A 72,089-nucleotide genomic window follows, 5' to 3' on the forward strand; every position below is an offset into this window, starting at 1 on the left:
TACCACTCCTGACCCTGACCCGAACCATCAAAGCTAACCCTAACCATGCCCTTAGCCCTGACCCTAACCCTAACCCTGCCCTTAACCCTGACCCTATCCATGACCCTAACCCTGATTCGAACTCTGACCCTGAAAGTGGAATCTACCGAGGCGCGCCTGTTGCTCCGCTCACACGCGGCAGCTCGGCTGAAGGGACATCTGATCGGGAATTAACTCTTTAATCAATCTGGCTCTCCGCGATCAATGAGTCCATTAGTGATAACGCGACAACGAGCAAGCTTAATTCCGAAGTAATTAATTGATGGTTTGTAGCTTTGTGAGGGTAAAAAAGAATAGCGCCCTCGATTTAATATCACGGTAATTCTTCTATATCACGGATAAATACCGTAAGAGAATGGATTTGCACACAAACAATAACCAACGGTGATTTGTTTCCATTGAGTGTGTTAATCATTGCACTGGGGGTGCAGTATATGATGACAAATGCTTCACTGTGTATTGAAAGAGACCTACGGATGCCTTCCGCTTTTTATGATCAGCTGACAACTCTTGGGTTTACATAACAATTAAACGAAACATTTTACTGACGAGAGGGCGATTGAAGAAAAACAAACCTCAAAAATATCATGTCAACTTGTAACACGCCGCCGCTGCACAATATTCGCCCGCTCTCTAAGACAGAGGGCGCCACGGTGGCTCGGAGATGTCAACTCCCTCGCCTGGTATACAGGAAGTCGTGGGTTTGATTCCGACACTGACGCCTCCATATTTTGAGTTTGCATGTCTCTCCCCGTGGTGGCGTCCTCCGGCCCCCCCCCCCCTACATTTAGAATCAACCTGATTAGAGTATTTGGCTGCTATAAATTTACACATGATAAGCCATCTTCGTTGAGCTATCATTTGTGGCCAGGCCGCTTCTGAAAAAGAGCCACATAGCTCAGTGGGCCTTATCTGGTGGAATACAAAACAGTAGTAATAGTACAAGAGAACGAGGCGGGGATGCAAGGAGGAACCATCGACGACCAGAATCGGAATCTTTATTCATTCTGGAGGAATCCGATGAGCTATGAAGCCAGGCGGTGAGCTGGCGTCAACAAGTCACTGGATTACAAGCAGCCGCGTGCAGCGTAGCCACCACCCAGCTAAATCCTTCCAGCATATAATCGGGTTTTTGAAAATGGGATTTTTATATGATTATGTAAAGAACATTTTTTAACTGCACGTAAAATTAATACGGGAGGAACACGCGGCAGAGACAGCGTTTGGGATCCAAGAAAAACAAAGGAAATACAAACTTTACACATGTTTAATAATGACAGTCACTTACAAATTAACAGCATGGCAAGAATTCTTCTCCTCTGTTGCAAGGGTTGTACCGGTCCACCAGGTGACCCGGATTATGGTTTATAATTTTATTTATTTATACATTTTCAATCGGAAAAACCAATCCTGCCCGTTATTCATTCAGTCGGAGTGAAATCATTTGCCGGCTGATTGAAGCTGAGATTTCAGCTGGGCCAGTGCTGCGATGGCCCAGCCCGCGGGTCTGGCTTCCCAGGGAACAATTCCCGGCTGCCGGATGGCGACCACCTCGTTTTGCCTGCTTCCCGGCCCCGGATGAGAACTCCCACGCGCGGCCTGAAACGTCGTCTCCGCTGGGGTGAGAATCCGCTCAATTCCAGCCATCCCTCCAAGCCGCGATGAACCGTGAAATTATAACTGGGGGCGGGGGGGGACACAACCCAAAACTCTCGCAGCTCTCCTCACAGTAGCTCCACACCCAGGGAGTGTGTGAGGCCGGGCGTGATGCTCGCTAACAGCACTTGTCCCAGCAGTCTGGTACAGGCTATACGGGGATATTTGTCTTTGTTTGGTGCTGGCCATCCACCTCCTCGTGTGCCGTGCCCGCCTGCATAGGCGTTTACTAACAGCACTTGCCCTAACAGTCTCTGAAGGCTATACGGGGGATATTTGTCTTTGTTCTGGCCGGTTGTGGGGAACGTCTGAGTAGTGCTTAATGCACTGCGCTTACGAACCCGGCCACCCGAGTTCTTTCCCCGCTCACGATCCATAACGGTAGTGAATATTTGAACCAGTGCTGGGCCTCCCCATAGGTCGGCTCAGCCTCAAATGAGTACCCGGTGTGGTGTTTAAATATCAGCACTGGGGAGACAAAGGCGGCCGGGCGTGGTGTTGGCGACCCCACCCACTCGTGTGCCGTGCCGGCCTTCATATGCGCTCGTTTACAGCACTCACCCCAACATTTGCCCCACCATAGGAATGTGGAGTTTCAAACACTGCCTTGTAATCTGTAAACAGGGGATGGGCACCAATGTCTCAATGATAATTTGAGGAATTCATTTTTGCTTAACTCTCACCCTGGGGTTGGTTAAAGACCACCATCTCGTATCCACGACCACCACCACCACCACAGTGCATTGCGACTCTTGAAATAGACGATATCTCCTCGTGCTGCAAAGTCATGAACTTATTTCACACCATACGCAGCCAGCCGTCCGAATCGGAGGTGCGGGGGAAGGACAACTAAACAGAAAAATCAGCTCTAAAGAAATGAGTTTGTCAATCTCGATTATTTAAAAGTGCGTAGCTCCAATGGCTTTCTAACATTGGAAGGAAGAGCGCTCCCGACGACCGCGTCTGAAAGGGCGCAATCACTGGCGGAGCAAGTGGGGGTGGGGTGGCACGTGCCCCCCCCCAATGATCCGATCGAAATCCCTAATTTCGATCGGATCATTGGGGTTTATTAGTAATAAATCGGCATTTTGCGACCCCCACTGCCACTGTGTAGCATATTATTACGTGCCAGGGACTCTATGAGATGATAGGACAATCTGAGCCAATAATTGGCAATAAGTAGCGGCAAAGCAGTTATAAGTGACTTACAGAATTGTGCGCAGTTGCGTATCCAGTACACGACTTCCCTGAAGGAATTCACCTTCAGCGAGTGCGATGCCGATCACACAACACGGTTCGAATTCAACCCTTCGATCGATGGCTGCGCCATCGCCGCACATGCGTCGAATAAAAATCAAGGGACAAGTCCTTACTTACTAACAACTCCTTACTTACTAACAACTCCTTACTTACTAACAACTCCTTACGTACTAACAACTACTTACTAACAACTCCTTACTTACTAACAACTCCTTATTTACTAACAACTCCTTACTCACTAACAACTCCTTACTCACTAACAACTCCTTACTCACTAACAACTCCTTACTCACTAACAACTCCTTACTCACCAACAACTCCTTACTCACTAACAACTCCTTACTTACTAACAACTCCTTACTTACTAACAACTCCTTACTTACTAACAACTCCTTACTTACTAACAACTCCTTACTCACTAACAACTCCTTACTAACTAACAACTCCTTACTCACTAACAACTCCTTACTCACTAACAACTCCTTACTCACTAACAACTCCTTACTCACTAACAACTCCTTACTTACTAACAACTCCTTACTCACTAACAACTCCTTACTTACTAACAACTCCTTACTTACTAACAACTCCTTACTTACTAACAACTCCTTACTCACTAACAACTCCTTACTAACTAACAACTCCTTACTTACTAACAACTCCTTACTCACTAACAACTCCTTACTCACTAACAACTCCTTACTCACTAACAACTCCTTACTCACTAACAACTCCTTACTCACTAACAACTCCTTACTTACTAACAACTCCTTACTTACTAACAACTCCTTACTCACTAACAACTCCTTACTCACTAACAACTCCTTACTAACTAACAACTCCTTATTTACTAACAACTCCTTACTCACCAACAACTCCTTACTTACTAACAACTCCTTACTCACTAACAACTCCTTACTCACCAACAACTCCTTACTAACTAACAGCTCCTTATTTACTAACAACTCCTTACTCACTAACAACTCCTCACTCACCAACAACTCCCTACTCACTAACAACTCCTTACATACTAACTTCTTACTAACAACTCCTTACTCACTAACAACTCCTTACTCACTAACTCCTTACTTACAATCAACTCCTTACTTACTATCAACTCCTTACTTACTAACAACTCCTTACTTACTAACAACTCCTTACTTACTAACAACTCCTCTATAATTTTTCATTGCTGGAGAGGTTTCCCCCCCCCCCTACCTGAAAATCCTGGCTCCGCCATGGGGCGCAATGCGGTTACCACCGTCTTTGTTCGATGGTTAGCTAACACCCATTGCGCGGATGGATTTCGCGTGATGGTTGACGCTCCTTGATGAGTTCAGCGAGGTATTTTGGTTCATTTGTGGCAAGCACTTTGTGTGTAATGAGTGTGACCTTATTAGGCATTCGTTCGGCAACCAGAAGCCAATGCAGCTCGGATCTTGCAGTACCCGTCACGAGGCGTGCCAGAGATATTTGGCACGTCATGTGGGGGGGGGGGGGGGACAGGTGGGGGGGGGGGGACCGGTGGGGGGGGGGGGACCGGTGGGGGGGGGGGACAAGTGGGGGGGGGACAGGTGGGGGGGGACAGGTGGGGGGGGACAGGTAGGGGGGTGGAACAGGTGGGGGGGGGGGGGGACAGGTGGGGGGGGGGGCAAGTTGGAGGGGGAGGCTCTCTTCCTCTTCCCGGCCACGTGGTCTCTGCACCACCGTCCATTAGTGGCATCGCTCCACACGTGGGGCGTTGCACTTGTTTCTCCTCCGGTGGCCAGGACGGAGAGACACCGTGATGATGGGTACAGCTCAAGGATGCTCACGTGCTTCTTTGTGTGTAGAGTTTAATCACTCATGGCTTGGCTTCGCGAACGAAGATCTAGGAAGGACATCCACGTCTTCAGCAGGCACGCTGGTGGCTGACGAGGCCTCTGCGGGACAAGCAGGTCCTGCCACAACGGCTGCAAGTATAGGTCTGATCTGGGATAGGTGCTGAGGGATCATGGTTCTTCCTTCTCCTTTTGTCCTCCATACGGGCCCTGCGGGTATCTTCGAAGAAGGAGGTGGCCTGGTGGACTGTGTGCTGCCAGGAGTTGCGATCAGCTGCTTGTGTTGCCCACTGACGGTGATCGATGCAGAAAGCAGTGAGGGACTTCTTCAGGGAGTCTTTGTATCGCTTTCGTGGTGCCCCTATGTCGCGATGGCCAGAGGACAGTTCCCCATACAGCACAATCTTAGGTAAGCGGTGGTTCTCCATCTCTGTGAGTGTCAGTCTCTTTGAGTCTGTCTCTGTGAGTGAGTCTCTGTGAGTCTGTCTCTGTGAGTCTGTCTCTGTGAGTCTGTCTTTGTGAAGATGCCTCGGGCACTGCTTGCTGCTCACGTGCCGAACCGCACGAGCACAGCGAGACACACTTCCCGGCTCCGCAAATAGCGATGTCCCCAGTCTATTGCCAAAGCAGTCCCTTCGTATCCATAATAAAGGTTTTTATTTGGGTCAGATCGCGTAAATGTGTCATGAACCCACCACCACCCGACATAGCCAATTAGTAAGGGGAGCACAACAAAGACAAAGAACCCTCCCCTGGCCCCGCTCCTTTAGCCTTAACAGATATTACGGGGCAAGTGCTGGTCGCGAGTAGCGCCTACGAAGGCCGGACACTAAACTGGAAACTAAACTATATATTTTTCCACCAGCTAAGGCCCACTGAGCTATGTGGCTCTTTTTCAGAAGCGACCTGGCCACTAAAGTGGCTTATCTTGAAATATGTATAGCAGCCAAATACTCTAAACGCATGTTTCTAAATATCGAGGAAAAATCCCGGAGACAAATCCACGTGACAAAATGGGGAGAACATGCAAACTCAAAATATACAGCAGGCGTGACGGTCGGGATCGAACCCATGACCAACCTGTAAACTAGGCGAGGGAGTTAACATCTCGCCAACGTAGCACACGTGGAGAGGTGGGTGGACAGCACCACGCGCAGCCGCCTTGTTTCCCCAGTGGCGATGTTTACAAACCGCACAAAGTACGTACTCACTCAAGGCTGAGTCGGCCTTAATGGAGGCCGAGGACCCGTTCAGATTGAGCGTCAACGTTGTTGATTGTCATGAGCGGGAATCAAACCCGGGTCGCCAGGTTGCTAACGCACTGGCACTAATCATTGCGCCACTGCTCCCTCCAGACCACACAGACACGCGCACGCGCGTGAGCTTGTTCCAGGGTGTTTATGTACATTTTGTTTTTACATAAAAACCGGCTCCAAACACAATAAACAACGGACGAAAAGTTTGGGCATTCACGGTTCACACTATCAATCATACAAAACGGCACGCGCAGATCAAACGACAACATTTGTTTTAAAAGTCGAGTTAAAAGGATAAAAAATGGCCACCACCACACGGGCCACAAAGACTCTCGAGCCAAGACACCCGACCTCCAACCCGCCACAAAAAACCTGCCACAAGGCCGCCACGGTGCTGAGACCTCGTCCGGGGCAGCCGGCGTCCAGGGGATATGGCGTTTAGAAAGTTGTATTGGCCACTCCGGCTCGCCGACCTGCACGGACGGATTCCGTTGGGACGGTGGACACGGCAGACGCGTTCCTTGGCAGAGCCAATGGCAGGAAAAGTCCCGACGGTGCCTCCCGTTGAGCCGGCCATGGCCGGCAGGGTACAGCAGTACAAGGGCGGAGCCTGGCATGGTCCTGTCACTGTCCCTCCTCTTCCTCCGCCACCGCCACCACCGCGGGTTTGGGTGGCAACCGCCTTCTTCGTCTTGGGGGCTCGGTAATCAAGAGGGGCGTGAGAATCGACCGTGGGAGGTGGAGACGTCGCTCGACAGCGGGGGCACCGGGTGAGAAGGGAGAGGTGGGTGTAGCGGAGGGGTGTGCTGGGTGGTCGGCAGAGCGCATCGCGGTTTTAGCATCGCGTGATGTCCGGCGACGACGAGTCGGGCCGACCCCTGATCCAGCGTCACGGGCAGCCACGGGTCGCGATCGCTCCGTGGGCGAGAAGCAGACAACAGGTGAGTGATGGGGGGAGATAGAGGCAGCGGACATCTCCCAGCTCCAGCCTTTACACCGTGCGGGAACTACCGCAAGCTGCAGCGGCTGCCGACGAGTCGGGGGGGGGGCAGCTCTGGTCCTGTTCGCCGACGCCCTCCCCACACGGTGAGGAGGAGCGTGCCGGACAGCCGGTTGGCTGGGAAGGGCGGGGAAACCCGGAGGGCCAGGAGGGCCGGGAGGGCAGCTGTAGCAGGCAAGCAGGAGGCTGTCCCAAATCCGTCTCAGTAGATGACCTCGTACAGGGTGGCCTTCTTGTCCCCAGAGCCCGTCACGATGTACTTGTCATCCAGGGAGATGTCGCAGCTCAGCACGGACGATGTTTCCTTGGACTGAAACGAAAACGACGACAATGACGGCGGTGAGAGGCTCGGGTCTGGACTGGTGTCGGGGTGTGCTGGACAGAAGGACAGATGGACAGGTGGAAAGGTGGAGATGCAGGCGGGTGGTTCGGTGGTTGAATGAGAAGGTTGGTGAGGTGGGCAGTGAAAATAAGCAGTGGGTGGGTGTGATTTTATTTGTGTGTGCGGTAACCAGGCGACCCAAGTTTAGTTCCCGCTCACGACCAATAAGTCACAAATAAATGAAACGGTCATGACCCTCCCATAGGTCGACTCAGCCTTAAATGAATAGCTGGCGTGGTGTGTAAATATCACCACTAGAGAGACAAAGGCGGACGTGTGTGGTGCTGATCACCCACCCCTTCGTGTGCCCTGCTGGCCTTTTTAGGTTTTTGCTAACAGCACTTGCCCCAAAAGTATGGTGAGGCTATATGGGGGAGAAGCACGGGCGAGGGGGGGGGCACGGGCGAGGGGGAGCACGGGCGGGGGGGCACAGGCGAGGGGGGGCACGGGCGAGGGGGGGGCACGGGTGAGGGGGAGCACGGGCGAGGGGGGGGGCACGGGGGAGGGGGGGGCACGGGGGAGGAGAAGCACGGGTGAGGGGGGGGGTCATGGGTGAGGGGGAGGCACGGACGAGGGGGGTGACACGGGCGGGGGGGGGGCATGGGCGAGGGGGGGGCACGGGCGAGGGGGGGCACGGGCGAGGGGGGGGGGCACGGGCGAGGGTGCGGCACAGGCGAGGGGACGGTAAGGGTGAGGGGGCGGTATGGGCACTGCGTCGTCACCTGGAAGATGCTGGCTCCGTACGGAGTCCTCCACGCGTTCAGCATGTTGTCCTTCCCAGTGGTCAAGAACCACTTCCCTGGTGAGGAAGGGGGGGGCGGTTGGGTGGTTGAGAGGTCAGAGCGTTGAGATCCTGATTTCAAATCCAGGCACCGTAATTAACTGTGATGAGGTTGATGGTCTCGGCCAAGTCATCCCACACCCCAAAGATTGTACACATGTAGTGGGTTTTATTGAGACGCACTCTTGAGTATGGAGGCAACACATTTTATTCACTAACACAACACAGGCAAGTCTACACTCAAAGGGATAACGACTAAGGGTGGTGACCACCCTGGATAGCTACATGACACTCACGGCGCCCCTGCCGGCTTCTCTGTCCCGGCTTATATCCGCTCCGGCGTGGCCGGGCTCTGCCCCTGGCCGGGCTCTGCCCCTGGCCATACCCCATTCCAGATTCTTCTCGAGGGCTCTAGTTCCCCATCACGTGTCCCTCTCGCCCCCCTTGGGGGGTACCCCCTTCCACCTCATCCGGTCACGTGTCCACCCGAGTTCATCCAAAGGCCACGTCCTCAGGCGCTCTGTCACCGTTGCCAGGGCCATGCCCCTACAGCACACCCATCACTGGGTACTATGGCTGCCCTCTAGTGACGTCTAGTATGTCACTACATCACCCCCCCCCCCTTCGTAAAATACAACCGTCCCAGCTGTCACCATCTGCAAAAAGATAAGAGTGTGCCTCCCAACAACAATTAAGAACAACCGACGAGCGAACAACAATAAATAACCACAATACACACAATAATCACAAATCCGAATAACAACAAAGCAAGGGAAAGTTAGCAATATACAAGGCCCGGTTCACACCCCCTCCCACTTCCAGCATGACCCTACGCCCGCATATGTGGCAACACCCATGAGCAGACGAAGAAGCAGGTTCAGCCAATGAATCCCCTGACTCGTGAGTATGGCAAAAAGCAGGCGGTGCAGGGGAAACAGTGGAGGAAAGTAATTTGAACCGGTTAGTCTTTGAACGAATTCCCGTTGCCGGGTCCCCAAGTGACGTGGGCTTGAGCTCCTTGGAGGGCCCGGGGGAAAGTGAAGAATGGCCTAATGGGCGTGGCCCCTCCCGGGAATAAATGACGGCAGCAGGAGGACGAGTGGGCGATGGTTGCATCCCCCTTGGTGGTCCATCCACGGCCGGCGCAATCGGCGACGGCAAGGGCATCAGGTGCTTTGATCCTGGGGGTGGAATCACAGAACTTTCCTGAGGCACAACCTCAGCGGATGCCCACCCCAGCTCGTCAGACACACTAGACACTTGACACTTGAAAGGTGAAGATGAAGGGAACGCGCGAGGCACAACAAATGGTTTTAGGCATGACGGGTGTACGAACCAGCGTCGATGACCGAACTGAATCTGCACACATTGTGGCCTGTTAGCTTGTATCACATCGACCGGGCCTCGCCATGGCTTGTATAACTTTGGGGACGTACCCACTGGTGCCTGAGGACAGTGCAACCAGGCTCTGTCCCCCGGGGTCCACTCTGTCCCCTGCACACGTAGCCCCCTTAACCTCTCATTTCCCGATTGTTGTCAGGCCGAATTCTCTCTGGAAACTTCTCGTGCTTCCGACACACGCTGAAGGTTAAGGCGCATCGGGTCAGACATATTACTCTTTGACTTAGACCGTCCCGTCTCAAGCTGAACAACAATCGGAGGATCCTGTTCCCTCCCGTACATAAAAAAAAATGGCGAAAAGCCGGTGGAAGCGTGAGGAGCCATTCGATAGGCTGCGAGAACCCCTGGGACATGCAAGTCCCAATCACATTGTGATCCGTCAACCTGCTGACTCAACATAGACATCAGGGTCCTGTTTAGACTTTCCACCATCCCGTCAGTCTGGGAGTGATAGGGCGACATGTGAACCTTTTTAGTGCCCAAAAGATCGCACATTTTCTTCAGTAATTTGGACGAAAATGTTTTGCCCTGATCCGTCAAGAGGCGATCCGAAGCCCCCTTATCCAGTACATATCCATTAAAGAATGCCTCAGTAACAGCCGTAGCTGACCCCCACCAATAAGTACTGATTACCTCGCGGTGTGGTTGGAAACGGTCCCAGGACGTCATGCGCAACGAGTTCGTTTATGTGGGACACAGAGATCTATTGCAATGGTGGACAGCCCAATTCCGGAGGGGGTTTCCGATGTGCGCATTGCACACACCCTTTCAGCACGTTGTATACATCCCCCGACATGCCAGGCCAGAAGAAATCGAGCTTAACGGTCGCAAGCATTTTCTGCATGCCAAGGTGCATGAGCCATTCGTGCACCGTCTAAATTACTCTGCCCCTCAGGACATAATATTGTAGCGACGCAACCCGCCGTCCCAGTGCATCAACAGACCCCCTTTCAGGATCACCAGGACCACCCCGCGTCGGTCCACACCCTCAACAGCGTTTGTGACCCGTCACCTTAGCCTCAACAAGGAGGAATCCTCCACCTGGAGGCGTCCCCTTTCTGCACTGGTTAACCCCAGGGTGGTATCACCCGCGTCCGACATGGCGGAACCATCAGGGGGTAGAGCGTCCACCGACGCCACGACAGGGGTAATCCTGCATCCGCCAACTTACAGCGCCCCGCGCCCATGAGACATGCACACCCGATACCCGGCGGCAAGCATGACAAAGCATCGGCATTTACATGACGAAGACCCTTTCGATATGACACTTCAAACAAATACTCTTGAAGGACTTCCAGCCACCGAGAGAGCTAGCCAGACGGCTGATCGACACGCAGCGCATATTGGAGGGTTGCATGGTCAGTGCATACCTCAAAGCTCCGACCATAGAGGTACGGGCGGTATTGTTGGACAAAAACCACAATAGCCAACAACTCCCAGCGTGTCACACAGTAACACTGTTCGGCCGGCGACAACACTCTGCTTCCGTAGGCCACGACGCTCTCCACGCCCTCCACGACCTGGGACAACACGGTGCCAATACCGGTGTTGCTGGCGTCTGTGTCCAGAATGGAAAAATCGGGATATCGAAGGGGAGGTACATTTACAAGACCGTCCCTAAGTGTGACAAAAGCGGCCTCCTCCTCCGCCCCCCATCAAAACTTTTGCCCCTTGGCCATCAGAGCGTGAAGAGGTTTCGCGGTAGTGGTGAACCCGGGCAAGAAACGGCAATAGTAAGAGGCGAATCCAATAAAGCTACGCACGTCCCCCACCGACTTGGGTTTGGGCCAAGTGCGCACACACGCCGTATTTTTCGGGTCCATCGCTCTCCCTGACGCACTGACGATGTATCCCAAGTATCGCACCGATCATTGGAGCAGGTGGCATTTCTGCGGCTTAAATTTCAAGTTCGCGTCCCGCATCTTTAGCAAAACTGCACGCAACCATTGCAAATTCTCTTTGAATGTATGGCCAAAAACGATCATCTAGGTAAATCAAACAGCAGTCCCACTGGAGCCCCGCCAACACCAGCTCCATAAGCCTCTGGAATGTGGCTGGCGTGGAGTGGAGCCCCATCGGAAGCTGGTTAAATTCTAAGAAGCCACTCGATGTCCAGAACGCGGTTTTAGGTTTCAAATTATCATCCAACGGTAATTGCCAAAATCCCGACAACAAGTCAACGGTAGAGAAAAACCGCGCCCCAGACAGAGAATCTAAGGAATCATCCATACGCGGGAGTGGGTATGCATCAGCAACAGAGACCTTAATTCAGTTTGCGAAAGTCAATGCAAAATCGCAGACAGACTGTTCAATGGTGAAATAATGTCAGCGGCCAACATTTCGTCGACCGCCTGACAGACATGGTCTTTCTCTTTAGGACTTAATCTGTAAGGGTTCTGATGGATGGGGGCGGCATCTCCTGTATGGATGTGGTGGCACAGGAGAGTCGTGTGGTCAATGTCGTATTTCCCTTTACTAAAAACGTCAGAAAATTCCTTCAAGAGGGAGGCAATTAGGTTCTCTGAGTGTCTGATAGATCGGGGTTTTCGGAACAGAATGTCCATCCAACTCTCATCACACGACGCACCTTGCTCCGAAGCCGAAGTGACCCCTACCTCACCAATAATATTTTCGTCACAACTCGTAGCAGACGCATGTGCTAACACAGTCCCTGCCTGTGTAACGGACGTGACCAACCCAGTCTTGAGGACCTGAATAAAGGGTTCCTGGTCACAGGACACCAAGGTTTGGGTCCCCGCTAGTGTTAACCCCCGACTCACTTTATTTGAGGGTCCCAGTAGGATCCCTTCAGCGGTTGCTACACGATCGAGTTGCTTCCGTAGTTTCAGGGGCACTAGCATCTGCGCCCCGGGTAGAATTTTTACAGTCTTACTCGCCACAGCCTAGAGTGTGGCGTTAGTTGTGCGCAATCGAGTTGTGGAAGAAAGAAAAGCCAATTGGCGGCCCGATGGCAACTTGATGCAGCCCTGATCTATAAGGATTTTCAGGGACAATTTTCCTAAGAACCAGTAGGCAGGGCACGGCCTAGGATTTCGAAATTAGCACCGGTCCGGTCAACTGGAAGTCACCGATACCGATATATACTGTCATGGTAATTTGACCGGTGATCTTTAGGGATCCCCCCGTTCGCTGTGAAACACGGAACGGCGACAGGCTGAAGAACGCAAGAGTGTTTGGGCAAGATGTTAAAAATCAACTCAGAGATAATAGTAGCGGACACTCTGGTGTCGATGAGCACTCTAACCTTGGACTGTTCCTACACTCACCGATGAGCCTGCCGCCGCGGCGACAACCTTGATGTGCCTACTCCGACCATTGACGAGGTCGATGCGGCCAAGTATTAAACGGCAATCCCGGATGCCCACGCTCTTTGACCCGATCTAAGCCGACACCGCGTGAACCCGCACCGACGTTCGAATTAGATGAATGAGGTGGCGTCACGACTTGCCTGGGGGCCCGGTAGAGAGGAGGACGACCGGGTGGAGGACGATGGTGGTCCAGGGAGTCCTCCTCGCACAGAGAGGCATCCCTTCACGATGTGCTCCGGCAGGCCGCAGTCGAAGCAGATGACGGGGCTGCTCCTTGGGCGAAAGAAGGTCCCTCTCCGCTGGTCTCACCCTGTTCATTGCCCCGCGTCGACCCTCCATCGGTCATCATTGCTCGACGTGCATACTTGAGAATCTTCCACATCTTCGGGTGCATCCAGAGCAAAGAAAGAACCGGTGCATGCCGCCACCCCCCACTCGGCGTTGAAGGCTAAGATGTGCTTGGAGGCATCGTGTAATATAAATAGAAGATCAATTTACGTCCTCTGTAACTGGCAGAACAACATGAAGTTCCTGAGCCAATGCCAGCAAGTGCTCCAGCACTAGTGAGTCCAACCCGTCCTGTTCCATTCTTGGAAATGCCGCCTGTGCCAATGATAGCAAAGCGCTGCAGAACGCGAGAGGCGTCTCCGATTCCCCTAGAGAATTTCTGACGAACGTTGGATGATGGATAAAAAATCACTGCCATCTGCATGAAGGCCCGCAGCAACGTGTCCCTGTCGGCGGATAGAATGGCATAGAACGCCGCCAAGGCGTTGTCATCTAGTGCGGTGGGGAGCGCAGGGAGCGCCTCCACCTCCGTCCAACCCGCCAACTCACAGTTCGTCATGAAGCGCCTCCTGAACGCTTCCCTGTCGCCATCTGACGCCATAAACTCTTTGATGAATGGATGTCGTCGCCGGAGAGGTGGAACCGCAATCGTCGCCGGTTGTGGAGATTCAGAGATGGCGGGAAGATCTTCCTGCCCGACCGCCAAAATGGCGGTGGCGCACGTGGGCTGTTCGTCCAAAGATTCCCGCGCGTGGGAAATGGCGGCTCCGGCGTCAACCCCTCTCAGCTTCGGCGCTCCAGTCTCTGGTGGCGGCTCCTCGTAGCCCAGCTCAAAGACCAACACTGCCACAGTCTCTCCCCGACGGCGGCAAAGCTGCGGCGTAAAACTCTTGCCGCTGCTCCGCCGGCAGCACCGCCTCACTCTCTCTCTTTTCTGCAATATTTTGCTGTCTTTTCTTGGATTTTCTATTTGCACTTAGTCACATATTCACTTTAAGATGTTTTTTGTTCATGTTTTTGTTTTTTGTTTGTTGCGGTTGCACCCGATTGAAGAGCCGAATGGCTCACAGGGTTATAGCTAATAAATGAACTTGAACTCTCTAGGGCTGCAACAGCATGGGCTGTCTGGGGAATGATCCTTTCTTCATCCTCTTTATCTGACGAAGTCTTCGTGCATTGTCGTCTATGAGTAAACATTTTCTCCTCGTCTAAAACTATCACTTAGTATGGTTAGCCACTTCTGAAACCAAATGTAGTGGGTTCTATTGAGACGCACTTTTGAGTATGGAGGCAACACGTTTTATTCACTAAAACAACACAAGTAAGTCTACACTCAACGGGATAACGACTAAAGGTGGTGACCACCCTGGATAGCTACATAACACTCATGGGAGCACTATATAACCTGCCGGGGCAGCTAACACGTTGCCCAGATCTTGACGACTACTCTCATGCCCGAAGACCGAGGATCCAAGACTTGGCGGGCGGGTCCCATCTCTCTTCAACAGCACTCCAACGATGGCGCCCCTGCCGGCTTCTCCGTCCCGGCTTATATCCGCTCCGTCGTGGCCAGGTGCTTTGCCCCTGGCCACGCCCCATTCCAGATTCTTCTCGAGGGCTCTGGTTCCCCATCACGTGTCCCTCTCGCCTCCCTTGGGGGGTAACCCTTTCCACCTCGTCCGGTCACGTGTTCTCCCGAGTTCATCCAAAGGCCAGATCCTCATGCGCTCTCTCACCTTTGCCAGGGCCATGCTCCGACAGCACCCCCATCACTGGGTACTATGGCTGCCATCTAGGGACGTCTCGTATGTCACTACACACACGTAAAAAACCCGACCAAACAATATTTGGTGCTGAAATAAATTTTGTCAAATTCCAGCTCTCATCCCAAATAAACGATTCTTGGATGAGACGAATAAGTAAACAAGACAACAAAAAAGACGAAAGAAGTCAGGGATAGCGATGATAGCGACGACGACGCTCACCGCAGTGGGCAAACTTGAGAGACAGCACGCAGCTCTCGTGCAGGTGCAGCTGGTACTTGTCAGGCTTGCTGTTGTGCAGCACCTCCACGCTGCTGCTCTCCATGCCCACGGCCAGCCACTCGCCCGTCGGGCAGTAGCCCAGCGAGAAGATCTGCCAAGGGGTGGCCGGTGCCGGCGTGAGAGATTGACCGGGGCGGAGCGGCTGTGCCAGCTGTCTGAAAACTTACCGACTCTGCCGCTAAAACATTAGCAAACATCCGGCTGGGTGATGCCCCAAGGTTAAAGTGAGTGGGTGAGCAAATGGGTGAGTGAGTGAATGAGTAAACGGGCGAGTGAGCAAATGAGTGGGCCAGGGAGTGGGCAGGTTAGTGGGTAGATGAGTCAGTGGGTAAGCAAGCGGGCCAGTGAGTGTGTGGGTGGCTGGGCGAATGAGTGGCCGGGTGAGCGATTAGCCAAGTGAGTGTGAAAATTACCGAGTGAGTGAGTGGGCAGTCGACCATGACCCCGGTTGCCCCTCGTTACCCCGGCTGTCTTGGTTACCCCTAGATACCCTGGTTACCCTTGTCCATGGTTACCAAAGTTGTCCCTAGTTACCCTTGTTGTCCGTGGCTACCCTGATTTCCCTAGTTATTACTCATTACGATTGTCCCATTTACACTGGTTAACATGGTAACCCTGATTACTCCTGTTACTCCTGTTACCATGTGCAACCCAGTTATCCTGGTTGTCCCAGGTAACGCCGGTTACGATGGTCACACTCCGTCCCTACCACAATTACCCCCAGTTACAGTGGCTCCGGTTGCCACGGCGACCCCCCCCCCCCCGCCCCGCCCTGCGGGCGCACCTGCGAGGTGAAGTCGTGCTGCTGCAGCTGCCGTCCCTCGCGCAGGTCCCAAGATCGCACCGTGTTGTCCAGGCCGCCCGTCCACAGCTTGGCGCCGTCGTGCGAGATGTCGATGCAGCTGGCGCCATCCGTGTGGCCCTGGAACTGCCTGCGGGGGACGGGCCGGAGGAAGCGGCAACAGGTGTCCGTGCGGACGTGACGGTCGTTTCGGCTGGTGTGTGGGGAGGGGATAGCGATGAGGATTCTGGCACAGAGCTATCACCACCATGGGGGTGGGGGGGGGGGTGCCTGACCCAACAACAAAACGAGTGAGGATCGTTTTCAGAATTTGGTTTCCGGTTTTTCAAAAGTCGGGAAAGCCCGAAATGGATTGAGGAGGAACGTTCGTAAGGAACGCAACCTCGAGACCCAGGAGCCTTCAAACGGTTCGTTGTTTCCCTTTGCGGGCGATGGGACACCAGGTTGAATCAGGGCGACTCAAGCGCGGTGGTGGCGAGATGTTAACTCCCTCACCTAGTATACAGGAGGTCGTGGGTTCGATCGCAACCCTGATGCCTGCTGTATATTCGGATTTTGTATATCTCTCTCTCCCCACGGTGGCGTGGATTTTTCTTCGGATCCTCCGTTTTTTCCCTCCACATTTTGGAATTAAATTCATTTAGAGTATTTGGCTGCCGCTATAAATTTCCACGCGATAAGCCACTTCGTTGAGCTATTATTTGTGGCCAGGTTTTCTTCTGAAAAAGAGCTACATAGCTCAGTAGGCCTCACCTAGTAAAAATAAAAATATTTTAGTTCATAGTTTAGTTCATAGTTTAGTTTTACCCGGTGGTGATGAAGGAGTCACACGCGCGGTCGCACTAGAACCAAGTTAGACCGTGAATCCTACCCTCTTTAGTTTGTTGTCGTCACCCCACACTTCCGATTAGCGCGGTTGGCTACATGCGGTGCGAAATAAGTTCAATATGCATACGTATTGCCCACGTATGCATGCATGTTGTGGGGTCGCGGGGGTTAGAGGTCATAGGTGGGAGCGGTGGGACAAACCTGACGAGTGTGTGGTTGTGCAGGTTCCACACACCGAGGTGGGGGAGGGGGGTGGGGTTGGGGTGGGGGGGTGGTCCTGGTCGCGAGAGGGGGGTGGGCAGAGTTGGGGGGCGGGGGGGTTGCGGGGCCGGGGCGGGGGACAGAGGTCACGGGTGGGCGGCGGTGGGAGCGGTAAGACGAACCTGACAAGCGTCTGGTTGTGCAGGTCCCACACTGCGACGTTGCCGTCGCTGCAGCAGGAGAAGCACACCTTGGAGTCGGGGCTGATGGCGAGCGCGTAGCACGCGGGCGCCGACGACGTGAGCTCCGCCTTGATGCGCGGCGTCGGCGCCGCCAGGTCCCAGATGGAGATGGTGCTCGCCTCGCCGCCCACGATCAGTGTGCGCCCGTCCGGCAGCAGCTTGCACGAGCGGATGTAGTTGTCACGGTTCTGTGCGGCGGCCGGACGCAGTCCAGATTAGCGACACGTTCGCACCAGAATCGGGAATGATTTGGCCAATATTCGTGACTGATTTGGCCCAGATTGCTAACCGATTTGGCCAAGATTAGTGATGGATTTGGCGCAGATTACTAACTGATTTGGCCAAGATTAGTAACTGACTTGGTCCATATTAGCACAAATTCGACCAAGATTATAGCGAGCGAGGTTCAGTGAGCGGTCAGTTGGAATGGGGCTGTGGGTAGTAGTGGTGAGTGGGTAATGAGGGCAGCTCAGTAGCGAGTTGGGAATGAGGGCATGCGCGTGAGGAGTGGGTGAGCTGCTACAATGACGAGCGAGGGGGCACGAGGACAGGAGCGGTTGACTGGTGGACCAGTGATGCGGCCATGTTGGTGGAAACGAATGCCAGCACGTGGGTATTGGGGGGGGGGGGTGGCAACAGGGCGGGTGTGAGAGTGAGTGGCGAGTGGTCACGCGGGCGGGGCGAGCGGGCGCGCACCAGGCAGTCGAGCTGCGACACGGGCGCTGCCTTGCCCCCGTGGTGCTGCTGCTGGGCCACGTCCCAGATCTTAACGCAGCCCTTGCCGCCGGTGAAGACGCTGCGTGCGGCGCTGCCGATGGTGACGGCGCACACCACCTCGCCGTGCGGCAGGGCGCTCACGAGCCGCACGCGCCGTGGCACGCCGGGGCCCGCCAACGCGTCCCCGGAGAACGCCACTGGCTGCATCTGCCCGTCGGTGCTTACGTGGAATGAGTAGGCCCTGCTGGTACCAGCAGGGAGTGGGTGGGTGGAGGGGGCAGAGGGCAGGAGGAGGGGGAAAGGGGGTGGAGGGCAAGGCAGCACATGTGTGGATCTAGAAATGTCTCAAGGCCGGGGGGTGGTGATTCATAAATATCAAATGAGTTGAGAGGGGAGATGTAGGAGGGGTGTAGAGTGAGATGAGAGGACAGAGGGAGGAGGGGAGTAGAGTGAGGGCAAGTCAATAGGATGGTGAGTGGAGTAAAACAAGGCTGCAGTGACCGGGCCGTGGCCATGGTGGAGGAGGAGTGGAGGAGGAGGAGGAGTGGAGGAGGAGGAGAAGTGGAGGAGGAGTGGAGGAGGAGAAGGAGTAGAGGAGGAGGAGTGGAGGAAGTGTGGAGGAGGAGTGGAGGAGAAGGAGTGGAGGAGGAGGAGTGGAGGAGGAGTGGAGGAGGAGTGGAGGAGAAGGAGTGGGGGAGGAGTGGAGGAGGAGGAGTGGAGGAAGAGTGGAGGAGGAGTGAAGGAGAAGGAGTGGAGGAGGAGGAGGAGTGGAGGAGGAGGAGAAGTGGAGGAGGAGGAGTGGAGGAGGAGTGGAGGAGGAGAGGAGGAGGAGTGGAGGAGGAGAAGGAGTGGAGGAGGAGTGGAGGAAGAGTGGAGGAGGAGTGGAGGAGAAGGAGTGGAGGAGGAGGAGTGGAGGAGGAGTGGAGGAGAAGGAGTGGAGGAGGAGGAGTGGAGGAAGAGTGGTGGAGGAGGAGTGGAGGAGGAGTGGAGGAAGAGGAGTGGAGGAGGGGGTACGCACGGCTTGGTGGAAAGGCCAGCAGTGAGGCCCGGGGTGGCCGCCGCGTGGACCCTCATGTGTGCGTGCGGATCAAACCCCATCTGCGTGCGACAAACGGGAGACGAGCACCAACGAGAGTCCGCGAGGGACCGCGCACCGCTCGGTCGCTCGCGACGACGACCTCGTACAACCGGCCCTCTGCCCCTCCCCGGGACACCGACCCCGCTGCTCACGTGGCCTATGGACGTGCTTGACGTTGGTGAATTTAAACGGCCGTGAGACAGACAAGGGAGGCCGGATCCGTCCGCCGTATGGACCGCCCCGCGACCGAGAGCGGAGGAATCGTCAGCGTGTGGTGGAGCTATGCGTGGGGCGAGGAAAAAGCTGCACACACGCACGCACACACACGCACGTGAACGCACGTCTAGACATGAGCTGGATAGATGGCGGGGTGGCCGCGGGAAGGGGGGGGGGGCGTCCTACGCCCCCAAAACTACACACCGCTCAAATACAGCAAGCAAAGCAAAGCTCCCCCGTATAGCCTCAACATGATGTTGGGGCAAGTGCTGTTAGCGAGCACAACACACGACGGGGTGGGCGGCCAGCACCACTCCCGAACGCCGCATTTGTCTTGCCAGTGCTGATGTCTTTACGCAGCACACCAGGTGCATTTTAAGACTGAATTGACCAAAGAGAGGCCTTGAACCGGTTCAATTATTCGTCGCTGATACAGGCTGTAAGCGGGAATCAAACTTGGGTGGGTGAGTTCGTAGCGCAGTGCGCTAACCACCGTGCCACTGCTGCACACACAAAAAAAGACAAAGATACCCCCTATAGCCTTAACATACTGTTGGGGCAAGTGCATGTGCACGCACACACAAACACACACACGAGCACCACCCCACATGCACACAGCAGCACACTCGAATGCACGCACGCTCAGACACCCGCACGCACGCACAAACGCCTGGGGTGCGATTTTTAATCTCACGCCTCGCCGATCAATTACAGCCTCACGCTCGGGAGACCTAAACCATCGTCTCCACCGCGTGCCCCCGCCCCCTCCCTCCCCCGGCCCCTCCTCCCCCCCATACCCCCACCCCACCAGAAAACCCATCGGTGCCGCGAGAATAACCACCGCTCGGCCTTGCGGGTGGAAACAGCGTGTTGTGCGATAAGACTCCTAATCGCACCGCCACGGGGGTGAGGGGTGGGCGCGGGGGGAGGGGGGGGGCACCAAATAAATTATTCACCTCCTTAATTACCGGCTTCCAAGCCGGCGCTCTGGTACCGGCGGCACACGGAAAGAGGCGCGACGACGCGACGGTGGTGAAATTGCGCGGAAGGTGCCGGTCTCACCACGGGCGAGCGGCCGTAGGTGCCGGCCGTGGCGGCGGCGAGGGCGCTTGTGTGTGGGGCGAGGCCGTGCAGATGGACGCCGGGCGGTCCATAATGGCCGGGCCCCGGCACGCCCAGCTCCCCGTTGGCGCCCGGGTGGGGAGCAATCCCGGAGGGGGCGCCGACGCCACCGCCCCCGACGAAGGGGGGGCCGCCCCCCCCCGCACCTCCTCCTCCGCCCGCCAGGGGGACCCGGAAGCCGCAGCCAGCTGGGGAGGGGGCAGGAGGGCACGTGGGTCAGGGTCAAGAGGTCGTCACGGCCACTGCTGGCGTAAAAAATGCCCTGTGGTGAACACAAGTAGGTAGGTCCTTAATGAAGAAGGTCACGAAGGAGCGGCCCTTAAAGAGCCACCGCACGTGGCTCCGAAGCCGCAGGTTGCCGACCTCTGGGCTACGCCATTTGGCCACGTGCTGACACTGATGCGCAGCAGGCGTGCGATATTCAAGGTGTGCTCGTGCAGAATCGCACACTTGCATATTCACGAAGTGAATGACGGCACTGATTTCATAATGAATAATTAACGCAGTTATTTATTTATTCAGGGAAAAGACTCGCCGGAGTTTAATGATTGTTTTTTTTCAGGTGGGTCCTGCTTGAATTTCACCGATCATCTAGTTGTGAGCGACACGTGGCAACTTAGATGTTAACTTCCTCGCCTGGTATACAGGAGGTCGTGGGTTCGATCCCGACCGTGATGCCTGTATATTTGGAGTTTGCATGTCTCTCTCCTCATGGTCATGTGGATTTTTCTCTGCAGTCTCCAGTTTTTCCATCTATATTTAGAGTCAACATCACTCGTTTAGAGTATTTGGCTGAAATAAATTTCCACGTAAAAAGCCACTTCGTTGAGCTATCATTTGTGATAGCCAGGTCGCTTCTGACAAAATGCTATACAGCTCAGTGGACCTTACCTGGTTAAATAAAAATAGCTTAGTTTAGTTTCAGTGGTAAGTTTTAAATATTTTTTTATACCAGGTGAGAACTCAAAGAGACAAGGAGATAGTCTCATGTGCACTAGAGTGATCCGGGTCACTGAAACGACATATAGATCCAAATTTACACAGAGGAATACACAGAGATACAGAAAGAACCACAAACACTAAGAGGAATACACAGACTTTAAAATTGATTTTGTTGAACCAGGTGGGTCACCAAAAATGACAAAAGTAAAATAAAAGAAACAAGAACAGTAGAATACGATGATGACGTAAACATAGAAATCGGCACAACTGTATCACACGAGAAATCGAAAATATTGGACAAACATAAATTAACGTTGAATAACAATATTCCCTGCAGTGCAAGTCGGCTCAGGCAGATTAAGGTTAGACTGATCACAGCACAATTAGACTAATTGAGAGAGACATTCAAACAGACACGGGGCGACTGTGGCACTAACACATAAGCGGACACGGATATATGATGCCAAATGATGTTAGCGCAAAGAATCGACAGCTCGGCATTAAATTGTAACTGAGATGGGAGAGTAAACAATCCGCAAGTGGGCCAATCAGAGGGAATATTGGGCACTGGCCAGAACAGTGTAGACCAACACACATTCCCCCAACCGTATCTAATTTCACTTTATATTTATAGAGCGCCTTCACCGGAGGCGCTTAACACAGCTTAAAAGAAATGGCGAATAATTTAGACGGCAGGGGCGTGCAAGGATTGAGGAATGAGCGATCGAGCGGTAGTTAGAGGTCACGAAAGGGCTACAGAGGAGGGACGGGTTGGCGTGGAGGGGCGAGGGGAGGGAAGAGGATGGGCGAAGTGTGCCAGCCACCATTCGCCGTGTGCACTACCAAGCGGGGACTCAACGTCAAACTCCGCCGGGAGATCAGTGGTGGGGGGGAGGGGGGATGAGGTGGGCACAGCGGGGGTCTTGGTAGGGGCGGCCACGGCCCTTACCGAGGGGGATGGCGCCAGGCGGTTTCCCCAGGAGAGGCCTCAAGCTGACAGCGCCTCCTCCTCCGCCGGCGCCGGCGACCCCAAGGGAGTCGCCCAGCGCCGACACCGGCGTGATGGCCTTCTCCATCTGCCGGCGACGACGACAAAGCAGCCGCGGCCGAGGTTAACGCCATCGTGGGTAACGACATCATTGTCATCGTCACCATCACTGTCATCGTCGACGGCTCACATCCGGACTGCACCCGGAATGTAGCAAACGTCTCAGGGAGCAGAGAGACAACGCAAGAACCGGGAGGAAACCGGGAGGGAGCGAGCGCGGCAAGGAGAGAAAAAGGGATAAATCAAAGTTGTGGATGAAGAGGCCTAGTGATAGATAAATGACCAGAACGTTTCCTTTATCAACCCACACTGACCAGAATGGTCAGGTATGGTCAAACAAACCCCATGACCTCCATGACTGACAGGAAATGGCGAATTAATGGAGAGAATAGTGAGATAGGTGGGGGGTGGCGTGGTAGCGGGCGGCACCTGGCCAGCATCTTTGCAGCGTGACGAAGGGGTGCTGCTGCTGGATGCCACCGAAGCGGGGCTTTGGGGGGGCCCCCCGCCGCCACCGCTGCCACCGCCGCCCCCCTCCTTCCGGCCCCCGGGAAGCCGATCGAGGCCGTTCTCCTGCGGAGGTGCCACACTGACACCGATGCTGCCGGGTCCCGGGCTCCCCACCCGGGGAGAAGCAGCCTCCTGAATGGGCCGCAATCATGACGTCGCCACAACGTCGCCACAACGTCGCCACAACGTTCCCGGGCCCAGAGATGGAGTCAAGTTATTTTGGCGTAAGGTCTGGTTTAATGTGTGGTCCGGTCCTGGGCTTTGCTTTATGGGGAGGTGACGGAGGGGAGCACGGGAGGTGAGGAGGGTACCAGTATGGGAGGGGGCTACGGGGAGGTGGGGCATGGGGAGGCATCAGCTCACTTGGGCTGCATCCAACACCAAACCCCGCTGCTTCTCCACAATGGAATGTTACAAATTCAATGTCCACCGTGTGGATTTTGATCTCAAAACGGACTGTTCCATTAACATATTTTCGTGGGTCAGTGTTGAAACAAACCAGGCAGGTGTGTGTCCGGGTGGGTGCATGTGTGTTTTTGAGTTGGTTGAGTAAGTGGCTGTGTGGTTGGATGGTTGGCTGTGCAGTTAGGCGAATGACGAGGCAGGTGTGTGTTTGGGTGGTTGGGTAGGTGTGTATTCATAAGAGTGAGATTGGGTGAATGGCCAGGTGTTTGGGTGAGTGGCTTGGTGGTTGGGTGAGTGGCTTGGTGGTTGGGTGAGTGGCTTGGTGGTTGGGTGAGTGGCTTGGTGGTTGGGTGAGTGGCTTGGTGGTTGGGTGAGTTGCTTGGTGGGTAGGTGAGTGGCTTGGTGGTTGGGTGAGTGGATTGGTGGTTGGGTGAGTGTCTTGGTGGTTGGGTGAGTGGCTTGGTGGTCGGGTGAGTGGATTGGTGGTTGGGTGAGTGGCTTGGTGGTTGGGTGAGGGGCTTGGTGGATGGGTGAGTGGCTTGGTGGTTGGGTGAGTGGCTTGGTGGTTAGGTGAGTGGCTTGGTGGTTGGGTGAGTGGCTTGGTGGTTGGGTGAGTGGCCCGTCCCCACGCAGTGCCTCACCTCGTTAGAGATGTCCACCACGAGGTTGTCGTCACTCCTGGCCGCGTCACTGTCCTGAAATACACAGTGGTGGTCGCTCAACAACCACTACAACCGCTATTCGCCACTAATTGGTGGTGACATCCCCACGGCGCTTGTGCCAGGCTATGTGCTCGTTAAGGCGACATGAAGCGTCGAGCGCCCGCTGGCAGAAGGTCACAGTACAGACTCAGGTGCCTTGCGTCAACTGACCGAGATGACAGGCTGATGCACCACCTGTGTCCCCTACTGTGCCACACACGCACACACACACGTGCTCACACCCACGGACGTGCTCGCCATTCATCTTCCCGCCCAACACCCATACAAAGGCGCAGCCCTGCAATTGCTTTCTCACGCCGCTGCACCTGGCAGAAAGGCTTCCACTCGAGAAGAAAGAAAGACTTTGGAGCCCCATGCAGACAGTATTTTGCCTACTCTTCCAAGCCGGTCAGACGCCTTGGAACTGTTGAAAGTTACCAACGCTTTACCCCACCGCACGCAACCTGCTGATCGCCTGCGCGTGCTGAGGCTCGTGAATGATGGTACCCACGTGACCGACCGTGCCGCGCTTCGGTGAGTGCGACCGATCGCCCGGGGGACGTTTGAACAAATCATCCGCTCTAAATTATTCTCTTTGTTTTTCGTGCGGGTGGAGGCAGCCCCCCGAGGTGCCGTGGAAAAAGCCAAGCACGGGACAGGCGCAACTATACTGAACTCCCCACAAGAAAACGGCCCATGTGGAGCCCCCCCCGGCCCTGCCCCCCGCACCACCCCTCACCCCCCTCAGCACCTCATCCCCTCCACTCCTCACCCCCCCCAGCACCTCACTCCCCTACTCCTCACCCCCCGCCCCTCACCGACCACCACCCCTGCCCAGTGCGCGGCAAGAAATTGGAAAGCGCGCCGCGTGGAAGCGCGAGCTGCGGGGGGGGGGTAATGGCACTAAGGGGGCGGGGGGTTGAAGGAAGGGGGGGGGGGGTTGCAGCCACTGGGTCAAGTTCCTGCCGCTTGTCACTGGGGTGACATTTTCACAGAGGATACGTTGAGATGTTCATCGCGAGCGAGGCGGCTTCAGCGGTGGCTGCCAAACTCAGCGAGGGGTGAGTTGGGGGCTCGCAAACTCACGGCCGAGCCGACGTCGAATCGTGCGCTCCGTAAACAACGACGATAGCAACAACAACAACACACAATCAACAATGACAACAAACATCAACAAGAATGCCGATGAATGACAACCGAACGACAACAACCATGATGACATCATCATCACCAATAAAAATTACGATTCATAATTCGTTTATTTAAAGTTAGATCAGAGTGAAGGTATAATGGCAATCTTTCAGCTGTACCCTCCAGCACCAGACGGAGTCAATCAAATTAATTGGAGGTGCCATGGTGGCGAGATGTTAACTACCTCACCTGGAATACAGGAGGTCGTGGGTTCGATCCTGGAGCTGTCTCTCTCCCCGTGGTCGTGTGGATTTTTCTCCGGTTTTTCCCCTCCACATTTAGAATCAACGTGCGTTTTGAGTATTTGGCTGCTATAAATTTCCACACAATAAGCCACTTTGTTGAGCTCTCATTTCTGGCTATGTCACTTCTGAAAAAGAACTATGAAGCTCAGTGGGCCTTACCTGGTAAATTAAAAAAGAATATACATCCATAAGAGGTTTTTTGGGTTAGATCGCGTAAATAAATAAATGTGTCATTAAAACCCGCCACCACCCGACAGCCAATAAGTAAGGTTTGGTCACGTAAACAGAACGTGGCCAATTCGTCACTAGTACAGCACTAACCGGTGTGTTGGAGAGCCAAGCCACAACATTTACAATCTGAGTACGACGTTTCGCCAGTAATTACAACCAGCTTCATCAGGCGACAGCCAGATTTGTGGAGAAGTTAACCAATTTCGTTCCTTAAATAGAGGCGTAGAAGCCTATCTGTTAAAACAAAAAAATATTATTTCGTTGGCGATGACGCCCAGCGTCACCGGGTGTTCACGGCAGTTCGGCTCTCGCCTTTTCACAAGGACAACAACAAAACAACAATATCAACAACAATGTCCTCAAGGGAACATGACCGCGGGTGGGCGGGCGACTCACATAATGGTTGGCCGCCGGGTCCTTGACGTCCACGCGGTGCTTCTTGGCCTCGCTGCCGTAGTCGGCCGAGAGCCGAAACTTCTCCGCGTCCCTCAGACTGCCCGACGGCGAGATGGATTTGCTCTGAGACGTAAACAAAAAGAACGCATGCACACGGACACAAAGACAAACACACGCACAAATAATTAAAACTCCAGTCTGCTTTCGTCGCGTCAATCGGGGCGGCTTGCCCTTCACGCCTGCGTCTCCCACGCTCCACGACGATTGGCCAGTGAATGAGTTGCCTCTGGGTATTAAGAGTTGCCTCTGGGTAATAAGAGTTGTCTCTGGGCATTAAGAGTTGCCTCTGATACGGGGTGAGAGTGTTGGCGCCGCCACGCGTGACTGCGAGTGAGGAGCGAGCGGTGTGCGACTCTCACCACGCGCATCTCTCGGTCGCTGTCGCCTTCAGCGGATGTCAGAGGCAGCGGCGATGCGGCAAGGGTGGGGGTGGGGGGATGGGGGGCAGAAAAAACAGTGGACAGGGTATAGACAGAATAGAACCACCCACACCATCACCTTGTCCATGCTGGAAGCCAAGGCTCAAGCTCCCCTGTCATCATCACACTCGGTCCACCCTTTCTCCCCCTGTTCAACTTTGTTTTTTGGCTGAGCAAATACAGTGACGTCATCACTTTAAATGCGTGCGTCCCCGTGCGTCCGACACGACCGTTTGGGGGATTCGAATTCACGACCTCGCCCCAGTTGGCTCGCCGATCACTTTGACTCCAGAACGGTCCTCGGATTTCCGACGGCGATCGCTGCCCACCCCCACGCCCCTCCCCCTCACCCCCCCTTTCATACTTCGTTTGTACCTCACGTAGCCAACCATGCTAATTAAATCCTGACTGCGGATCGATTGATGCGGCTCTGCCAGCTGATGTCCCCCCTCCCTCTCCTCCTCCGATTCCCCTCCAAATGTTTAATGCCATTTTACCGAGCTGCAATATATGGCAATGACTCTCCGTAAATATAGATGGACTCAAGTGTCATACTCCTATTATATTATACATATAATATCTAATTATATAAATAATCGATGCCTCGAGTTCACTAGCTGGCTTCTGGCTGGGCTCCTGTGACTCCGTTGTTGTTAGTGGCTGCTGGCGGGGCCGTTACCAGTGATGCCTGCTGGTCACCTGACGAAAGGAAATCGGCGGAAGAAGTTTGGAAGACGTATAATTGATTAAGTCTATTATGATTTGTTATGTGGATGAGCACCTGTTTAGCCAGTTGCCCGGCAGCAAGGGAGTCGACCGACATTGCCGAGGCAATAAACAGCATCACCGATTGGCACGGTTGACATCGCTACACCATTTCAATTTGTGCTCCTATCCATGTAATTATTTCACCAGAATATTCTTTAAATCCCTCAGAATATATATTTATAAACCCTCACAATGCATATCACCTTGGCATGTTATTGTGACGTAACCGAGTGGATTACTGTTCGTGCTCTGAGTTTAGGAGGGTCTCGTGAGAATCAGAATAAAAATATTTACTCATACTGGAGGAATCCTATGGGCTACAAAGCTCTTTTTCACAGATGTCCAGCAGAGCACAAACACGACAGCCGTGCCTTTGGATGCAGAGCAACAACGCAATCTCTACTCGTTGATATATTAAAAAAAGACTAGATACTTCGTTCCGATTATCTTCCCCCGCACAGGCCCCCCCCCCTCCCACCACTGCAAGCGTTACCACCGTGCCACCGTCCTGCCGCCCGTCAAGGGTTATTTAAATGGCGCTGTCGCCCGATTCGACTTTATCCGCTAACTGAAGATGTTGCTCCAGCCTCAGGTGGCAACAAGGTCAGGATTGGGCCGGGCGCCCACAGACTAAATCCTCGGGTTTGGGAGCTCCTGTTCTCACGCTCGCGGCTTGAGTCCCATCTCGCTAGTCTTTAGCTTCCAAATCATACCTCGCTGGCCACGCTCTCCTTGCTGTTGCTGCTGCTGGTGGTGGTGCTGCTGTAGGTGGAGCTGTCCCTGCAGGAGGCCATGGTGGCCCTTGTCGGCAGGTAGCTGGTGCAACAACGAGGCTCCTAGCGGGCCCGACAGCACCATCAGTCCACCTCCGCCCCCGCCGCCACTTCCGGTACCGTTGGCGCCGGTGGGTGGCGTGGGCATCGCCGGGGGCGGCAGCGGCGACGCGTGGTGCTGCGGGAGAGCGATGGCGCCGTGGGCGTGGACCAGGTGCTGCGCCTGCAGCTGCTGGTGCTGCGGGGAGGGCGGGGTGGGGGAGGAGCCTCTTGAGAAAGAGCCTTGAGACTCAGTGGAGGCTTTCCTGGGCAAATAAACGACATCGTTACGACCAATTACTACCGCTGCGGTGAAAGGTGCTAGGTGAACGATGGCGGTGGAGATGGCGGTGGCAGGAACTGTGCGGTGGCAGTGGTGTTGGTGGTTGCGGCGGCACGGTCAGCAGTAGTGGTGGTGATGGCGGTAAGGGCGCTGATATTGATGGTGGCAGAGACAATGCGAGTGCAGGTGGCTAGGAGGCAGCGGCGGATGTTGCAATCGGCTTGGTGGTGTTGTTGGGTGTTGGTTGTAGGGGCAATTGCAGTAGTTGTGATGGGGTTGATGGCAGTGGTGGTGATGGTGGCGGTGGCGGGGATGATAGTAGTGGTTGTGATGAGGTTGACATTATGTGGTGACAGTGGTGGTGGTGATAGCAGGGACAATGGTGCTGTTTGTGTGCCGGGGTTGAAGGCAGTGGTGGCGATGGTGGTGGTGGTGTGTGCTAAGGGGGCGTGCGGGGAGCTGGGCACGTACTCCGATGGCGGTGTTCAGCTCCGCCATGGTCACTTGCTTGGCCCTGTCCACCGCCTGCAGCACCTGCTGCTGGTGCTGAACAACGCACACGCGCACACATCAGTACAAAGATCCACCAGTGTAGCCTTAACAGACCGCTGGGACAAGTGCTACTAAGCAAGTAGGCCCGGCCACCTTTGTCCACTCAGAGGAGATGTTTACATCCTGCACCAGTTACTCATTTGAGGCTGAGTCGACCTAGGGGAGGCCTAGGACCGGTTTAGATAATCGTCACTGGTGTTTGCTGTGCGCGTGCACACATGTGGATGCACGTAAATGCACACACACACAGAATCATCATGTCCCCATTATGGTCTGTGGTTTTCGTATGTCCATGGTCTGTTTGTAAACAGCAGTTCACGCCATGGCAGGTGCTGAATGCTCTGTGTGTGGTTCGTGCTGCTTGCCGTGTAAACTTTTCCACAATAGTCGGCTGGCCAAGTAAAAGGCTATTATAATTATGTATCAACTAATCAATATAAAAAAGACAAAAATCCCCGTATAGCCAACACTGGCTTTTGGGTCAAGTGCTGTTAATGAGCACTGATGAAGCCAAGAATGGCGCAACAAGGGGTTTGTGTGGTCAGTATCGTGCCCGGCCACCTTTGTCTCCCTAGTGCTGTTGTTTACACATTTTTAAGGTCGAGTCGACCTAGGGGAGGCCTGCGACCGGTTCAAATTTTTGTTGGCGATGTTGGCCTTGACCGGGAGTCGAACGCGGGTCGCTGGGTTTGAAGCGCAATGCACTAATCACTGTGCCGCCGCTCCTCACTACACACGCGTCGTGGAGGCAACCCCCACACACTTTCTGGTGCGGTGCACCAACTCCCTGCGCCTTCTCTCCACCTTCTAGCAGCAGACAGAGGCTCTCGCCTGTCCGAGGTGTTTAATGGGTGACAAAGAGCTGAGGGTGTTTGTGACCCATGAGGGGACTTGGGGGAAGGGCCTCTCTCCACAGGTCCTCACGAGAACTCGGCACTGGCGCGGTCCTGGCACAACAACAACCGCCATTCGCCACTAAGTGGCGGAGACGTCACCACGGTGCTTGTGCCAGGCTATGTGCCACGTGAAGTGTCGAACGCCCGCCAGCAGGAGGTCACGGGGCAGACCCAGGTGCCATGGATCGACTAACTGAGATGACTGGCCGATGCACCACCTGTGTCCCCTACTGTGCCACCTTGCTGTGTTTTAGCCGCCCAGCACTCTGCTCGTTGTTGTGAGCATTGCTCCTCTGCCCTCCGTTGTTGTTGGAGGGCGACTGCCTCCAATTGCCCAGGAGCATCCTTCACGAGCCTCCTCTACAGAGGCCGATCTTGACACCGCTGGTACCAGTTATTGGCAAGTCCACTCAGCTCCACCGCCACTTGTACCACATCACTCCACTGATGGGAACGGGTCCAGATCTTTCAAGGATTTGTGAGCTCCTCACACAATCCAGCCTGGTTAAACCCAGGATGGGTTGTAGGCAGGCCAGCCTGAATTTTCTCACCGGCGAAGATGTTCCATTAGGGGGGTCCACGTTTCACAAGCATAGAGAAGGGAGGGCATGACCGTGGCCGAGAAGACCCGAAGCTTCGTGTTGAGCGACAGACCAAGTAGCTTCCACACAGCATTGTGCAGCCGATGAAAAGATATTGCCACTCGACTGATTCTGAGTGAGACTTCTGCTCTCAAACTGGAGCTGGTCATAAGCACACTGGCGCGCGCACGCACGCATGCATGTGTGTGCGTGCATGCACACACATGCACGCGCACCCACACACACGCTCACACGAACGAACACGCATGCACGAGCGCACACACACACGCACACACACAAAAACAGGCTGAGCAACCCACCCATCCCGTCGCTTGTGCCGCTGCCAATACCAGGGGCCCGATCCCCCGCTTCCCGCTTGTCAGAGGGAAAGCACTTACTTCTGGAGCGAGGAACGGCATTATCTGCGCACATATCGCGTTGAGCCTCTTCACGATCTCCATCTGAAAGAGACGGAGGAGGCGAGGCTGGCGTGAGTGCTCACGCGAGGCGACACACGACTGCCGGGGGAGGGCGGGGGGGGGTTCGTTTGTTTAACCAGCAGAAGGAGGATGATGATGATGATGATGCCGGGACTCAGGGAAGTAATGAGGTTGGCGTGACCCGTGCCGTGGCAAGCAAAGCCCCCCGCCCGCTCTCCACTCGTGATGACGTCCCTCGGGGATGGCTCGCCACCGCCGCTGCCGTGCCGTCGGGGTCATCACCGCGCACGTCGCAAAGCGACGACGGCTCGCCAAATTCCGCTCCGTGCTCTGGAGGCGTCTTATAGGAGATGAATAGGGTTTAAAAAAAATTGGCTCGGATCTAATCGGTTCACGAAAAAATTGTCGGCAGCAGTGCTCCGAAACGTCCGGGGCGTGCCGCGCGTCCCAACGAGGTGCGGTGTGACGGGAGAAAAAAAAAACCCCTAAACCTCTGCACGCCGGGGTCCGTAATGTGCGCCAGTGTGGAGGAGCCTAGGAGTGAGTCTGCGAGCACCAGCGAGGGGCGTAGCACTTAAGAGTGAGATTTCACTCTGAAATATCACTCCACCGCCCCACTTAACCACTTTTTGCTATACTACTGCCTTGCCACTTCACCCTATAAATGCCTTTTTTTGTATAACCCACACAAGACGATCGCGGAAACTATATTTGACCAATCGCGTGTTTTTCTGTGCACGAAATGTTAATGACAACCGAGGATAAACCTACTGCCCGAAACAAACCCTAGGGGACCCACTCACCCCTCTTAGCGGGGAGACACCGACACCCACCCCACAGCCCCCACCCCCACAGTCCCCAGCCCTACTCACCTGCTTGTGCATTTCGATGTTGAGGCCGTAAGACATCTCGTAGTACTACCAAATAAAACACAAACACACACAAAGACAAAGATTCCCGGTGAAGCCTTAACAGACTGTAGGAGCAAGTGCTGTTAGCGAGTAGCACCTATCAAGGCCGGCACTGCACACGAGGGGGTGGGTGGCCAGCACCACTCCCGGCCGCGTTTGTCTTCCCAGTGGCGAGGTTTATACACCGCACCAGGTACTCAATTGAGGCCGGGCGGACCTAGGGTAGGCCCAAGACCAGTCCAGATAACCGTCACCGGTGTTGGCCATGAGCGGAAATTGAACCCGGGTCACTGGGTTCGTAGCACGAACCCTCCCCACACACACGCGCACACGCACACACACACGCGCGCGTTTGGCACACAAGGGGGGATGTTGCGGGCATCCCCGCAGGTGGCTGACACGGCCCCGGCCCCCTGAACTCACCCCAGACCCATGTCCTGTTTGCGACGCTCGCTCGCTCGCTCGTCTCCCGACACGGGACTCACGCTCCCTTCCTGCTTTGGCAGCAGAAATCGGTGCCGAAGTCAAAGGGAGCGCAGAGCGCACGCACCCCCCCCCCCCCGCAGAGGACGGTGAAGCAAATAGGCGAATCAGCGTATCGCTATTTAACCGGCTGGGAGGAGTTCGTGCGAAGCTGGTTTCACTCACCGGCTGGAAGCCGGGCGGCCCATCAGTACCATCACAACCTCACCGCGCTTTACTTTTTGAAGATAATCATCATTTGAGCGCATTTTCATCGCAGCGGTTGATTCTGAGGAGGGGTTGCCATTCCCAAGGCCTTATGAAATAAATCACGCGATTTTATTTCACGTGGTGGTGAACGGTTTGGTCAAATCGTGCTGTGTCACATTTACCGCCCGTACCTTCACCGTGCCCATCTTGTTGTTTCACTGTGGAGCTGTCAATACTTTTTTTTCATCAAAATGCTAATTGCAATTGTTCAGCATTTTGAGACGTATACTGCACAACCGACACCAGAGTATTAAAAAAAACGTAATTATTCGCACGTAAAGAGTTTTTGTTTATTTTGCCTTTGCGAATAAAAGGGAACGGTTCATAATGGGCAGCAGCAGCAGCGGAGTGGCGCTGCTGCTGCTGCGCCGTGTGATAGCAGATACATCTCCGGCTCCAGGTCGACTCTAACGGCGGGTGACGACCCACAGGGTCAGGGCTAAGCTGTCCTGGATCAGTGTCAAAAGTTACAAATGGTCAGGAGCTGAATGCCAATGTCGAGGTCTGCTGGCCACCAGAGAGCTTCGGGAGAGACTTCGTGCAGTTTTGCCATTCCTCCTCCGTTTAAGGAGTGTAGGCTACAGTGATTTACTGTGCGGTCCACAGTTTGGGTTGTACGGTTAAAGTAGCACCGCTGTGGCTGGTCTTAATTTTTGCATTTTATTTATGAAGCGGGCAGCGACCTGTTGATGTTCTGATGCGGTTGATGGTTCCACCACCGGAGTCTTCGAGCAGAAATGCAAGGCCCGGAGGTGCGATGTGTGGATATCGAATGAGGTGTTTATTCGGGACCTCCGCGTTATTCCGCGTTGTTCGCCAGCCTTCTTCCAGATCTGGGTTGAGATTCTAGGATGGTGACAGCAGCGCGATGCCAGCAGGGGGGTCGTGAGGTGTACAGTCAGTCCTCTTTGCGTTCCTGAAAGTGTCGCGTTGCGTGAACACGCGACGACTTGGCCTGAGCCTGAACATAATGGATTGATGAGCATCGTGCCGATTAGGCGTATGAGAGAAACGGCATCTGGTGATTTTTTGACAACTTCAGCAGTAGGCCACGACGATCAAACGGAGTCGTAGGCAGCAGAGGGCAATCGCTGCTGTTGCCAATCTTCTGTTTGTGACGCAGGAAACCAGTTTCTGAGGGTGGCGAAGGCAGCCATCCGTTTGCAGCAGCTATGGGCAATTGGGAATCTGGCTTGTTCGGGAGGCAGTTTCATCAGCTTGGAGGTGGAGGACCAGAGGGATATCGTGACCCTGTAGCTGGAGTGCAAGTCTTGTGGCTTTCTGCGTTTCCGAATTACGATGCCTTTGGCTTGCTTCCGGTAATAAAATAACATAAGAACTATATAAGCGCCAGAACCAACTATTGTGGCCGTGGCTTTGTGTGTCCTACGCTGCTGTAAGCTCACGTGAACACACGACAAGAGCCCTACAGCCAAGTGTTTACATTTCCTGAACTAGGCTCCTCCAAGTTGCACGCCGGCTTCAGGAAATACGTGTGAGCTGTTCTCCAACACGAAGAGTTGCTACCGCTCATCGAGAGATACGAAAGGATGCTTATGTCTTGTCACGTGATGGCGACGGTTCGATCGGGATTTAATTTGAGGAAGGGGGGTCGGGGGGGGGGGGAAGGTAAAAAAAGAAAACGAGAATGTGCAGGGCTGGGCGATGGCACCCGCTCAGCGCGTGGCTCCGCGGTCTCTTGAACTCACGCTACAGCGACTATCCGAGCGCCGCCAATCTAAACTAGAAACTAAACTATGTTTTTATTTTACCAGGTAAGGCCCACTGAGCTGAATAGCTCATTTTCAGAAGCAAACCTGCTTATCACAAATGATAGCTCGACGAAGTGGCTTATCGCGTGGAAATGTATAGCAGCCAAATACTCTAAACGCCTGACATTGATTCTAAATGTGGAGAGATAGACCGGAAGACCCGGAGAAAAATCCACGTGACCACGAGGAGAGAGACACGCAAACTCCAAATATACAGCAGGGGTCAGGGTCAGGATCGAACCCACGACCTCCTGCATACCTGGCGAGGTAGTCAACATCTACCACGACCTCCTGCATACCAGGCGAGGTAGTCAACATCTCACTGGATAGAGAGACCCACGACCTCCCGCACACCAGGCGAGGCAGTCAACATCTCCTAGCCACCGCGGTGCCCAATCTCTCCGCATCCTGGCAGAACGCGACGCCGATCACGGCTGGATGTGGAACGCGTGCGTGGCGGTGGCGGCGGGGTTTGGAATCGTTTCTTCGTGCGACCCCACCGTGACGGCGAGAGCCGGAGGCACGACGGTTTGGGGGGGGGGGACGACGTCGACGGCGTGGAGACCGCGGCGGCGGTGGCAGCGGCGCCGGCGTGTTTGAAGGCGAACGTTGCCGCCTGAGCACACACGCTTAACGGAGCGTCATCTCGAGTCAACCCGCCCCAGCAAACACTCGCGGACGCCTTCAAAGTGCCCCTCGGGTCAACCCTCGACAAATGTTTCAAAAGGCAAACGGCGAGAACCGACCGCGACCCGTTGCAAATCTGAGTAAAATTTACGGGATAACGGCGACGCTGTTCAAGATACGCACGGCCAGCCTTCCTGGGGCACAAACAACAAAGATCGATTGGATACCAATAGAGGCGCTGCCACGCAGTCTTCTTTTGTTATGTCGGGTGTGGGGGGGGGTTGGTGGAGAGGGAAATAAAGCGGAGAGCAGCTCACGAACCTCACGTCGCCCTTGCAAAAAGGGGGCGGCGTGTCATGGGCCTGAGTGTTTAAGCTGATGTTGACTCGTTACGCAGGTGACGATCCCGTTTAACCGGTTGCCCGGCTGTGATTCGTTGGAGATCCGTGGTGCAGCAACAACAAAAACAAAACACATCGACGTTGCAGAGAATGGGCCTGTCATTTCATCTTCTGGTAAAGTATTGAGCACCACTACTACTTGTTGATATTTATTTTACTTTAACCGCATTTCAACCCAAGGGTTCGTTTACTCTACTGTGACAACAGTGTCCTATTAAACCAGGGGTTGTGAACCTTCACTTTACTGAGGCGGCCGAATAGGATATTTTAAAACCAATGGGGAGCCACACAAAGTCAGTCACTGCACGACGCTGCGCTTTTAGATACGCTTCTGTGGCCGTCTGGAACACTCTTCCTTCAGATATTTGGAAGTGACTGGGAACTATGCACTTTTAAATAATCTAGATTGAAAACTAATTTCTTTTGAACTGATTTTAGTTTGTTGTCCCCCCACTGCACCTCCGATAAGCATGTTTGGCTACGTACGGTGCGAAAGAAGTTCAACACACATACGCATATTAGTTGACACAAAAGTTTAAACCAGGTGGGGATTCGCATGCATTCACCGTGAGTGCACCACAACTGGGAACACGAGAGCTGACTGAGCGCAGCGCTGTCAACATGTCAAAAAATATTCCCCACCAGTGCCCGATTAGTGCGGCGAAGATGTGGTGATGGATAAATATAATTCTCGAGCCGTTTCAAATTGGATGGCCTCACGTGGCTGCGGGCCACGTGAAAGAAATTCGCGGTCCGCATGAAATTCATTTGCGGTCTGCGTTAAAGGAATTTGTAGTCCATATGAAATGAATTTGCAGTCCATGTGCATGTGAAAATGAATTTTGGGGCCCACGTGAAATAAAATTGTGGGCCACGTGAGACGAAGTCACAGGCCAGATGTGGCCCACGGTCCATAGGGTCCCCCCCCGCCACAACTCCGAACGCCCACACGTGGCCCAATGCGTTTGTAATCGGTCGCCATCCACAGAGCAGCGAGTTAGGCGTGGCGGTGGCAATGACGAGCCTCACGCAAGGGTTCACTGTTGGGTAGACGCCACGCGGGGTTGTGTGGATTGACGCTCTCACCATCACGTAGTGCCTCTGAATCTCCGTCTTCTCATTGCTGAGCTTCTCGCATTCGAGCTTGAGACTGCAGGAAGGACGCGGTCGGCAGGGGTGGGGGTGGGTCGGGAGGGGGGGTGGAGGGGGGTGCAGGACAGAGTGTAACCCCCCACACACACAATCACCGAGGCCACCAACATCGATCAGCATCCTCCGCCACGCGAGCGTCACCGCGCCCGCCGCCTTTAATTAAAATTAAGTGATTACGCGCCGTCCTGCCCATGCGTCTCTCTGGCACGCGGCTGTGCCGAGAATCTTAAACGGGTGGAGCCGCGGCAGCGCCCGAGCATGACCGACCCCACAGGGTGGCACAGGGTGGAACAGGGTGGCACAGGGTGGAACAGGGCCGCACAGGGTGAAACAGGGTGGAACAGGGCCGCACAGGGTGGAACAGGGTGGCACAAGGTGGAACAGGGTGGCACAGGGTGGCACAAGGTGGCACAGGGTGGCACAGGGTGGCACAGGGTGGAACAGGGTGGAACAGGGTGTAACAGGGCCGCACAGGGTGGCACAGGGTGGCACAGGGTGGAACAGGGTGGCACAGGGTGGAACAGGGTGGAACAGGGTGGCACAGGGTGGAACAGGGTGGCACAGGGTGGCACAGGGTGGAACGGGGTGGCACAAGGTGGAACGGGGTGGCACAGGGTGGAACAGGGTGGCACAGGGTGGAACAGGGTGGCACAAGGTGGAACAGGGTGGAACAGGGCCGCACAGGGTGGAACAGGGTGGCACAGGGTGGCACAGGGTGGCACAGGGTGGAACAGGGTGGCACAGGGTGGAACAGGGTGGAACAGGGTGGCACAGGGTGGAACAGGGTGGCACAGGGTGGCACAGGGTGGAACGGGGTGGCACAAGGTGGAACGGGGTGGCACAGGGTGGAACAGGGTGGCACAGGGTGGAACAGGGTGGCACAAGGTGGAACAGGGTGGAACAGGGCCGCACAGGGTGGAACAGGGTGGCACAGGGTGGCACAGGGTAGAACAGGGTGGCACAGGGTGGAACAGGGTGGCACAGGGTGGCACAGGGTGGAACAGGGTGGCACAGGGTGGAACAGGGTGGCACAGGGTGGCACAGGGTGGAACAGGGTGGCACAGGGTGGCACAGGGTGGAACAGGGTGGCACAGGGTGGAACAGGGTGGCACAGGGTGGCACAGGGTGGCACAGGGTAGAACAGGGTGGCACAGGGTGGAACAGGGTGGCACAGGGTGGCACAGGGTGGAACAGGGTAGAACAGGGTGGCACAGGGTGGAACAGGGTGGAACAGGGTGGAACAGGGTGGCACAGGGTGGCACAGGGTGGAACAGGGTAGCACAGGGTGGAACAGGGTGCCACAGGGTGGAACAGGGTGGCACAGGGTGGCACAGGGTGGCACAGGGTGGAACAGGGTGGAATAGGGCCGCACAGGGCCGCACAGGGTGGCACAGGGCCGCACAAGGCGCACAGCAGCGCACGCGAAGCTAACGATCACACGTGTGGAGTTGTGTGCAGCCGGCCACTGAAGGGGGAGGGGGGTGTTGTTTTCCAATGGTGGGGACCCCCCCCTCTGTTTTGTCTCCTTTGTACTTCATGCTTTGTTTATTTTGTGCTCCCACTCCCACCACAACCCCCGGGTTTGTGTATTTTTCCCGGTCTTATAGGACACTATGCTGCTCGTGGTGCAATTACATGAAGAAAAACGTCCATACTGAACACTTGAGAATGGCCGACAAAAGTAGATATCACAGAACCACTTCTGAAAACCCGTCAGGTGACCTCTTATCCACATTCCTCACCTCTTGAATGGCAGTCAAACCGATATATTTTTACAACTCTCAGAACTTGTAATTTTGGCCAAGAAAGTGAAAAAACTAATTTAGGATGATGGTTTTCTTTTGGAGCTGATGGCCATCAACTCACTCCACAAAATCCGGTGCAATCACAGGCTTAGACCTGGACTCGAGCCCATTGTCTCAGTGGTGCCGGCTCAGCGTTTTATGAATTGGAGCCACTCGCTCATCTCGTGCTCTTTAATGTATTTAAAAAAAAAGAACATACGGTGATATGGTTGGCGCCATGCTGACAAGGCTAATGAGGCTGCCTCACATGGACACTGTGCTCGCCAAAAAGTTCACCCACGTACCGCGCCTCCCCTGGGCCAGCACGGTGGCGCAGTGGTCAGCGCCTTACACCACGAACCCCAGCGGTCCGAGTTTGATTGCAGGCCTCGGCAAACACCAGTGGCCAGGGCCGGATTAATATTTTGTAGGCCCCTGGGCTACAGCTACTGTGAGGCCCCCAGCAATATTTTCAAAAGGAAAACAAAGTAAAAGAAAATGTATTTTTACAAGGCTAACAACAAATGAAATTCAGCATTCACAAATGAAAAAACTCTTCACTTAATCTCTGCCAGCGGCGTGTGACCTCTGAACCGGTCCAGGACACCCTACACCCCTTCACCAACCCGCACTGACAAGGCCTGGGTGAGGTATGGCTAAACAAACCCCATGACCGCAAGGCGTGGCGATGATTAGACGTCCATGTACGATGCACGTCTTGGGTAATGTCGTATGTGGAGACACCGCGGTGGCTCGGAGATGTTAACTACCTCGCCTTGTATACAGGACGTCATGGGTTGGATCCCAACCCTGACGGCTGTATATTTGGAGTTTTCAGGTTCTCCCTGTGATAGCGTGGACATTTCTTTGGGTTTCCTCTCCACATTTAGAATTAATAAACGGTTAGGGCATTTGGCTGCAATGAGATAAGGCACTTCGTTGAGCTATCATTTGTGGCCAGGTTTGCTTCTGAAAAAAAGAGCTAAAAAGCTCAGTGGGGGCCTTACCTGGTCAAATAAAAATGTGTACGTCGCGATTGCCCACGCGGTAGGAAGCCCACGATCCAGCCCTCCGTCTCCGCTATTTGGCGGAAATGTGCTAGAGATTGTTACAACTCACACTGCCAGGAAAGTGTCTGCCCATTATTATTTTAGAAAATGAACCCCCCACTGACATTAAAATATTCGCTGTAACATGACGAATAATGAGACTTTTCTTAAGTAAGGCACGAACAAAACAATTGCAAACACAGCCCCAATTTTCCTTTCAATAATGCCGATGAATATTAATTATTAGCGCGTGACCTATTTGCGTTTGGGATTATTCTGTGCATGTGAATTCTGGCGAGGCCGCGCTAATGCCATCTCCCCGGTTGAGAATATGTGTCTCGGGCAACTCCCGCTCGGGTATCGTACGTGTCAACAACCAGTAAGGGTTCAAACACAGTGAGACTCCGACTGAAAACCCTTGGGGAAAATCCCAATAAACTGAGGTAGAAATCCAAGAAACCAGAAAGGAAAACCAATAAACCGAGCGGGAACCTCTAGAAACTGAGAAGGAAACATAATACACCGAAGGAACCCAAATTAACTGAGAGGGAAACCCAAAATAGAGGGAAACCCAAATAACTTATAGGGAAATCCCAAGAAACTGGGAAGGAAACCCAATAAAACGAAGTTAACCAAAAGAAGCTGAGAAGGAAATCCAACACATCTCAGAGGAAAAACCAAATAACTGACGCACAGAAATGTTTAACTTTGATGCAGTAGGCTCTTTAAAAAAAACGAGATTGTGCACCAATAGGGGGCTAATATCCACCACTTAGTGAACATTCCCACGCGAAATTAAATAATAATAAGACAACCCTTGGATAGTTACTCTTTGGTTATTTCGGTAAAGTCACGTAGAAAGAAAAGAAATTAAATAACAGAATACGACGTTTCGATTCCAACACAAGCAATCGTCATCAGGTAGAAAACAAACCTAGTAAACTTAGAAATATAATGTAATGCAACACAGAGAGTCGGTTAATACACAGTTAACGAATGGCCTGGTTGATTACGTTCTTCCTAAGATTGCTCAATTAGAAGTTAAGTGTGATATTTTACTAAGTTTGTTTTCTCAAACTTCCTATTTCTCTCTCTAAAATTGACCAGACTTCGAAAGGTCCATTTGCTCTTTCTCTCCCCCGGCCGCTATGGGGTGGATTTCCACACAACTCTCTCATTGAAATGTTAATTTCTCTACTCCCCCCCCTCTCTCTCTGTCCCACCTCCCCTCTCTCTATTTAAGGCCTCGACACAGAGGCGTTGTTTCTCTATGTGTTGTCTCCTCTTTGCTTGTGTGTGTGTCTGTCTATGTGTCTCCGTGTATGTGTTTTGTCTCTCTCTCAAATTTAGCAATCTTTGGAAGAACGTAATCAGCCAGGTAGGGTGTTGACTGTTGTGTTAGCCAACTCTCTGTGTTGTATTGCATTATATTTATAAGTATACTAGGTTTGTTTTCTACCTGATGACGATTGCTTGTGTTGCAATCGAAACGTCGTATTCTGTTATTTATTTTCTTTCTACGGGACTTTACCGAAAGAACCAAAGAGTAATTCCTGCAGTCACGAAAGCTTCAAATTATCCTTGGATAGTTGTCATTAGTTTCCTGCTGTTTCCTTTTGGAGCCGACCCTCACAAGATAAGACCAGAACCACGGTCGGCAGCAGCTGGCCGTGCACCGCTGAGTGTTCGTCAGGTAAAAAACTATTTCCGGGTAAACAACAATTGTCAGCATCTACATCATTAAACCTCCTTTGCCAGTACCAAAATATAATAATAGGGTTTCCCCCCTTTTTTTGGCAACAAAACTGAAACCTTTTTACAAGGAATCATGTCTGCATTAACCACAATACTTGTGGTCAAAATGCAAAAAAAACACACTCTGATAATATATGCATTGTCCTTGAAACTGATTGGTCCACACCAGAGACGGCTTTTTGAGCCTCGTCTCAATTGGTGCTCGACCAGAGGACGCCAAAAGTAATTCAGGCTCGGGATAACCCCGAGCCCTCCTCTGGTCTAGCACCAATTGAGACGAGGCTCAAAAGAAAGCCGTCTCTGGTGTGGACCAATCAGTTTCAAGTCAAGGACAATGCCATATACTATCAGAGTGTGTTTTTTGTTCGCATTTTGACCACAAGTATTGTGGTTAATGCAGACATGATTCCTTGTAACAAGGTTTCAGTTTTGTTGCCAGAAAAAAAGGAGAAAAACCCTATTATAACAATTGTCAGGTAAACAACAATTGTAAAGTAAACAATAATTGTCAAGTGGCCAAGTAAACAATTGTCAGGTAAACAACAATCATCAAGTAAATAATTGTCAAGTAAACAATTGTCAGGTAAACAACAATCGTAAAGTAAACAACAATCGTCAGGTAAACATAAACATGAAAATCCATGGCGCGGCCGCGAGACAACTTGGCACCGTCAGAGCCAAGCGTGGAATCGTTGGTGAGACGCGACGACGCGTGGGAGGGGAGTCGGTGGATCATCGCGCGCTACCTGCGCCGTCAACACCAACCCGCCAAGACCCCGAGCGCCAAGCTGAGCGAGCGAAAGTAGCGCGGAGGTTCGTGGTTCAAGCGCACGGCCACCCCTGGTTAATACTACGGGCGTATTAACCGTAAATACTACTACGCCGTTGGCATCAGTGGACATTATCAAATCCCGAAAATTACTCGGTTGTAATCCCGAGTTTACCGACCAATGCCCACTATTTAGGCCAGTGCTGCATCACATCTTGCCACACAGGGACAGCTGCCATACGCTTGGGGGTCCCCGAGGATCAATCGAGAGAAAAACTACAGTTGGGGCATTGAATGATCTAGATAGTCAGTTCTGCTATAATGCTGCGTGTTGTTTTTATAACGCGAATTGGATATAATGAAATTTTTCCATAACGTGTATTCTTCGGGAATGCAAACTATTGCGCCATAGGGGAGCTGACTGTATTTAATAAACGCTTTCGCACAAATGCCAATCCTTATTCCCCAACTCCTTATCTATCGCGACCTCGTACCGTAAGCGCTCACCCCGCATATACCAGCAACGGCTGTTGACGCCCTCGCTGGAACCAAGTTGAATAAGCGCCATTGGTGTTCAACATTGCAGGCACATTTACTGACTTGACGGGTAAGAACTTACAATATGGGTCTAAGCCATCAGCATGAAGGGGGGGTGGGCTTAAGTGCATCGAGGACCCCTCTCCCCACCCCTTATTTCCGAAACCCCGGAGATGTGAGGCCACACCAAGTCGTGGGTGGTACGGGTAGCTCATGCCACGCCGGTCACTGGGAAGGGCCTTGCGCAGGTCGACCGCCCGAGCGAGACGAATCCGGCCAATGGGTCGGCACCTGGTGGGGGTGCCCCCGGCAGGTCACCTGGGCGTGGGCTCTCACCTGTGGTACTGCGCCTGCAGGAACTGGAACTCCTCTTTGATGCGGTCGCAGGCCTCGTTGATCGCCGCCTTGAAGGGGGGCGCGCTCTGCGGGGGCACCTGCGGAGAGCGTCAACAATAACTCTCAGCATCGGACCTTGCCTGGCCGCGTCGGTGAAAGTCGATCGAGGCTCGCAAACGAGATTACATTTAACGACGCGCTCGGGTGTACAGCAGTGCACGTGGTGTGTAAAAACCCTCGGCCTTATCCAGACCACCAGCTCAAAAAGGACTGAACGTGCGGCAATTTTGTCGTTTAGACCATCGCGTGGCCATCATTGATTGCACTGTAGTGATGAGTCCGAATGAGGATGAAACCGGTCTACATTTGTGTCTTCGTTTCACCGGTTGCCTGTCACGCTGGCATCTAAACGCTGTTATTAAATACCTCAATCATTCAACGTTAACCACGCTACGCCACTGGCCGGCGACAGTCCACTTCACGGCGACAGAAGAAGCTGAGGGACCGAGGCGGGGATGGCATTGCCGGGCGGTAGCGCGTCTGCAACCTGTTGCAGAGGTTTGCGGCTCGAACCCAGTGCCCACTCTGGTCATCGCTGCGGTGCGCATTAACCTAAAATAAACAACACCAGCCGTCCGCTTCACGGTGGAGGTTTGAGATCCCACGTGCGTGGGCCTCGTGTGCCAACGCCAAGGTCAACATTCGGCACTTTTGAAAAACCACCTTGCAAGTTTTTTCACTGGGTCAAGCTACGTACCGAATCGTCGTTTCCCCGACCGTAAAGGCTTTTGGCGGATGGTTACAAACGTCTGTGAAACAGCAAACAGCGCCACCGTGACGATAGCCTCGCGCTATAGGAATGGCGCGAATACCAGCCGTACCAAATAATAATAATTGTTGTTGTTATTGTGCGAGCCTCCAGGGCAACAGCACAGAGAGCTCGGGGGGTGAGTTCACGACCCCTGGTGAGCCGGCCATTGTGTTCTCGCTTAGCGCGGCCGCACGCATCGGGGCACACGCACAAAGGGGAATTAAACCCCGATTGTGCGGGTGTCAAGAAGGGACTTAGTTTGCGTTTTTTCCCCAATCCTTCCTGAATGAGAATTTCTAGATTTTCAACGAGCATGCATGCACGCGTGTGCCCGTACAAGCGTGTGCGGAAAGCGGCAGCGCAGTGGATTGCGAACCCGGCGACTCGAGTTCGATTCCCGCTCACGACCAATAACAGTGGGCCTCCCATAGGTCGACTCAGCCTTACATGAATACCTGGTGACGGTGTGTAAACATCAGCACTGGGGAAACAAAGGTGGCTGGGTGTGACGTGGCGGCCTCGATGGTGCTTTCTGTGGCAGATTTGTGTCAGAACAGCGCCACGTGTTTAAGCAAAATAAATAACATTGACTTGACTTCATAGGCTCTGGCTAACGACACTTGCACGAGCAGTCTGTTAAAGGTCTGGCCGGGGGATCTTTGTCTTTGCATGACGAGTGAGTGTGTGTGTGAGTGTGTGTGCGAGGGTGTGTGCGAGGGTGTGTGAGTGTGTGTGAGAGGGTGTGTGTGTGAGTGTGTCTGCGAGTGTGAGTGAGTGTGAGGGTGTGTGAGTGAGTGTGAGGGTGTGTGTGTGTGAGAGGGTGTGTGTGAGTGTATGTGTGAGTGTGTGTGCGAGGGTGTGTGAGTGTGTGTCAGTGATTGTGAGAGGGTGTGTGTGTGTGTGTGCGAGTGTGAGTGAGTGTGAGGGTGTGTGTGTGAGAGGGTGTGTGTGAGAGGGTGTGTGTGAGTGAGTGTGTGTGTGAGTGTGTGTGCGAGTGTGTGTGAGTGTGTGAGTGTGTGTTAGTGTGTGTGAGTGAGTGTGAGTGTGTGTGAGTTGGTGTGTGCGAGTGTGTGTGAGTGAGTGAGTGTGAGAGTGTGTGAGGGTGAGAGTGTGAGAGTGTGTGAGGGTGTGAGTGTGTGTGTGAGTGTGTGAGTGTGTGTTTGAGTTAGTGTGTGCGAGTGTGTGTGAGTGAGTGAGTGTGAGTGTGTGAGAGTGTGTGTGAGTGTGTGTGAGTGAGTGTGAGTGAGTGTGTGTGTGCGAGTGTGTGTGAGTGAGTGTGAGAGTGTGTGAGGGTGTAAGTGTGAGAGTGTGTGAGTGTGAGAGTGTGTGTGTGAGTGTGTGAGTGTGTGTTTGAGTTAGTGTGTGCGAGTGTGTGTGAGTGAGTGTGAGTGAGGGTGTGAGTGTGAGAGGGTGTGAGTGAGTGTGTGTGAGTGTGTGTGTGAGTTAGTGTGTGCGAGTGTGTGTGAGTGAGTGTGTGTGAGTGTGAGAGTGTGATATCTGGCGAGATTTGCACTTCTCAAGTCCCTGAGTGAGCAAAACATCGAACCGGAAAGAAGCGAGGGCTGAGCGCGCCAGACGTAAACAAGCCTTCGCCCTCTCGACTTTCTTTCAGGAAACCGACATCGATTTCCTAACGATCGGTCTTCTTCAGTCTGGGTCCAACGACATCCGTCAATCTTTACTCAGCACGTGGGGCCGTTTAGGGGGTGAAGTCTACGAAGAGACAGCAGTAAAATAAACGCCGGAGAGAGCGGAAGGTAAACAAACATGAAACAAGTCGGTGGTCGCATTCACAGCGGACGTTGGCGAATGGAAAAGTGGCGAGCAGCCTTTGGGAGCTCCCGGAGGGGTTCGCGAGTCGTGCCGCGTTGCTCTCCGGCCTCGGTGAACGAGACGTCAAGAGGTCGTCGCGGAGCCTTGCCGGCGATGCCGTCACACAGCTTGGCCATTGCTTCCTTCTTGCTGCTAGATCCTTTCGTTGATGTTGCAAAGTTGGCACTCTGACCTCAGGAGGACGGCTCTTCGCAGTTTCATCATCACCACCGTCTGCCTGGCTTTGGGTGACACTCTGCTGCTGATGTCCAATTCACCCTTGAAGAAGCGTTCTATAGCTCAACGGGCTTCACTCGGGAAGTAAACTTCTGATTCTGCGGTCTTCTCCCATGGTCACCAACCTCTGGGTGCCACTCCGATGCCCGTATCGACAAAACCTGCCCTCTGTCTTCACCATGCACACCACGCGTCCCACCAATCACCCTCCACACCACGCGTCCCACCAATCACCCTCCACACCACGCGTCCCACCAATCACCCTCCACGCCACGTGTCCCACCAATTACCCTCCACGCCACGTGTCCCACCAATCACCCTCCACGCCACGTGTCCCACCAATCACCCTCCACGCCACGTGTCCCACCAATCACCCTCCACACCACGCGTCCCACCAATCACCCTCCACGCCACGTGTCCCACCAATCACCCTCCACGCCACGTGTCCCACCAATTACCCTCCACACCACGTGTCCCACCAATCACCCTCCACACCACGTGTCCCACCAATCACCCTCCACACTACGTGTCCCACCAATCACTCTCCACGTCACGTGTCACACCACTCACCCTCCACACCACGCGTCCCACCAATCACCCTCCACACCACGTGTCCCACCAACCACCCTCCACACCACGTATCACACCACTCACCCTCCACACCACGCGTCCCACCACTCACCCTCCACACCACGTGTTCCACCAATCACCCTCCACACCACGTGTCCTACCTATCGCAAATACCTCCGTCTCCCCCCATTTACAACTCCAACCCTTTCGAGTTGCGTTCCAATCACGGCTCCACCCAAGTTTCTTACCCTCTTACCCTTCCCGAGAAGTTTCCCAGCCGCCTCTCCGCATGCAAATTAGATGGAGCTCATTCGGCACTGCGGGCGAACGCGGCCCCCAGCGCTGGAAAATTCAGCCGAGCGCCGCCGCTCCCCCCCATCATCACCATTCACACAACCAAGCGCGATCCATTGATCACGCGGCTGTCCTTCAACCCGCAGAGGGTGAGAGCCCTTACCCTTTAGATTTGAAGCTTTCGTGACTGCAAGGAATCATCTTCTTAGGTTTTTTCGGTAAAGTCACGTAGAAAGTAAAATAAAATAAAAACAAAAATCACGACGTTTCGGAGGCAACACAATGACGGAGACTTGTGTTGCCTCCGAAACGTCGTGATTTTTGTTTTTATTTTACTTTCTACGTGACTTTACCGAAAAAACCTAAGAAGATGAGCCCTTACCCTCTATTGCAACAGCGGTTTGTCCGACGGACGCGATCGCCTCCCCCCCCCCCGGCATATGAACGTGGAATTTACACCACCACTGTGGCCAAGATGCTGTGAACGCCGACGCATCGAAGCTCACGTGAGCCTGGAAAATAACGTTTCGACTTTGCAACGGAGACGCCGGATGACGGAGCATCCGTTCATGTCGATCGTGAAATTAATGAGCACCGAAACTGCACTGATGTTAGTAGTAGTGCGGTACAAACTGAAATAAACGAATCTATTTTTTCTATTTTACCAGCTGAGGCTCACTGAGCTATGTAGCTCTTTTTCAGAAGCGACCTGGCTATCACAAATGTTAACGAAGTTGCTTATCATGTGTAACTGTAAAGTAGCAGCCAAAGACTCTAAACGCGTGATGTTAATTCTAAATGTGTTGGGAACACCCGGAGGACCCGGAGAAAAATCCACGCAACCACGAGGAGAGATAAAAACACGCAGACTCCTAATGTACAGCAGGCGTCAGGGTCGGGATCGAAGCCACGACCTCCTCTGCATACCAGGCTCGCTTTGTCGCTCGCTTTCCCCAAGGCACGCGGAGCGAAACTCGAACGCCGTGGCTTCCTCGCTTCTGAGCGAAAGCTCTGGCAGGATGTCATGATCTTCGTTCACCGACCGATTGAGTGCCCACTGAGAATACGCGTTTTTTTGCAAGAGGCTGATGGGAATGTGATAATAAATACATTTTAAAACACCCCACCACCTTTGTTAAACTACCTCAAACATTAGTCAACTTCATAGTATCCCATCACAAAGCAACATAAATAAATACTGCCCAAACATATGAAAAATTATTGGCTTTACCCTTTCAATGCCGGAGAGGGTAAGGACCAAATATTGTGTCACCATAGAGAGTACTACTGCCCAAGCAGTCACTCACACTTGTTGACAAGTGATGTGACAGTACGTACAGGCGATCCACTTACAGACACCCCACTACACTCACACACTGTAGCACAGTATCCACAACAGCTGCAGGCCTCCCGTAAACCACCGCGACTCCTCGTGTGGCCACTCCCAGTCTCAATCCCTGCCCTCTCCCCGCCGCCCGCTGTGAAAACAGACGACGCTCCATGACGCATCGAGGCCCTGATGTTGAACTTTTTTTCGCACCGTGCTAATCGGAGGTGCGGATGCAGCCTCTTCCTTCCGATCCTCGTCTCTCCTGGCTCGTTGGTCCCGTTTTTCAATTCCTTTAACATCCTTTTCCTCTCGTTTCCCATTCCTCCTCTACTCCCTTCCCCTTCCCGTTCATTGTTCTTCCTCACTAAATGACATCCTCGGCTCTGCACACAATCCCGCGGTGTGGTACAACGGGGTGCAACGTTTTCTCTTTTGATAAATGACCGTCGAGAAAAAGCAGCGTGTTTACTCGGAGCCTCTGCCAATCTCAACACACGTGCACACCACGTCCTCTGTGAGAAATTGGAGCCACCACTTTCACAGCGTTCAATCACCTGCTGAGGTCGTTGGACATCGGTGGGGTATCTGTAAATTGATCGCCGTGCACATTTGCAGTTGTAATTCAGGCCGTGCTCATGAAGCCATTCAGTCAGCGGCGACTTCCTCCTCAAATGAGTACTGCCATTGAGACATCGGTGCTCGCCTGTTAACAACTCTGAGCCAGTGGTGGGAAATCCACGTCACTATGGCGGGAACGAGTCTCCCCATGAGACAACCGTGGATCACGTCGCTGCAATATCAAACCTCTCAACCCACGCGGTTTACCCCGGATTCTGGTACAGGGAAATAGAGTTTTCAGGTCCATACGGCGTACAGCCGTTTCATCTATACGGGCAACAAAATATTAATTGTCTATTTGGGTGTGTGTCTCCCTTGTGATGGGACTTTGTAGGATGAATGCTGAGATTTATAAGGGCACGGGGTGACCAATAAGGTCTGAATTGGTCTGTAATCAGGTAGGGCACTGATAAGGGGTTGACAGGAATGCAATAGTGGCACTCATTGTAACGACCTCGAAGCGATGATGGGGCCGAGTTAATCCTCTCAACCGGGATTTGAATTCGTAACTTTCTGATTGGCTCCACAACTGGCGGACATGGCGACGTGAGGTCAACGTTGGCACGTGCTTGGAACCGTTGGAACAATGTTGCACCAACGTTGTTCCAACGTTTACAGGGCCGCTGAGTCCACCGTGCTCATTAAGGTATGGAGGTGGAGTAGGGTCGCCACATGCCCGGGTGCCACCAGCAAAGTCCGTGAATTGGCATCCGTTTGCGTTGGGTGACACGACTTGATTTGTACCCAGATCTGGGAATCGTGATTGCTTGGAACTCCATTCCCACAGCAGACGGCGGAGTGACGTTTGATGCCTGGCCGAGCTGTGGACCGAGGAGCACGTCCCCCGGGTTCGCTCCGCGGGAAGGGGGCGGCGACCCTTGCGCGGATGAATGAGTGAACGAGTAGTTACGTAACTGAGTATGTGAAGGACTGAATGAGTTAATAAATGAGTGCATACGAAGAGTACATGGCTACGTAAATGAGTGAGTGAATTAGTACGTGACTGAGTACGTGAATGACTGAATACATAAATGAGTGAATGAATTAATCAGTGATCTGGACCCCAGCTTAGGTGGACCCCAGCTTAGGTGAACCCCGGCGTGCCGGTGCGATACTCACGGGGTGTCGACCCTGCGAGAACATCCTCCGACTCCTCCACCACCTCCACCTCCTTGTCCACCGCCTTCTCCACCACCTCCAACTCCTTGTCCACCTCCAACTCCTCCAACTCCTCCACCTCCAACACCTTGTCCACCGCCTTCTCCACCACCACCAACTCCACCACCGCCGCCGCGCACTCGCGCCGCCCACACAGCTCCGCGTTGTTCAGCAGGAGACAGAAACTCCAGACGGAGACCAACAAACAAACTCCGCGGCGTCGTCAGCGACTTCGCACGGCGGCGCCAGCGGTGACGACGACGGCGGCAGCAGCAGCAGCCATCACCATCCGTGCCTGTGAAGCAGCCAGCCACCGCTGTCAGTCACCCTCCTCCGCGTGTCACCCTCCTCCGCGTGTCGCCCTCCTCTCCGTGTCGCCCTCCTCCCGGTGTCACCCTCCTCCGCGTGTCACCCTCCGCCCGTCACTGGCGCGCGCGCACGAGGAGTCGGTGGGGCGCCGTGGCCCCGGAGATGACGAGTCGACGAGACGAGGTCGACTGGAAAGAGATGATGGTGATGATGGAGGAGGAGGTTGACTGGACAGAGATGATGTTGATGATGATGATGAAGGAGGAGGTTGGGTGTGTGGGGAACGCGCCGCGGGCTCTCGATCGGCTCCTCTGCCGCTCTCCGTGCCGACAACGCAGACGCCCCCCCCGCCCCCCTCCGTGTAGCCCACAGCAGGACTGGGTGGGGGCAAGCGCTGTTAGCGAGCACCTGGTAAGGTCGGCACACACAAACACACACTCAGCACACACACCAACACACACACTCGCAGCACACACACCAACACACACACTCACAACACTCACACACACAAACACACTCTCACACAGACACTCACACACAGACACTCACACACACACACTAAGCACACACACCAACACACAGCACACACACACACCAACACACACACTGGCAGCAGACACACACTCACACACTGTCAGCACGCACAAACACACACTCACACACTCACCCGCAGCAAACACACCAACACACACACTGGCAGCACACACACACACTCGAAGCACACACACACACACTGGCAGCACACACACACACTGGCAGCACACACACACCAACACACAAACACACTGGCAGCACACACACACTCACACACTGGCAGCACGCACAAACACACACACACCAACACACACAAACACACTGGCAGCACACACACACTGGCAGCACGCACGGGCAGCGTGCTGCTGCTGCTCTCCGTGTGTCCAAGACGCCTCCTCGCACGCAGCGCGCGCTGCGCAGTGTGGGCAAGACGAGGAGGATTCAAGTCCCGGGCCAATGGGAGATGCATACGGGGTGGGGATGGCTGGGGGGGGGGTCCTCCGCCCCCCCCGCCCAAACGACACCCCCCTCAAATACCCACCACGGGTCACACACACAAAGACCCCCCCCCCCGTATCTTCTTGGCAAGACTGTTTCGGCAAGCAAGTTGCGCCTATGACGGCGGGTGCTGCGCACGAGGGGCTGCGTGGCCAGCACCACGCCCGGCCGCCTTTGTCTCCCTGAGTGGCGATGTTTACACACGGCGCCACGTGTTTACTCATTTGAGACCCGTCAGTGGGTTCGGATAATCGCCACTGGTGGTGGCCATCAGCGGGAATCGAAGTCGTGTCGCTTGGTTCGTAGCGCAGTGCGCTAACCATTGCACCACCGCTCCCCCACTATATACTGTGTACAGTACCTCTTATCACACACCCGAACGACGCACTGCCACTGCACGTATCATGCTACGTACTGTACCCCAAGCACACGTCAACGAATTCCACTTCACACCCCAACCCCCGATCACACACACCCCCAATCACAACCACAACCCCGATCAAACAATTCAATTATGTACCAACCACACCCCCTCGATCACACACCCCCCCAATCACCACCGCAACCACCAACAACCCCAGCCACGATCACCACCCCAACCACACCACCAATCACCACCCCAACCACACCCCCAACCACCACCCCAACCACAAACTACCCCCCCTAACCACACCCCTAACCACAGACCCCCACACCCCCCCAACTACAACTCCCACCGCTCTCCAGCGCTGAGCGGTGCACGTGGGGACGTGATGTCACGGCAGGCACCAGCCAATCGGCGAGCGGCGTTTGAGCCCCGGCACTGTGTCCCGCCCCTCGGCACGTCAATCAAAGTAACGTGGCGGCGGCTCTGTCGCGTGAGCCCGCGCCGCTCTAATTGGTGGTAATTGCCCCCCCCTCGCTCATCCCGAGTGGGGTGGGGGCTGCGGATCTGTCGTGCGGCCGCGCGCAGTGGCGGTTGACTGGTTTACTAGTTGGTGTACTAGTTAGTGGTAGTGGTGTGCTAGTTAGTGGTAGTTAGTGCACGTGGCTAGGTGGGTAGGGTTAGGGTTAGTGGGTGTGGCTAGGTGGGTAGGGGTAGGGTTAGTGGGAGTGGCTAGGTGGGTAGGGGTAGGGTTAGTGGGTGTGGCTAGGTGGGTAGGGGTAGGGTTAGTGGGTGTGGCTAGGTGGGTAGGGTTAGTGGGTGTGGCTAGGTGGGGAGGGTTAGTGGGTGTGGCTAGGTGAGTAGGGGTAGGGTTAGTGGGTGTGGCTAGGTGGGGGTAGGGGTAGGGTTAGTGGGTGTGGCTAGGTGGGTAGGGGTAGGGTTAGTGGGTGTGGCTAGGTGAGTAGGGGTAGGGTTAGTGGGTGCGGCTAGGTGGGTAGGGGTAGGGTTAGTGGGTGTGGCTAGGTGGGTAGGGGTAGTGGGTGTGGCTAGATGGGTAGGGGTAGGGTTAGTGGGTGTGGCTAGGTGGGTAGGGGTAGGGTTAGTGGGTGTGGCTAGGTGGGTAGGGTTAGTGGGTGTGGCTAGGTGAGTAGGGGTAGGGTTAGTGGGTGTGGCTAGGTGGGTAGGGGTAGGGTTAGTGGGTGTGGCTAGATGGGTAGGGGTAGGGTTAGTGGGTGTGGTTAGGTGGGTAGGGGTAGGGTTAGTGGGTGTGGCTAGGTGAGTAGGGGTAGGGTTAGTGGGTGTGGCTAGGTGAGTAGGGGTAGGGTTAGTGGGTGTGGCTAGGTGGGTAGGGGTAGGGTTAGTGGGTGTGGCTAGGTGGGTAGGGGTAGGGTTAGTGGGTGTGGCTAGGTGAGTAGGGGTAGAGTTAGTGGGTGTGGCTAGGTGAGTAGGGTTAGTGGGTGTGGCTAGGTGGGTAGGGTTAGTGGGTGTGGCTAGGTGGGTAGGGGTAGGATTAGTGGGTGTGGCTAGGTGAGTAGGCGTAGGGTTAATAGGCGTGGCTAGGTGGGTAGGGTTAGTGGGTGTGGCTAGGTGGGTAGGGGTAGGGTTAGTGGGTGTGGCTAGGTGAGTAGGGGTAGGGTTAGTGGGTGTGGCTAGGTGGGTAGGGGTAGGGTTAGTGGGTGTGGCTAGGTGGGTAGGGGTTGTATTCGACTCGCCAATCTGTTTGTCCCGCAGATTGCTCGCCTCTCATCTCGCACGTCACTCAAACCAGGAGTTCCGGATTCCAAGAGCAGAAATTAAGAACAACATCGAGTACACGGGAGTCTCATAGGAAGGGCACTGGTTGTCCGAACGTGGCTGAGTTCAGGCTGAGACCCAGATTTGAACCCAAGACCCCAATAGGTTAACTTCCTCGCCTGGTATATACAAGAGAACGGGGGTTCGATCCCCAATCCTGACGCCTGCTGTATATTTGGAGTTTGCGTCTCTCTCTCCGTGGTCGCGTGGATTTTTCTCCGGGTTCTCGGGGGTTTCCCTCCACATTTAGAGTCAACCCCACGCGTTTTTAGTTATTTGGCTGCAATGTTTCCACGCGATGATAAACCACTTCGTTGAGCTATCATTTGTGATAGCCAGGTCGCTTAAAGAAAAAGAGGTCTTAAGCTCAGTGGGCGTAATCCGGTAAATTAAATAAGTCGTGGTGGCGGCTCGGTGCTGATGACACCTCAATGGTCCCCCTTGAGCTACCGGGCCCAACTCTCCCCTTCATCTTGAGACGAGGCAATTCCCACGCATGCGGAAAGCTTCCCCCCCCCCCACTTTGCTCGGCACGATGTTCCCCCCACCGCCCCGCCCCCACTCCTTGCACAATTAAGTTCCATTTCTGCCAATCTCGCCGTGTCCTCGGCACAAGGCAATCGGCGCTCGCTCGAGAATGCTCAGCCCGCTGGACTCCTACGAGAGGCGGGCGTTGGTATCCACAGCCAGCGCCTCAGTGCAGCCTGCATGGCCTTGAATCCTTAAAACGAGGTTTCAATTTCTCTCACTTGCTGCTCCACCATTAGAATTCGCCTCCCATCGTCTCTCGTATTTTTCTTTCGCGAGTTCCCGCAACTAAAGCCCCCTGGTGGCCTTTAGTTGCGGCCCCCCGACAACACAAAAATGTGAATACCCCCCCCCCCCCCATCATCATGCTGTGGTTACTACCCCGCAATTGTTTCAAATGTGTAGCGGCCCCTCATGCTGATGATGGCTTATCGGCGAAAGTGGGCCCTCCCCTCCTCTGAAAATTAGTGAACAACACTGCCTGATAACCTTACTCGAGTCAAGAAACGTATTAACTATTCGGTTGTTTTTTTGCTATCAATCCCTCCACAGTGCTGTTTTTTGCTGCCTACTTGGTGTTTTGGGCCTGCGTCTCAGCAACCGTGGACATGTCAACAGGGACCGGCCCAAGTTATTAATTGAGATCATCTCTCGCTGGCCCTGCGCAGAGTGTACGGATACAGTCATTGCGGGGGTGATTAGAACGGACAGTTGTTTGGCTCCAAAGTGAGCGCTTGACATGGATCGTGTTTTGGTTTTGTGTGTTGTGTGTGTTTCTGTGTAATGTGCGTGTTTGTGTGTGTTGTGTGTGTTTGTTGGGCAATGGTTAGCGCGCTGCTCTACGAACCCGGCCACCCGAGTTCGATTCACGGCCAACACCAGTGGCGATTATCTGAACCGGTCCTGGGCCTCCTTTAGGTCGACTCAGCCTCAAATGAGTCCTGGCGCGGTGTGTAAACATCGCCACTGGAGAGACAAAGGCGGTCGGGCGTGGTGCTGGCCACCCGCCCCTTCGTGTATCGTTCCGGCTGTCATAGGTGCTCGCTAACAGCACTTGCCCCCAATAGTCTGTTCAGGCTATATGGGGGATCTTTATCTTTGTGTTTGTGTTCTTGTGTTGTTTGTGTGTTTTTCTCCACAAAGTGCAAGATGCAATCGCACGTTGCTAAGTGCGTGTGTACGTGCTCGCTAACAGTACTTTCCCAATCAGCCTCTTTTAAGGCTATACGAGAGGATCGTTGTCTTTGTCCTGTGTGTGTGTGGAGTTTTCACATCAAGGCGAGCAGTGGTGGGCGACAACCACCCAGCGACCAGAGTTCACTTCCCGCTAGGCCTCGGTAAGGTAAGGTAAAAGGTCAAAACAACGAGCCTACCTTTACCCTACCCTTTACCACAATACAATCACTCTACCATTACCTTTTACCCTTTAGCAAGGAAAGGTTAAAGGTCAAAAGCAACGAGCCTACCTTTACCCTACCCTTTACCCTTACCCCATACAAATTACCCGATTACAGGGTAATTACTGGGGTACTACATATGAAAACGGTTTATAACAGGTACATGTTAGGTAGAGCGCTTTATTCAAATAGAATACTCTCGATGATTCAAATTTTAAATGGAGATCATGGACTGTGCCATGGAGCTTTTAGCGAGCGGTAAACAAGGTATTTACCGGGTAACACTTCATGCTACCTTTACCCTACCAGGTAACTCTTCCACGCTACCTTTACCCTACCCTTTACCTTACCCCTTGGCATGTCGACACCTTTACCCTTTACCCTTTTACCCGGTAAAAATGATAAATTACCTTACCTTGCCGAGGCCTACTTCCCGCTCGCGATCAATAACAGTGGTGAATATTTGAACCGGTCGCTGGGCCTCACCTAGGTTGACTCAGTCGTAAATTATGCGGTGGGTTGTGTCTACATCAGCAATGGGGAGACAAAGGTGTCCCAGCGTGGCGTTGGCCCATACCACCCCCTTCGTGCGCGCCGTGCCGACCTTCAAAAGGTGCTCGCTAACAGCACTTCCCCCAAAAGTCTGTTTAGGCTATACGGGGGATTTTTGTCTTTGGAGTTTTCACCCAAAGGCGACGGTTTAATATGTAACCGTGGCAGCTGGCTTAATGAGCCGCATTTTAGAGCCGCATGTTTTTTTCACATTCTAAAAATCATCCCAACAATTCAACTTTTTTATCAGCAGATTCTTCACAAGTTTTTCCTCCACTCACAATTTTCTGAGAGCAAACTCGGACTTTGCTAATGTATAAAAGATATCGCGGTGATAGTATATCTATATCGGTAAACAAAATAATAATACCCCCCCACCTCCCACGGAGTCATTAATTTGGCCCGGCACGATTTCGTTTTTTACATTGAGTGACCGAGGCCACGTTGGGACCAGGGTGCAGGCAATGAGGGCAGAGTCTCGAGGCCACGACCACCAATTCACATAGCCCCCCCCACCACTCCCCTCCCCCGCCCCCCCATCGTTGAAGACAATCACTGACAATCTATCACAGCGCCAGGAACGTGAAGGGGCTCTCATCGAGATCATTGGTAAGCCATCAATCAAGGCGCCAAGGCGGGCGCAATTTATATTTTGTCCTCCGTGTTGGTCCGAGGTAGCCTGAGATTGGTGGCCAGAAACCATTCACACCTACCCGCCGGGGGGTGGGGGAGGGAGGCTGGGGGATAGGGGCGTGTGAGAGCCTGTGAAGAGAACTCAAGCAGATCTGGGGGAAAAAAATGCGGAAAGGTTTTTTTTTGGTCTCTCTGGATTTCAGAAAAAATGAGAAGGTGGCAAGCGACGAAGACAGAGAAGTGACGTGCCATGTGTGTGTGTGGTGTCGGTGAGGGGCACGTGGTGTCTTCACTGTCGGTGAGGGTCGTGTGATGCCTTTATTGTGGGTGAGGGTCGCGTGGTGACTTTATGGGGGCTGACGCCCACCTCCTCCTCTCCCCCCTCTTCCTCGGCCACTTCTCGCCGGGCCCCTGCCGATCGGGTGTTCGCCTCCCCCCCCCGCTAGTGCGGGGGGGGGGGGCGAGAAAAAATATGCTGGAAGGTGACACTGACGGCTGCTCTGTGCTTCCAGTGTTCAAATGCCTGCCTAAGGCGCGGCTCCGGCTGGAGCACGCACACATGTCGGTGATGTGCACGTTTTCTTCGAACACTGGGGAGCCGGAAAAGCCCTCTGTACCAGCGTGGACGGCACCCTCGTGTTCACCTTCTGAAGCGCTCGCTCGTCACCGTGGCGTGTGCGATGTCAACCACAACCACGTGACTTTTCTTTAATGTTGTGCGCGGTGCTTTTAGCGCCACAGCGCGTGGATTTGTAGCGTTTATTTTCATTTGTTTGCTGGTGACTGTGTATTTCATATCGAAATCGCCTCCAGTGCTTTTGCTGCTGGCGGCAATAAAACTTGTGTAAAGTCTCTCTCTGAGGGACATGGCTAAATGGCTGGCTCACCACCACCCGGAGTTATCCCACACATTCCCCACGTACACCACCACTCATGCGGAGGTGGCTGCGTCCACGCGCGTCCCCACGTAGGCGCACCACAGCTCGCGCTAAAAATAGCCGTATGAATATGCTCGCACCCCTCCCCTTCCTGTGGGTCGGCCTTAATCAGCTGCTGCTGCTGCTGGAGCGTGAGCACGCGTAAACAATGACGGCCGCAAATTTCGTAAGGCACATGCGTCCCACCGTTAAATGCTATTGTCGCTATGTAAACACACTGTGTAAAATGCGCTCGTGAACGGATTTTTATTCACCCCTCCCTCGCCCTATTAATCGCGCGGCTGCACGGACACAGGAGCCGTTAATGAATTACTGCCCGCGTGCCTCTCAACACACGCTAGAATTATGCACCACGCCGACACTCTCCCACACACACAGAAATCACGCGGCACCGCTGCTCTGTGCTAAAGTTTATTAATGGCGTGTCTATAGCAAGCCTTGTGCGGCCCGGAGTAAATACCCAACGCGCAGCGCCTAGCCTACCCCTATTCAATCCCTGAGTGTACCCTCCCTCTACTTCTCACCTCACGGACGTACTCACTGGGTCGTACGGACGCGGTGGGGGTTGGAGGGACGAGAGGTCTCTGCCTGGGGTCGAGTTGTAGCAGCACCCGCCAGCGTCGCTCGGACGCTGCGAGCGGCTGGGAGTCAGACCGGGCAGCTGAACGGCTGGAGGAGAACTGCTGAACGTTTTTCCCCTCCCTCCTTTTATGCCCTTGGAATCCAAAGATCCAGGGTCACGTGGTGTTATCCTGCGCGGCCAATCGGGCGCCTACCTTTATCCATTGTCTATGCCCCTGTCCTCCCACCCGTCCCGCGGCTTTCGCAGTTGCAGTCAGTCCAGGAATTTTCCTCCCACCTCTTATGTGCTGCTCGCTGAGTGTTTGCCCTCGAGGCCCTATCCCCCTGTGCTGTGTCTCCTTGTGGTTAGCCTGGTGGGCTTCATCGTGCCCATACAATGTTAAGCTAATTCACGGGGGCCGCAATGCAATTTGGCCTTGGGGGGGGGGGGGGGTCGGCCAATCTCCTGGCACTGGGAAACCATAGGACATCCCCGCTAGGGGCCCCTCGGGTAAAAACCCATGGTACCAGGTGACCCCCCCACGAGACCCTACGTGGGTACGTGTGTGTGTTTAGTGGGGGTGTGCGTGTGTTCGGGTGGAGGGGTGCGAGGGGATGGCAGCGCCGGCGGACATGCTCTGTTGCTGTGGCACCACAACTTCACTGTTGGTGAGGGTCACGTGGTGACTTCACTGTCGGTGATGGTCGCGTGGTGACTTCTCTGTCAGTGAGGGTCACGTGGTGACTTCCCTGTCAGTGAGGGTTACGTGGTGACTTCCCTGTCAGTGAGGGTCACGTGTTGACTTCACTGTTGGTGTGTTCACGTGGGGACTTATCAGTGGCATAGTAACTGGATTAACAGTGGCATAGTAACTACATTATCAATTTCGCCATAACGACATTATCAGTGGCATGGTAACTACATTATCAGTGGCATAGTAACTACATTTTCAGTGGCGTAGTAACCAGAGGTGGGACAAAGTCATTGTTATGCAAGTCCAAGTCGAGTCGCAAGTCATCAAATTCATGACTCGAGTCTGACTCGAGTCCAAGTCACATGACTCGAGTCCACATCTCATAGGTGGGACAAAGTCATTGTTATGCAAGTCCAAGTCGAGTCGCAAGTCATCAAATTCATGACTCGAGTCTGACTCGAGTCCAAGTCACATGACTCGAGTCCACACCTCTGGTAGTAACTACATTACCAGTGGCGTAGTAATGACATCATCAGTGATTTATGAACAACATTAGAAGTTGCAGAGTAACTACATTTTGAGCGTTGTGGTAACTATAGTACCAGTAGTATAGTAAATACGTGATCAGTGGCGACATAACTACATTATCAGTGGTGTAGTAACTACATTATTAGTGGCGAAGTAATGACATAATTAGTGACGCAGTTAGTACATTATCCGTTGCGTAATAACTAAATTATTAGTTACGTAGAAACGACATCAGTGGTGTAATAACATTGCTAGTGGCATAGTAACTTCATTTATAGTGGCATAGTAACTATATTATCAGTGGCGTAGTAACTACATTATCAGTGGCGTAGTAACGACATTATCAGTGGCATAGTAACTACATTATGAGTGGCGTAGTAACAAAATTATCAGTGGTGTAGTAATAACATAGGTGCGGGAGTAACTACATTATCATTGGTGTAGTGTCTATATTATGAGTGGCGTAGTAACTACATTATCAGTTGCATAGTAACGACATCTGAGGGGTAGTAATGACATTACCAGTGGTGTAGTAACTACATTATCAGTAGTATAGTAACTACATTACCAGTGGCGTAGTAACTACATTACCAGTTGTGTAGTAACTACATTACCAGTGGCGTAGTAACTACATTATCAGTTGCGTAGTAACGAGATTTGTAGTGGTGTCGTAACTACATTATTAGTGGTGTAGTAACTGTATCGTCAGTGGTGTAGTAACGACATTCAGCTTAGTTATAACACCATTATCAGTCGCGTAGTAACTACATTACCAGTGGCGGAACAAGTACATTATATGTGGCAACGGAACTAATGACATTATCATTGGTGTATTATCTACATTATCAGTGGCATAGTAACTATATTATCAGTTGTATAGCATCGACATCAGAGGGGTAGAAATGACATTACCAGTGGCGTAGTAACGACATTATCAGTGGCGAAGTAACTACATGATCAGTGGGGAAGTATCTACATTATTAGTGGTGTAATAACTACATTGCCAGTGGCATAGTCACTACATTATCTGTGGTGTAATAACTACATTATCAGTGGCGTAGTAACTACTTTATCAGTGGTGTAGTAACGACATTATCAGTGGCGTTATAACGCCATTATCTGTGGCGTAGTAACTACATTATCATTGGCATAGTAAATACATTATCAGTAGCTTCACAATGAAATTATCATTGGCGTAGTAACTACATTACACTGGTCAACAAAAAATAATAATTCTGGCCTGGACTTTTGCGGTTGTTTTAGACTAATTTCAGGGTGCTGATTCCAAATCTGATCTCAGATTTGCTCTATCACATCTCATTTTTATGCTATCGGCATACCCCATTTTCATTGATTTTACCCGAAATTAACTCTGTCACTTATGATTGCAAGTTGTTGCGAGTCAGTGACTGCTTTAGTGTTAAAATATGGTGCTGTATTTTTAGGATAGTGTGTTTATAATATAGTTTTATGTAGATATTCACATTTATTTAATATTTTTCTTCTGCAGGGCGTGATCTAACAATGGCTACATCATCCGAAAGAAGGAAATGCAGTAATGACCCAGATATATTCTGCTACATCTGTGGCAGCTTCACTTTGCAGGATCAAAGGCGCAAGCAGGTTTATCTTGCCTACTTTAAAGTACGACTTGGAGACCAAGACAAAAATTGGGCTCCTCACAAAGTGTGTAACACCTGTGTTTGAAACTTTGCGATCATGGTCTAAAGGAAAGAATGCTCAGCTGAAGTTTGGTGTGCCAATGGTGTGATGCCGCCGCCACGAAGCTGTTCGGCAGGCGCCCCATCTGCGACCTCGCCACCACCAAGCGACGGAGCCGATCCCGCATCCCCCTCACCTCACCTCACATGAACACACCCGCACGCATTTCCCCCCCCCCCGTAGAGCTGGGAGGGAAGGTCACCCGATCGACCGGTTTTTATCCGAGAAACCCTTATCGGGATTAACTCTCACGGTTTCCGGCGATCAGGGAATTGGACGACCTCCCCCGACGCTACTTTGCACCGCGGCGCTGCGACCGGCCTTAAGATGGTATGGCCGCGGCGAAGGGCATTCGGCCACCGCGGTTGAAACGCATCCCCCACACACACCCCCCACGTGTCGACGAGGCAAGCAGGGGAGGGACGGGATGGCATGAGTAGCAGGACCGCAGGGGCTCTTGCGCATAGTCACGGATGGTTAGGATAATTACGCTTGAGCGCGCAGGCACCATTGTTAGGGAAGTTAAATGATTAAGCTGAAAGTATGAATAGATCGGGAGAGGGGAGACGCGCGGGGAGCCCATACTCAGGTTCCCACGGCGAGCCTTTGTGATGGACTCCGCCGCATAATCTGCAATAAAAAGGGGGCGCAAAGGGGAAATCTTTCTCTTACTCCAGCGCCAGGCGACAAGACGCAGCTCCAGCCCAGCGACCCGGACGTCCGTGAGACGCTCCGAGGTACGCTGCGAGCATGGGATCAACGGACCGCCGTGAGCACCTAACAGTGAGTAAGGAGGTGAATTAGAATCATAGCAGATAAATCAGGAATAGGCATAAAGGTATCAGCGGAGGCCAGCCTCGTCGACTCACTGATTTAACACCTAGTTCCAGGTAGCGGACAATAAATCATTAATAGCGAATCGTGGCCTCGTGTGATCTCGTGGAGAGGTGTGAACGTGTGTGGTGCTGCGTACACAGTGGTTCGCCACGTGAGTGAGCGCTGCACAGAGCTGCGCGTGTGGGTGCGCGTGTGTTCACTACATGTATGATACAGGTGCGCGATCACAACGTGAGTATTCAGTGGTGAGTGAGTGCCGCGGGGAGCTGTGTGCGTGAGTGCGCGTATGTTTGCTACGTGTCGGATACGGGTGCGCATTGGTAACGTGGTTATTCGACGTGGAGGCGAGTGCCGCACAGGGCTGTAGACGGGCACACGCTCGCAGCGTGCGAGAGCTGTACGTAGCAGTGTAAAGAGGGGGAGTATGGCGTTTGATTGATGATGCCGTGCGCACGTATGCTTGCGGGGGAGCGCTGCGTGAAGCCGTATGGGTAGGGGCGTCGCGTTCGAAGGCCGGCGAAACCCTAGCGGGTATTAGGGTGGTGGGGTAACATAAACTGAATAGGGGATGCAGGCGGGAGAGACCCCGGGGGCCAACGGCCCCCACATATTGGTGTCAGAAATGGGACAATCCCCCGCGCCCCCAAGGGAGAGAGGCCCCCCGACCCAAGTAAAAGTAAAAGGCACATTTACGGGCAAAGGGATTCCATCATGGAAATCGTTTGCCCGCAGCATCAAGGGGGCTAAAAATATTATTGGGTGGTCAGATGCGGAGGCGTTGCAGCAGTTAGAGTTACATTTAGATGGGCGGGCAGCTGACTTTGTGGAAGCTTTGCCCGCAAGCGCTCAAACTCATTGGGAGGAACTAATGTGCCAACTCGAAGAGTGCTTCGGCAAGTATGACGAGGAGGAGGCGCAGGCGGCATTAGAGGCACGCCGCCGCCAACCCGGCGAGGATCTGCGAGATTACGCCGAGGACGTACGCACGCTGACCCAGCTCGCGTACCCGGAGTATGAGTCGAAAATAATTGAGGGCCTCGCCGCCGGGAAGGTCCAGCGATATTTGGCACAAACCCCGTGGTGGCAGCCAAATGTTGACGGTGCACGCCTCTCCTTTGACACCCTCGTCAAGCGCGCGCGCAAATGCGAGAAACTCTCGGGTGAGCGCGCAGCCTCGAGGGAGGAGACGAGAGTGCGCCATAGCGAGCCTACTCTCCGACGAGGAGGAAGAACTCGCCATCGCAGTAAGGGGACGGGCAAGGGATCCCCAGAGACCCAGCGAGAAGACCCCGGGGTGGGTAGCCGGGTTACAGACCGGCATGGGAGATATTGCTGGCCGGGTAGACCAAATGGACGGTAAGGTAACCCACGTAGGTGAGAATATGACCAAACTGCAATCCTCCGTTGAGACCATCCGATCCGAGATGGGGGAACTAGACTCCACGGTAGGAGGGCTAACTGGAAGGATAGCCCGACTAGAAGCAGAGTATGAGCAGCAGCGCACTGGGGGAGGAGGGAGTGGGAAGAGAGCCCACTACGGAGCCGCCACCCCTCCCCGGGCGTGTTATGTGTGCGATCGGCGAGGGCATCTCAGGAGGGACTGTCCTCAGGTCGCCCGAGCTAGACAAGAGCTAAGGTCAAACACTAAGGCCCCCCTAGAGAGGGGACCACCGGGGGGTGAACTCGACGTAGCCCCGACACAAACAAGCTGTAGTGATAATGGCGAGCGAGTGATCTCCACACAGGTTCCAGCAACAACGCCCCCAGAAACGGTGACTCCTGGCGACTGGCTACGGGAGCTGGTGGCGGGGATCACGGGGGCCACATCGCTGGTGGAAGGGGAGGTAAACGGAGTGCGTACCCGAATCCTGCTGGACACGGGGGCCTCGCTCGTGAGGGCAGCGCACTGCAGCGCGATCGGGGTCGACGTGCGTCACCTGCAGGCCCCGGACCGCGCGCTGCACACGGCGAACGGAGCCGGAATGGGGTTGCTGGGGAGAGCAACCTTAGAGGTCCGCATAGGCAGTCAGGTGTGCACCCAGGAGTTCTACGTGTCGAGTGCGTTGTGTCACGAGTGTATCGCAGGTACCGACCTCTTAGAACAGCTGGGACTCAACGTGCAACCCCGCCAGCGATGCGCCACCATGGAGAGCAACGGCGAGCGGATACCGTTCCTGGGACGAGAACCAACGCGTCCCCGCTTCGCACCTGTGGCCGCTATCCTGGCGACGGCAGTCACCATCGGCCCGCTCACCGAGATGCTGGTGCCGGTGGCAACGTCCCCCACCGACCCCGCGCTCCAACCATCAGGGGAGGTAATGCTAACTCCTCACCCAGAGTTGGCAAAATGGTATGGGGTCGTGGGATCCGCCACGTTGGTAAACGCAGATGGGGACCGATTGTTTATGCGGATGTTTAACCCCCACAGCACCCCAGTGATACTACGACGGCGCACCCCGATAGCTACCGTACACCCCCTGCACGCACGCCACTCTGACGACTCGGTGTTCGCACTCTGGGCTGAGGACCCCGGTCGTCCTGAGGGTGACCAGGACCTGGCCTGGCGAGTCGGCCCGACTCCCCGAGCCGAGGTCGTTCCCCTGCTCGACGCGTTACATGTGCCATGGGCGGATTTACCTAAGGGAGAGGCCGATCGGCTGCGCGAGTTATTGCAGGAGTATGCCGACGTGTTCAGTGAACACGACTCGGACGTGGGTCGGACCGACCTTGTTAAGCACCAAATTGACACCGGTGCAGCCAGACCCATAAAACTCCTTGCGTACCGAGTGGGCGCACCCGAATGCACACAGATCAAAGAGGCGGTTGGGGACATGCTTCGCGATAACATAATTCAGCCCTCGGCGAGCCCCTGGTCAGCCCCGGTGGTACTAGTAACGAAAAAGGATGGGTCAACCCGGTTCTGCGTTGATTACCGTAAATTGAACGCAGTCACGCTCGGCGACGCCTTCCCCATACCCCGCATTGACGACACTTTTGACAGCCGTGCCGGAGCGCGATATTTTTCCACCCTCGATCTCGCGTCCGGGTACTGGCAGGTGGAGATGGCGGAGGAGGATCGGCCGAAAACCGCATTCACCACCCCGATGGGGCTATTCGAGTTGAGTACTCCCGTTCGGACTCACCAATGCGCCCGCGACATTCCAGCGGCTGATGGAGTTGGTGATGCGGGGCTTGCAATGGGAACAGTGCCTGATTTACCTGGACGATGTGATAGTGTTCAGTAGATCTTTGTCTGAGCATTGGTCAAGGTTACGCTGTGCCCTATATCCCCGCACCAATCAGTCCCAATCAATTATCTCATCCCCCGCTTTGCTACTCGCTCCCAGGCCCCCAGCCTCACGTGACCATGTTATTGCCGCCAGGCCGGCGTCGGTCATGAACCACTCACCCTCCTGACCAATCACCGGCCTGCGTCCTCAGTCACCCCTAACACCTGTCGTGTCTCTTAACGACCCCCCCCCCTTAATGCCACGACAACAACAACCGTGTCCTCAGATGCTTCCACTGTACTCTGCTCGCTTGCCTAGCAACAGAACGCGTGGCGCGTGATTTCAAGTCCTACAAATGTAAAAGGTTTCAATAAGAAAAATAAACAACACTTACAATACCCAGATATCCCATCTGCTAGACGACCAGTTGAGCACTGTGAGGAAATACCTGTGCCTGTATTTACTGAGCTACCAGATATTGATGTTGAATCCCTCAGTTTACCTGCTTCTACAGATGATGATGCTCAGATCGAATATACGCCATCTGTTTAATCAGCCTGAATTGAATGATCTTGCAAGAGATTTGTATTTGCCAAAGCAGTCTGCTGAATTGTTGGCTTCCAGGCTGCAAGAGAAAGGACTACTCAGACCTGGCACTAGTGTATCCTTTTATCGTAACAGAGAAGCAGCACCAACTTGTGTATTGTAATGATGTTGAAGGGCTTCTTCTCAATATGGGACTGCCCGCATATGATTCAAGTGAATGGAGACTTTTTATTGACAATAGTAAAAGGAGTTTGGAATGTGTGTTACTTCACAACAGAAATATATATGGTTCAATCCCAATAGGACACTCTGTAAAAATGAATGAAGAGTATGCCAACATCAAGATTGTTCTGGATAGATTGCAATACCATGTTCATGGGTGGCTAATTTGTGTTGATTTGAAAATGGTTAATTTTCTGCTGGGTCAGCAAGGAGGTCACACCAAATACCCTTGTTTCCTGTGCTACTAGGACAGTAGGGCTACATTAGAACACTGGGTTAAAAATAACTGGCCACCAAGAATCAATTTGACGCCTGGTGACAAGAACATCAAGAATGAGCCTCTGGTTGATAGGAATAAAATTGTATTTCCCCCACTGCACATAAAACTTGTGTTAATGAAGCAATTCTTCTTGGTTATTTCGGTAAAGTCACGCAGAAGGGAAGTAATAAAATAATAAAAATAAAACATAATAAAATCAAATAAATCTCACGACGTTTCGGCTACAACGCAAGCAGCCGTCTTCAGGTGAAGAATGAGACACTGTCAAGCTAGGAGCTTATATATAAGCTGAGTTGGAGGTGGAAGAAGAAGAGAGCCTTAACAAAAGAATGTGCATATCAAGAGGAATTTAGCATATTCATGGGAAAATGCGTAGGAGGTGGGCGGGGGGGTTTCAAAGTCAAATTATGCCCATGCATTATGCAGGATCAGCAGCACCAAAGGGAGGGGGGGTAGCATTAACAAAGGGAGGGCATGTTAATAATATGTAGAAGCAATGAAACATGTGAATGGGAGAACGGTGGCAGGAGACCCGCAGCGGAGCAAATAATGCATTCCCTGTGGAGAACACAAGATACACAGTTAATGCCAGTGAGTGGACTGCGGTCTGAAAGTCACCATAAACGTGAACAACAATCAGTTAAGATCCGAAGTGGTTTATTACGTCCTTCCAATGATTGCTGAGCCAGAATCCATCTTCTCGGTTGAAATTGTCTCTGTGTTTGTATATGTGGATCGCCTCATGAACGAATCTCTCATGGTAGCCAGATGGCTTGCAGAGAACCTCTGTCTTGGAGAAGTCAATGTCATGTGAGCCCACTGAATTGTAACAGTGATCTGCCACGGCTGAGGTGTTTGTCCTACCGTGTTTCAGGTCTGCTTTATGTTCACGGATGCGATCCGAGACATGTCGTTTGGTTTCTCCAATGTAACTGCTACCACAGAGGCAACTTAGTTTGTAGACGCCAGGGTACTGTATGTCTGGAACCACGTATTTTACAGACGGGACCAGATCACGGATTTTATGTACTGTGTTGAATCGTACCTGAATCTTGTGTTTAATCAGGATTTTGGAGATATTTTTTGTGACCCCAGCAATGTAGGGTAAGGTGATGGTTTTGAAAGGTTCCTCAGCAGGATCCTTCTTGACGGTTGGAGTGATATACAAACACAGAGAAAATTTCAACCGAGAAGATGGATTCTGGCTCAGCAATCATTGGAAGGACGTAATAAACCACTTCGGATCTTAACTGATTGTTGTTCACGTTTATGGTGACTTTCAGACCGCAGTCCACTCACTGGCATTAACTGTGTATCTTGTGTTCTCCACAGGGATTGCATTATTTGCTCCGCTGCGGGTCTCCTGCCACCGTTCTCCCATTCACATGTTTCATTGCTTCTACATATTATTAACATGCCCTCCCTTTGTTAATGCTACCCCCCCCTCCCTTTGGTGCTGCTGATCCTGCATAATGCATGGGCATAATATGACTTTGAAACCCCCCCGCCCACCTCCTACGCATTTTCCCATGAATATGCTAAATTCCTCTTGATATGCACATTCTTTTGTTAAGGCTCTCTTCTTCTTCCACCTCCAACTCAGCTTATATATAAGCTCCAAGCTTGACAGTGTCTCATGCTTTACCTGAAGACGGCTGCTTGCGTTGTAGCCGAAACGTCGTGAGAATTATTTGATTTTATTATGTTTTATTTTTATTATTTTATTACTTCCCTTCTACGTGACTTTACCGAAAGAACCAAGAAGATGAATCACTGCAGTCACGAAAGCTTTAAATCGAAATTTAATGAAGCAATTATTCAAAGCTCTTGATCACACTGGAGACTGCTTCAGCTATATATGTTTAACCTTTTCAAGTCTCAGTGCCGAAAAGAAAAAGGCAGGAATATTTGATGGCCCTCAAATAAGAACACTCATCAGGGATCCACACTTTGTTACAACAATGACTGCTGCAGAGGCTAGAGCTTGGAATGCATTCTCTGATGTGGTGCGGAATTTTTTTGGGAACAGGAAAGCGGACAACTATCGAGAGATTGTGGAGGAGCTGCTGTTGAGTTTCCAAGCATTTGGATGTAGAATGAGCATCAAGGTTCACAACTTACATAGTCACTTGGCCCAGTTTCCAGAGAACATGGGTCACGTGAGCGAAGAGCAAGGTGAACGCTTTCATCAAGACATTAAATTTATGGAAGAACGTTACCAAGGCCGATGGGACTCAAACATGATGGCAGATTACTGCTGGTCCTTGATGAGAGACATTCCACAAGCTGTACATTGGAGATCGTCAAAGAAGAGGTCGTTTATGCAGATGTAACATCACTATTGTGAATGACCTTTTTGTACATATTTTTCTTATCTTTACAATTCAATTCTTACATGGTAATATGCATTCACTCACATTGATATGCAGTCACTCTCACAACGTTGTGCTACGGCTCATTAAATGTTTGTTTCATTATTAATGTATATTGTATCTTATCTTATTCTTGTATGGATGTCTGTTTAGCTATTCGTATATGAGCATAAATTTGCTGTTTTTATTGAAAATGCTATATTTGATATCTCAAAAACCTGATGTGATAGACAAAAACTGATGCCAGATTTGGAATCAGCACCGCAAAACTACCTTAAAACCGTTGGATTACCTTATGCCAGAAAAAGTGTGTTGACCAGTGTTATCAGTGGAATTATCAGTGGAGTAGTATCTACATTATCAGTGGTGTAGTAACGACGTTACCAGTGGTGTAGTAACTACATTACACTGGTGTACAATATTTTAGTCGTCGTCTGCTTCAGAGATGAAATGTGCTGTTTATTATGGATGTTGATGTGATGAATTCAAATATGACAATTAAAACAACTGATTGGCTACTGTTCCCAAGATATTAAAGTTATTACATTTAACGTCTACGTATATTTGGTAGATAACAGAGTTTTACTCATAAATTGTAAACCTAGGTGTTTTCATGTGTTTAGGGTTGCTTTACATGATAACACGTCACCTGTCCTTTTTATGTAACACTTTAAAAAATCAGCAAAAGGGCTATATAAATAAAATGTATTATGAAACAAAAGGCAAACAACTATAATGTATATATAAGTACATAGTTTAGTCCTTATTCAGTGTCTACTCGGCGCTTCTTGTCTTGTCTCTTGTATTCATTAAATGGAGCATATCTTGTCACTGTCCAGCAATAGTCTGCAAACATTGATTGACTTCATTTGCCCTGATAGCGTTTCTCCATTGTTGCAATGTCCTGGTGACATCGCTCGCCATGCTCGTCGCTCGCTGCTCCGCAGTTCGGTGGAAATAAATCTAGATGAGAGTGCAAAAATGTTTTCTTTAGTGACATGTTGCAACCAAGGCTTTTGTATGCCTTCAGGAGGTTTTACACCAACTCCCTGTAGTTGTTTGCCTTGTTGTTTCCGAGAAAATGTGTTGCCACTAATTGGAAGGCTTTCCATGCCGTATTTTCTTTGCCACGCAGTGCACTGTCAAATGCACCATCTCGAAGAAGTTAACGAATCTAAGGACCAACAAAGACACTTTCTTTTATCTTAGCTTCACTTAACCTTGGACATTTTTCACGGAGGTACTTGAAAGCTGCTTGTGTTTTGTCCATGGCTTTAACAATGTTCTTCATCAGACCTAGCTTGATGTGTAAGGGTGGTAACAAAATCTTCCTTGATTCAACAAGTGGTGGATGCTGAACACTTTTCCTCCCAGGCTCCAATGACTGTCGGAGTGGCCAATCTATATTGATGTAGTGGGAATCTCTCGCACGACTATCCCATTCGCAGATAAAACAGCAGTACTTTGTGTTTCCAGTCTGCAGACCAAGCAAGAGAGCAACAACCTTCAAATCACCACAAAGCTGCCACTGATGTTAGTCATAGTTTATGCACCTCAAAAGTTATTTCATGTTGTCATAGGTTTTCTTCATATGGACTGCATGACCCACTGGAATTGATGGCAAAACATTTCCATTATGCAGCAAAACAGCGTTAAGACTCATCTTCGATGAATCAATGAACAGTCTCCACTCATCTGGATCATGAAAGATGTTGAAGGCTGCCATCACACCATCGATGTTCTTGCAGGCTACAAGATCACCTTCCATGAAGAAGAATGGGACAAGATCCTTTTGATGGTCACGGAACATGTAAACCCTAACATCGCCTGCCAGGAGATTTCACTGTTGCAGTCTGGAGCCCAACAGCTCTGCCTTGCTCTTGGGTAGTTCCAAATCCCTGACAAGGTCTTTCAGTTCACCTTGTGTTATGAGGTGTGGTTCAGAGGAGAAGGATGGGAGAAAATCTGGGTCATGTGATCTTGATGGTTCAGCACCAGAAGTTTCATCCTCTTCTCGTCTGACTCAAGTGAGAATGATTCTGGTGCATCAGGAACCAGCAGTCCTTCTCAGTGGGGTACTGGGCAAATAGCTGATAGAATGTTTGGATAATGCACCGTGCACTTTTTCTTCTTTGACACACCTTTCCCAACTGGAGGCGCCATGCAGAAGTAACAATTGCTGATGTGATCTGTTGGATCTCTCCAAATCATTGGCACTGCAAAAGGCACAGATTTACTTTTTCACCAACCTGTCGCCTCACCCCCCACCGCCCCCCCCCCTTCCCCGAGCTTCTCAAACCGTGGGTCCCTCCCTCCACCTTCTGTGACCGCCACCTCGGCGGCTAACGAGCTATGGCGGTATTGATGCGGCGAACAATCAGCTTTTGTTACTGAGCAGAGTGTTTCGTCCACACAATGGTGGGACTATGCGAAACTTGACGATGCCGAGGCGACTCCTGTGAGGCTCGAGACAAATCTCACGCACGCGCTGGTGCCCAAAGTGTTGCAAATTGACTCTGAAATAATACATTGCGAATAAAAAAAATCCTGCCACAGATGTGATTACATTATATATGTAAACACGTGTGTGTGTGATGCAGTCTCATAATTGCTCTGTGCCGGTTTGCACCAGCGCTCTTTGGTTGTGCGTGTGGGGAGCGGTGGCGCCGCGGTCATCGCGCTGCGCTGCACATCCAGCAACTCGAGTTCGATTCCCGCTCACGGCTGACACCAGTGACGATTATCTGAACAATTAGCCTCAATGATTACCTGGTGCGGTGTGTAAACATCGCCACTGGGTAGATAAAGGCGGTCGGGCGTGGTGCTGGTCAACCACCCCCCTCGTGTGCCTCTCCGGCCTTCATAGGGGGTGGCTAACAGCACTTGCACCAACAGCCTGTGAAGGCTACACGGGGGGTTTTTGTGTGTAGCGGAATTCGGGGGAGCGGTAGCGCAGTGGTTAACGCATTGTGCTACGAACCCGGCGACCAGAGTTTTATTCCCGCTCACAGCCCACATCGGTGATGAATTTCGAGTCAGGCTTCAATGAGTAAAAGCATTACCAGGTGCGATGCGTTAACAACAGCCCTGGGAAGACAAAGGTGGACGGGTGTGGTGGTGGCCACCCCCACCCCCTCGTGCGCCGTGCCGGCCTTCAAAGGTTGCTACTCGCTAATGGCACTTGCCCCAACAGCCTGTGCAAGGGGATACCAATGATAACCACAATGGGGCGCCACGGAGCCGAGTTAACCACCTCGCTGAGTCGACAAGAGTTCGTATAATTTCGATCCCGACCCTGAGACGCCTCCTGTATATTTAGAGTTTGCGGCGTCTCTTCCCCCGTGGCCTCATGGATTTTTATCCAGATCCTCCGATTTTTCCCTCCACGTGTATAAATAAGATGCGTTTAGAGTATATGGCTGCTATAAATGTCCACGTGATAAGCCACTTCGTTCAGCGATCATTTGTGATAGCCAAGTCGCGTATGAAAAAAATCTATATAGCTCAGTGGGCCTCACAGCAGACATACACTGCATACACACACACACACTGCATACACACACACACTGAATATTACACACACATACTGAACACTATACACACTGCATACTGCACACACACTGCACACACACACTGCACAAACACACTGCACACACATACACTCTGCACACACTGAACACACATACACACTGCACACACACACTGCACAAACACACGCGTGTCGGCTCTCCAGTGTGTTCTCGCGTAGTCCCGCGTGTGGTTCTACGCAACGTTCTCACTCTTTGTTGTGACGCTGCCTTTTCGCACTATCACGGTGTCTCATCATTTTTGGGCACTTTGACAAAGGTGCTGGGCCTTTTATTATTTTTATTCATTTGTGTTAACACACATACACACATCTGCTTCTTAAAACAACAAAACACATATAATCTTTACTATTATCATCTTCGT

General features: G+C 52.8%; 1 protein-coding gene across 5 annotated transcripts; it reads right to left on the reverse strand.

Moving 5' to 3' along the window:
* Nucleotides 1-6,158: 6,158 nt before the first annotated feature.
* On the reverse strand, nt 6,159-50,850 carry LOC144731621 (transducin-like enhancer protein 4). 5 transcript variants are annotated; one of them, XM_078612812.1, is made up of 21 exons: nt 50,794-50,850; nt 49,560-50,315; nt 42,769-42,866; nt 36,473-36,536; nt 31,816-31,860; nt 30,902-30,964; nt 28,946-29,020; nt 28,093-28,390; nt 26,552-26,577; nt 26,133-26,255; nt 24,010-24,063; nt 22,883-23,026; nt 22,355-22,481; nt 20,404-20,651; nt 19,066-19,145; nt 18,027-18,291; nt 17,271-17,518; nt 16,042-16,189; nt 15,198-15,348; nt 8,136-8,212; nt 6,159-7,341 (listed from the first exon to the last, which is right to left on the reverse strand). In XM_078612812.1, exons 2-21 carry the CDS (start codon nt 49,581-49,583, stop codon nt 7,234-7,236), a joined length of 2,466 nt encoding a protein of 821 aa, XP_078468938.1. In that variant the 5' UTR covers nt 49,584-50,315; nt 50,794-50,850; the 3' UTR covers nt 6,159-7,233. The 5 variants fall into 5 exon arrangements, with proteins under 5 accessions (XP_078468938.1, XP_078468937.1, XP_078468936.1 ...); XM_078612811.1 differs by having other exon boundaries at nt 18,027-18,288; nt 22,883-23,095; XM_078612810.1 differs by having other exon boundaries at nt 22,883-23,095.
* Between the last annotated feature and the right edge of the window lie 21,239 nt (nt 50,851-72,089).

This window comes from Lampetra planeri, chromosome 39 (genome assembly GCF_965212315.1).
Source record: "Lampetra planeri chromosome 39, kcLamPlan1.2.h2, whole genome shotgun sequence".
NCBI lineage: Eukaryota > Metazoa > Chordata > Hyperoartia > Petromyzontiformes > Petromyzontidae > Lampetra > Lampetra planeri.

Coding starts and splice junctions, on each gene's coding strand:
- LOC144731621 (XM_078612810.1), bottom strand. CDS start 49,583: ATGTTCTCGCAGGGTCGACACCCC. Junction 18,292..19,065: donor GCTGGCCTTTCCACCAAGCC/GTGCGTACCCCC, acceptor TGCTGGTACCAG/CAGGGCCTACTCATTCCACG. Junction 16,190..17,270: donor CACAACCAGACGCTTGTCAG/GTTCGTCTTACC, acceptor CGTCCCCCGCAG/GCAGTTCCAGGGCCACACGG.